General features: G+C 42.8%; 1 protein-coding gene, 2 non-coding genes and 1 pseudogene across 4 annotated transcripts; all 4 read left to right on the forward strand.

Annotated features, from left to right (window-relative positions):
- Positions 1-14407: 14407 nt before the first annotated feature.
- LOC114510015 lies at positions 14408-15115 on the forward strand (annotated as a pseudogene).
- A 9103-nt stretch (positions 15116-24218) lies between these two features.
- CANX (calnexin) lies at positions 24219-59098 on the forward strand. 2 transcript variants are annotated; one of them, XM_028527184.2, is made up of 15 exons: positions 24219-24420; positions 38854-39030; positions 39319-39392; positions 39834-39892; positions 40352-40493; positions 41497-41578; positions 42667-42859; positions 44763-44952; positions 47709-47822; positions 48120-48276; positions 52122-52337; positions 52995-53114; positions 53976-54102; positions 54279-54358; positions 56793-59098. In XM_028527184.2, the coding sequence occupies exons 2-15, from the start codon at positions 38857-38859 to the stop codon at positions 56844-56846; spliced, it is 1782 nt and encodes a 593-aa protein (XP_028382985.1). In that variant the 5' UTR covers positions 24219-24420; positions 38854-38856; the 3' UTR covers positions 56847-59098. The 2 variants fall into 2 exon arrangements, with proteins under 2 accessions (XP_028382985.1, XP_028382984.1); XM_028527183.2 differs by having other exon boundaries at positions 24219-24366.
- Positions 27364-27469, forward strand: LOC114510532. Its single transcript, XR_003685692.1, has one exon. It is a non-coding gene; the product is annotated as a U6 spliceosomal RNA (small nuclear RNA).
- On the forward strand, positions 46370-46483 carry LOC114510489. The gene has a single exon (XR_003685667.1). It is a non-coding gene; the product is annotated as a small nucleolar RNA SNORA17 (small nucleolar RNA).
- Positions 59099-71421: the final 12323 nt, after the last annotated feature.

Here is a 71421-nt window from a genome sequence, read left to right on the forward strand (position 1 = left end):
CACCCCTAGACCCCGAGCTGATTCCTGGGCCCCTTTTGTCCTGAAGCAGTCTCCTTACCATCAGGTTTTCCAGTGAGTGCAATAATTTTTGATGTCCTGCTTTCAAAAGTGATTCAGTAACCTAGTCCACTTGCTCTGTTTCTCCACCAATCTTCAAGTTTCCCCCCTCTTCACAGAAGCCGAGAAAAATGCTGCCTAGAGTAAAGCTTCCATCTTCTGTCCCCCTGCACTAGCTTCTTACAGCATAATTATTTTGATATCCATTCATTTTGTATTTATCAACAATTCGATCCTCTTACTGATGAATAGCAGTCTGTTGTATGCAAATACCACAATTTGTTTTTCCATCCAGTGTTGATGGGGAATTTAGGTTGTTTCCGGTTTGGAAGCTTTTACAAGCACAGCTACTGTGAACACCTGTGTGCGAGTGTTTGGGTGTCCGTGTGCTCTCATTTCTCTTGAAGGAGTGAGTACTCAGGAGTAGAATGCCCAGGTCAAATGGTAGGCATATACGTACCTCTTTGTGAAGTTACCACTTTTTCCAGAATGGTTGTACCATATCCTCACGACCACTGAGTTTCTGTTCTTCCACGTACTTGACATTTGTATGGTAAATCTTTTTAATTTTAGTCATTCTAGTGTGTCTAAACTGTGATTTTTAATTTCATTTCTCAGAGCTAAGAATGTTGGACACCTTTTTGTAAGAGGGTGCAGCCATGGGCCCCCCCAAAGAAGGATTTGTAATGGGGTCCAGAACTCAGGGTATCCAGGAAATACTAAAAAAAAACATGGGATGTCCTCACCCCCGCAGGTCCGAACTGGGAGAAGGGACACTTGGAGTAGGGCCATTGAGAGCTGTTTTGCATAGCAACAGTTTTGCAGATAACCTCAGGCATCGACACTTAACATGTCTATAAGTTTTAACTGGTTTCATAGATATGTTAAATAGCTGTGGCCACGCTCTGAGCGAGGGGGATGGGAGTGACTGACCCAGGATGTAACTGAGAGGCAATTCCCTCTGGTTACAGCGCCTGCGTTAGAGCTTGGAGATGATTGGCTCCACACCATGGTGCTGCACCTGCCCAGACTTACTATGGCAGCCAAGAAAAGGCTGGAAAAATACAAGAATGCTGGCAGGTGTAGCCTGTTGTGGGAGGAGTCAGAAATGGGGCTGCAGAGGAAGATTGGCACTGGGATTTAAACCCAAGTGTGCCAGCCATGCTGGATGGTTGGGACCACATGGCTTTGGGGTGCTCTCTTTTGCTAAGTGGCTTAGGAAGCGGGAGAGACCTTGCTGGGAAGGAAAGGAGTGAAAGGACTATTGTTGGTGGGCCATGAGAAGGTGCTACGTGGTTTTGGATTAACTGGAGATCGTGGGGTGACACAACTGATGGTGCCAGGAACCAAGGGGCTGCCTGAGCCACAGATTTCTACTTCTTTTCCTGAGATACGGTACCCTGGGCTGGGCAGAGGGGGGAAAAAGGACTGTGTACATTTGTGGGTATTCTAAAGGACTTTAGTATTTTAATGAAGACATTAAGCCATTATTCTAAGTGTGTATTACTTTTTAAATAAATAGTTCTTTTTCACCAATCTCTGGCATTGAGAGATGTCCTTCCCTGGTGGCGGGCAAGGTGAACCTAGTATGGTGGGGGAACCCCTGGAGCACAAGAGGGGGTTCCATTCAGTAATAGTGTTTGTTCACGCCCTGGGTCTGTTCTGTAACATTTTCATGTGCTATTTGTCACCTCCCTGGTGATATTGTTCAAGTTTTGCCAATTTTATTTTCCTGGATTGTTTGTCTTGTTGAGTATAAGGAGTTCTTTAATGCTATGTATTTGTCAGCCATGTTTTGCAAATATTTTCTCCCAGTCTGTGGCTTGCCTTCCTCTTTTTCTTTCCCCCTTTCTTCTTTCCTTTCCTTTTTTCCATTCTTTTTGTTTGTTTGTTTTGAATTTTTTATGAGCATTTATTTGAGCCAAACTTATGACATATGCCAAGGAGCAGGATCTCAGATGCTGCAGAGAATGACAGCTTTTCAGCTTTTTGTACATTTGAAATTAAGGAGGGAAAGTAAGGAAGATTATATAGATGCGGGAGGGAGGAAGGTGATGATTGTATTACAGGGCAGTTAACAAGATTATGTGCTCTCCTGAGGGTGGTCACCTGTAGAAGGAAGGGTCTGAAAAGACCCATTTCCAAAGTTGTGTTAACCTATCCCTGGCTGGTGTGGCTCAGTGGATTGAGTGCCATCCTGCAAACCAAAAGGCTTTTGGTTTGATTCCCAGTCAAGGCACATGCCTGGGTTGTGGGCCAGGTCTCCAGTTCGGAGTATGTGAGAAGCAACTGATCAATGTATCTCATACACTGACTGATGTTTCTCTCCCTCTCTTTCTCCTTCCCCTTTCTCTAAAAATAAATAAATAAAACATTTTTAAAAAAGTGTGTTAACCTAGATGTACATAAACAATGAATAGGGCTGGCTTAAAGCAAAAAGCAAAGATGGGCCTTTTACTAAAAAGTTACATCCCTGGGGCATGACTACCCATCAAGACCCACCCAGTTATGAATTTATGATCAGATCACCCTATAAGGTTACTTTTTATAGAACCCCCCTTTTTCATCCACAGTTCCTCCTCTTAGTCGTAAGTCAGTCTGAAGGATTTAGTAATGACTAACCTTTTGGTGGGATAGTGTGGTGTCACAGCACTAGGAAGGCTTGCTCCTGGAAGTCTCAGAATCCACATCATCTTCTTGGCCATTCGGGATGTGGCAACGCTGCTATCATGCGATCTATGTTAAGGTCAAATTTTTTCCAAAGAATTTGCATTGGAAATACATATTATTATTTGTATTGGAAGTATAAATTCTTATGTTCAGTAGTCATAATAATTGGATTATATAGAAAAAACACAGAGAACAAGTATATTATTATGACTAATATCATTAACAGACAGGTAGAGACAAACAAAATGGATTCTGAGTTCCTTATCAAGCAGTGGGTATACAGGCCTTGTTGATGTCTTGGGAGGGCTGTCCACCTCTGATGTCAGTGGCTTCTCAGCCTTGAGGAGTCTCTGATGACCACAGACAGGAGTAGATCTCCCTTCGTGGTTAGTTGCCTGATAAGGTCCCTTCCAGTAAGGTTGGAGAGTGTCTTTTATTGGATGTCCTTTCCAATAAACAAAGGTGGCAGTCAATAACCTTTAAAGTCTTTATTTCCTGGGAGCTCTCTGTGAAAGGAAGTGGTTACCAAGTTGGCATTTTTTCAAAGTGACTCTATCAAACCCTGGCAGTAGTGTATGGTGTCACCTTTCAATAAGGTTCCCTCATAAATTCCTTCATCAAAGTCTAGATTAAATTCACTGTGGTTTGTGAAGGAATGTAAAAACCAAAAAGTGGGGAGCTGGGGAGTAGGAAGGAACCCAAAGGCCATCTTGGGTTTCCCACAGCCCCATTGTTAGTTTCTTTTTTAAAAGATTATGTTGTATTGATTATGCTGTTATCGTTGTCCTGACATTTACACTTTGCCACGTCTCCACTCAGCACCACCCCCCTACCTCAGGCAATCTACCCACCATTGTTCATGTCCATGGGTCATGCATGTAAGTTCTTGAGCTACTCCATTTCCTATGTTGTACTTTACGTCCCCATAGCTATTCTGTAACTACCTGTTTTTTGCCATTTTATTGTTCCTAGTTTTGATCTTTTTCTTAAATAAATCTCTTTAATATTTCCTATAATGATGGTTTGGTGATGATGAACTCCTTACTTTTTTTTCTTGTCTCAGAAACTCTTTACTCTTCAATTTTAAATGATAGCTTTGCTGGATAGAGCAATCTTGGCTGTAGGTCCCTGCTTTCCATGACTTTGAATACTCCTTGCCAGTCCCTTCTGGCCTGCAAAGTTTCTTTTGAGAAATCAGCTGTCATCTTATGGGAACTCCCCTGTAGGTAACTATCTGCCTTTCTCTTGCTGCTTTTAAGATTCCCTCTTTATCTTTAACTTTTGTCGTTTTAATTACAATGTGTTTTGGAGTGGGCCTCTTTGCATTCATCTTGTTTGGGACTCTGTGCTTCCTGGACTTGCATGTTTATTTCCTTTGCCAAATTAGGGAAGTTTTCTTTCATTATTTTTTCAAATAGATTTCCAATTGCTTTTATTTTTTAAATTGTTAAAAAAAGATTTTTTAAATTTATTTTTAGAGAAAAGGGAAGGGAGGGAAAAAGGGAGAGAAATATCAATGTGTGGTTGCCTCTTGTGTGCCGTGTCCCCTACTGGGGACCGAGCCCACAAGCCAGGCATGTTCACTGACTGGGGATTGGACCCAAGGTCCGATGGTTCACAGGCCTGTGCTCAATCCACCAAGTTACGCCAGCTAGGGAAGACGTCCAACTTCTTGCTCTTTCTCTTCTCCTTCTGGCACCCCTGTGATGTGAATGTTGGACCTCTTGAAGTTGTCCCACAGGCTGCTCATACTATCCTCATTTTTTGGATTCTTTTTTCTTGTTCTGATTGGTTGCTTTTGCTTCCTTCTGTTCCAAATCATTGATTTGATTCTTGGCTTCATCCACTCTACTGTTATTTCCTCATAAATTGTTTTTTATTTCAATTAGTACATCGTTCGTTTCTGACTGGATCTTTTTTATGCTGCTGAGGTCCTCACTGAGTTCTTTGAGCATCCTTATAACCAATGTTTTGAACTGTGCATGTGACAGATTGCTTATCTCCATTTTGTTTAGTTCTTTTTCTGGAGTTTTGATCTTTCATTTGGTAGTGGTAGTATGGCCTAATGTAGTAGGTGTCCTGTGGGGTCCAGTGGCACAGCCTCCCCTAGCACCCAGGCTGGATACTCAAGGTGCACCCTGTGTGGGGGCTGACTACATTCTCCTCTTGTAGTTGAGACTTGAATGCTGTTGGCAGGCCAGTGGGAGGGGTTTACCCAGGCCAGTCAGCTGCAAGGACTGGCTGTGACCACTGACCATCAACCTCCACTATCCATGGCGGATCAGTTGTGCAGTGGCAGGTGGTGGTGCTCTGACATGGTCTGTAGCTGTCCAGTGGGTGCACTGGCCCTGGGGTTCCCCCTGGTGGTGCAGGCCAAGGTCAGCCCCCACTCGTATTATGCCTGGGGCCACCCTGCCTGAGCTATTAAGCAATCAGATGGCTGCTGCTTGTGTTGGATTTAGAGCTTCCCAGGTGAAACTAGGCTGGCTGCTGGTAGTGCCAGACCTGGGGTTCACAAGGTCAGCTGCTGCTTGTTTGAGAGGATTTAGGAGGTTGTGCAGCCTGAACCAAGACCAGCCATTCATATGGAAAAGCAGCCTGGGTGAACCGGTAAAGTGGGTGGGGCAGAGTCTCCGGGGCTCTCCAAGGCGGGTCAAACAGTGTTAGGTAGATTGATAGAGTCTCACTACGGCACCAACTTGCCAGCTCCATGTGTGGAGGGTTTAAAAAAGGGACAATGGCCTCTACTCACCTTGATGCCAGACACTTCAGTTTCTCCCTGTATACCAATGGAGCCTTTCAAGCTGCTACCCCGGAGCCAGAGCTCAGAGGGAGTGAGTCAGAATAAGTGAGTCCATGTGTGGGTTCTTTAGGAGGAACTGCTTGGGGCTCCAGAAGTTTCTTCCACTGTCTCCATCCCTGCCAGTTGTTGCAGCCAGAAGTTGGGGAGACTTATCTTCCTGGCACTGGAACCCTGGGCTGGGGGTCCTGATGTGGGACTGGGACTCCTTGCTCCTGAGATACCCTTCTCGAATTTTTATCCACCACATGTGGGTGAGTGACAAGCCCATTCTGCGTCTGCTCCCCTCCTACCAGTTGGGATGGATGTGGTTTCTTTGATTCTGTAGTTGTCAGACCTCTCCATTCGAATTCAATTTCTGATGGTTCTGAGTGATGGTTGTTCAATACTTTAGTTGTAATTTTGATATGGCTGTGCGAAGAGGCAAGCCATGTCTGCCTACGCTGCCATCTCGACTGGACGTCCCCCACTGTTAGTTTCATTTACAACCATTGTTTACCCACATAATGTATTCTAGACACTTCCTTACATATATTGAGTCTTAACCCTTAAAATTTCAGTGTCTAGTGAAAACTAAGAAATCATCAGTTAGCATTGTTTAGCTTGAACATCTTATAAGCTCTAGAAACATTTTTCACAAACTTAAAAGTCAATTATTAATATTGACTTATTTTTGTAAACCCAGGTAAAATAAAGACATGTCTGTTTTACTTAAACCAACAAACTTAAGTTAGCTTTTTTTCCTTTTATTTAGCTTTTATTTACTATGGATTAATCTCAGATCACTTGAACTTGGAAAGTATTTGAGTTAGTTTCTATATTTCTAAGAATTTTATTTTTTTAAAGATTTCATTTACTTTTAGAGAAAGGGGAAGGGAGGGAGAGAGAGAGAGAGAGAGAGCGAGAGCAAGAGAGGAAGAGAAACATCAGTGTGTGGTTGCCTTCTGTGTGCCCTATTACCGGGGGACCTGGCCTGCAACCCAAACATGTGCCCCGACTGGGAATCGAACCAGCAACCGCATGGTTCATAGACCTGTGCTCAATCCACTGAGCTATACCAGCTGGGCTAAGAATTTTACTTTTATTTATTTTTTATTACCATGTAGTTTCCTTTTTAAAATTTTTATTTATTGATTTTAGGGACAGAGGGAGGGAGAAAGAGACAAAAATCAATTTGTTGTTCCACTTATGCACTCATTAGTTAATTCTTTTTTTTAAAAGATTTTATTTCTTTCTTTTTTTTTTTTTTTTTAGAGAGAGGGAAGGGAAGGAGATAGAGAGAGAGAGAAACATCAATGTGTGGTTGCTGGGGGTTAAGGTCTGCAACCCAGGCATGTACCCTGGCTGGGAATCAAACCTGCACAGCCCGCATTCAATCCACTGAGCTATGCCAGCCAGGGCTATTAGTTAATTGTTATATGTGCCCTGACTGAGGTTCGAACTTGCAGCCTTGGCATATTGGGACAATGTTCTCATCAGCTGAGCTACCTGGCCAGAGCCTGAGAATTTTAGAATCCCCTATTTTTACAAGCTTTTGCCTTTTTAAAAAATATATTTTATTGACTGTGCTATTACAGTTGTCCCATTTCCCCCTTCATTCCCCTCTACCCTGTACACCCTCTCCCACCCATATCCCCCCCTTTAGTCATGTCCATATGTCATACTTATAAGTTCTTTAGCTTCTACATTTCTCATACTATTCTTACCCTCCCCCGTGTATTTTCAACCTACAATCTATGCTACTTTTTCTCTGTACCTTTTCCCCTTCTCTCCTCCTCCCACTCCCCTGTTGCTAACCCTCCATGTGATCTCCATTTCTGTGGTTCTGTTCCTGTTCTAGTTGTTTGCTTAGTTTCTTTTGGTTTTGCTTTAGGTGTGGTTGTTAGTAATTGTGAGTTTGCTGTCCTTTTACTATACATGTTTTTTCTTTATCTTCTTTTCTTAGATAAGTTCCTTTAACATTTCATAAAATAAGGGCTTGGTGATGATGAATTCCTTTAACTTGACCTTATCTGAGAAGCACTTTATCTGCCCTTCCATTCTAAATGAAAGCTTTGCTGGATAGAGTAATCTGGGGTGTAGGACCTTGTCTTTCATGACTTGGAATACTTCTTTCCAGCCCCTTCTTGCCTGTAAGATCTCTTTTGAGCAATCAACTGACAGTCTGATGGGAACTCCTTTGTAGGTGACTATCTCCTTATCTCTTGCTGCTTCTAGGATTCTCTCCTTCATTTTGACCTTGGCTAATGTAATTATGATGTGCCTTGGTGTGTTTCTTCTTGGGTCCAACTTCTTTGGGACTCTCTGAGATTCCTGGAAGTCTATTTCCTTTGCCAGATTGGGGAAGTTCTCCTTTATTATTTGTCCAAATAAGTTTTCCACTTGTTGCTCTTTCTCTTCCCCTTTTGGTACCCCTATAATTCGGATGTTGGAAAGTTTAAAGATGTCCTGGAGGTTCCTAAGCCCCTACTTATTTTATTGAGTTCTTATTTCTTCATTCTTTTCTGATTTTTTGGGTTTTTTTTCTTCCTTCTGGTTCACTCCATTGATTTCAGTCCCAGTTTCCTTTCCATCCCTATTGGTTCCCTGTGCATTTTTCTTCATTTCACTTACTATAGCCTTCATTTTTTCATCTAATTTTCAACTAAAGTCAACCAATTCTGTGAGCATCCTGATCACCAATGTTTTGAACTGTGCATCTGATAGGTTGGCTATCTCTTGGTCATTTAAAAGTATTGGTTCTGGGGTTTTCATTTGTTCTTCTGTTTGAGCCATCTTTTTTTATTTTTTTTATTTTTTGGTCTGGTTGCACCTGTTACATATGAGGGGTGGAACCTTAGGTGTTCACCAAGGCTGGCCAGCCCAGTCACTAGGTTGTGACACTGTATGTGGGGACAGGGTCCTAGAGGGAACAATGGCGCTTGCTCCTCTCTTCATCGGATTTCAGTCCCTTCCACCATTTCCCCCAAGGTAACTGGGCCTTTCTGGTGCTGATTCCTGTGTGGGTGGGCTTGTGCACCCCGTGGGTCTTTCCAACAACCTCTCGTGAGTCTTGGAGTCTCTCCCTGTGCCTCAACCCCCACAGGTGTTTTCAGTCAGTGCCCCAAGGCTCTGTTTCCTGGCACTGGGATCCTGGGTTGTGCAAAGTGCCTTGCTTCACATTTGCCACCTCACTGGGTCTGCCAGTTGCCACCCTTTGGCCAGGGTCTGCCAGCTGCCGCTTTCACACCCAGGGTCCACCCACTGCGGTCTTGCACACCCGGGATGCCTTACGGCGTCTGGTCCTAATGCTCTTTGTGCTGTGACCCCTCTCTGCCCAGCTGCCCGACTCCGCCCCTCCTACCAGTCTGGATGAACGTGTCTGTTTTAACTCCTTGGTTGTCTGACTTCCATACAGTTCAATTTTCTGTCAGTTCTGGTTGTTATTGTGTTTCTAAATTGTTGTTGTCCCTATCTTGGTTGTGCTAGGAGGCACAGTGCCTCCATCTTGGCTGGAAGTCCAAGCTTTTGCCTTTAACTTGATTTCAATAATACTATCCAGAGGTAGAAAGTTATTTCACATTCACAACATATGTGTATGGACTCACACAGACAGACGCAGAATAATTGTATCCAAATTTTGTTCTGGAGGACTATTACAGTTTTTTTTTTTTTTACCCTTGACAAGTCAGTTCCCAGGTGACCTTTGCCCTCTGAAACGAAGACAGCTGTTTCCAGTGCCCCTGAGAAATGGGTTGACCCTGAAACGGCTTCATCGGCTGATCCATTTATCTGAATGTTGTTATGTAATTTCATATTAGTTTAGGAGAGAAGGCCTTTGTAAGTTCTGAGACAGTGTCTAATAATTTTTTCCCATGCATTTTCCCTAATTTTATACCAGATTTTTCTAACTGTGTGTTGAGAAACTAATTTTGAAGGCTCACAGGACCCTAATCTTAGCCATCCAAATACCAGCGGGAGGCAGACCATCATGGCCTCCCTGGCCTGGGAGGCACAATTTCCCAAGTTCACTTTGAGGTCTGTAGCATCTCAGCAAACTTCTGGGGAAAGCCAGCCTGTGCGCACACATCTGCAGACAGGCCAGTGTGGTGCGTTTCCTGGTGGTACCACTTCTGGCCCTTGCAGAAACTCTTCCTCAGGCAAACCCACCAAGATTCTCGGTCACCTAAGAATACCCGTGCAAGGGCCAGCAACAGCACCAGATGCCCCCAGAATCCAAGGCACAGGCCTCTCTGTGGGCCCCTCTTTCAGGGCCTCCTGGCCCCCCTCCCCTGGAGCCCCACCAGCCTCTCTGGGATCAGCTGCATTACTGCCCTGGATGACTGCTGGCTTCCATCCCCGCCACTCCAGATTTGGAGATCTGAACAACAATCCGTCACGCCACTGGCCATTCAGGTTGGGGAAGCAAGTGTCCTTTCTCTGTTGCATCTAAAGAGAGTTCAGTCTGTCATTTGCCCAACAGAGATTTCGTCAGACTCTCGGTAAGCAACCCGATTAAAAGACTGAAACTAAAGCAGCCATCCTTTTTTTCCCTTTCCCTGGGTTATCCCAACTGCATCCATCTTGAGGATTTTCTAAGAACAGCTCAAATAAAGTCATGACCTGCTACTTAAAGCAAAGAGGCTGGGAATTTCTAGAGAAAACTCATCCACTTTCACCGATGCAAAGCAGGAGGGAGGAGGGCACAGGGGGCCCTGCCAGTGCCCAGCAGCAGCAGCCGGGTGCACAGGGTGGTCCTAGGTGGGCTTCTTTGGAATCCTGCCACGCTATGCCAAGTAATTTTTGACACAAGAAACTTCCAAACCTGTAGAGAATTTTTGTGAATTTGTTTGAGCCAAACTGACAACATAGCCGGGGAGTGAGATCTCAAATGCTCCCTATGGCTTGCCTTTTACTAAAAATTTTTAATTTTGATAATCTTGTAGTTTATGCTTTTTGGGTCCTATTTAAGAACTCACTGCCAGACCTAGAATAACTAACGTTTTCTCCTCTGTTTTCTTCTGGAAGTTCTATGGCTTTTTACTTTATGTTACATTTAGGTCTCTGTTCCATTTTGAGTTAATTATTGTTTATAGTATGAGGTAAGAGTCCTTTTTTTTCCCATACAGTTACTGAGTTAACCCAGTGCCATTTATAGACAAGAGCGGCCTTCACCCCTAGTGAATATCATGTCTGTCCTTCTTCATGTGACCATGACTCTTCCTGGGTTCCCCATTTTCTTCCATCAGTCTGTTCTTGCACCAATACCATTGTTTTTCTTTTTTAAAACAAGCTTTAGCCCCAGCTGGTATGGCTCAGTGGATTGAGTGCTGGCCTGCAAATTCCTAGTCAAGGCCCATGCTGGATTGCTGGCCAGGCCCCCAGTACGGAAGCATGAGAGAGACAACCACACATTGATGTTTCTCTTCCTTTCTTTCTCCTTCCCTTTCCCTCTATCTGAAAAGAAATAAGAAAAATTTTTAAATTAAAAAAAATTTTTTTTTTAATTAAAAAAAAAATTTTATTTATTGATTTTACAGACAGAGAGGAAGGGAGAAGGAGACATCGATTTGTTGTTCCACCCACTTGTGCCCTCATTGGTTGATTCTTGTATGTGTCCTGATGAGGGATCGAACCTGCAACCTTGGCATATTGGGACAATGCTGTAACAAAGTGAGCTACCTGGCCAGGGCTGCTTCTTGTTTCCTTGCTACCCATTGTGCCTTAAAGTTAGTTCCCTGCAGTTCTTTGGAATCTGCAATAATCTAAAAAATATATTTAAACATTCTGTTTTAAGAAAAAAGTCTGAAAAATATTAATCTGCTCTAGATAACCACCTTCAGGAAGCACCACAGAGCCTGAGAATCTGCCCCTGGGTTTGAGCAGCAGAGGCTAAGGAGAGAGCAACGGGCAGGTGGGGTGGTAGGGTGGTGGTGCTGAGCTCCTCTCCAAATGGAAGATTTCACAGTCATCTGAAGAGTGGCTAGGGGCCCCAGCTGGTGTGGCTCAGTGGATTGAGTGCTGGCCTGTGAACCAAGTGGTCACTGGTTCAATTCCCAGTCATAGGGCACGTGCCTGGGTTGCAGGCCAGGTCTCCAGTAGGGGCGTGGGAGAGGCAACCATACATTGATGTTTCTCTTCCTCTCTTTCTCCCTCCCTTTACCCTCTCTAATAAGTAAAAATCCTTACACACACACACACACACACACACACACACAAAGAGGGGATAGAAAATGTGTGTCCAGTTCCTGCCCAGCAGTAGTGGTGTCAGATGAACTTTGAAACATCAGCCTTGGGGCATGGGGACCAGCACACAGGTTAAAGACCATTTATTTTCAACAGAAAAACTTTGTGTTGCCCTATTTAAATGTTAATTTGAATATTTCTGTTTTATGGTAATTTATAAGTTTATTATGATTTTATATTTGTATGAGAGCTGTAAATAAATTAATGTATAGTGGATTTTTGTTACAGGCATTTAAACAAGTGTATGTGGTGGGTTAATGCTGCGATTAACTCATGGTGTAGTTTATCCCAAATAATTCTTTTTCACACAGGTGCCTGTTAAAGTCTCAGGCTTTCTGCAGAAATCAAAATCATTTTCTGGCGTTTTAACTTCCAAAGTAAGCTCTAAAGTGAGTCCAGAGGTGTCCAGCCCACAGCCCAGGGGCCACACGCAGCCAAGGATGGCTATGAAAGCGGCCCAACACAAAATCATAAATTTACTTAAAACCCTTTTTTTTCCGCTCATCAGTTTTTGTTAGTGTTTGTGTATTTAGTGTATGGCCCAAGACATCCCCTCTTCTTCCTGTGTGGCCAAAAGGTGGGACACCCATGCTGGGCAGTTGTCTTTTCAATGAGTTCTCATCATTGACCTAAACAAACACTTGTCTGAAATTGGGAGAGGCTGTCTTGTTTTTTGAATTGTAAACTTGAAGTTGTACAGGGAATTCGTGCACACCTTTCATCCAGATCCCCTGCAGGTGGCACTGTGTGTGGCCCATTCCCTCGGTCATTTCTGAACCATTCACAAACATCTCAGCCCTTAACCCCTGAACACCTCAGCATACACCCTCTCCTTTAAACACAGTAGTTATTGACCTTACACATTTATACTGGTACAAAACTTAAAGTGACCATCCACACTTCAGTTTAATTAGTTAGCTGACGACATTCTTCACAACGTCTTTGTCCTTCCAGTACAGGATCCCGTCTTGGGACAGGCACTGCATTTGCACACTGCAGAGGAGCCTTCGCTCTCTGCTGCAGGCAGACACAGTAAGGCCACGTCAGCGTCCTGGTGCACGTCAGGCGCCCTGTGATTTGGCCTCCGTTGGTGCCCCCTGTCTGTCCCATCGCCACCATTGTAGCTGACAACTGGCTCTCCCGTCGTACTCAGCAACTGGCCCTCTGCACTCTGCTACAAGTGAGAGGCCTTCCTCCTCCTCTGTGGGTACTGTGACATAGCACACAGCATGCAGATCGGTCTCTGCCCTGGGTTCCTGGCACAGAGGCCCTGAAACCGTTGAAATTTCCTAAATGATCAGAGCACTAGCAGTATCTTTTGTTCTAATATTTTGTCTTCGACCCCTGTTGCCAGCCAAAATCGCTGAATTCCTTAGAATTCCCTGGGTTATGGAAATACTTTTGTTCTAATGAGGTGACTCTAGGTTGGCTCCTGAATGGGGCTGGTCACCAGAAAGACCAAGCTGTGATTAGAAGCTTGGAGCATCCAGTCCCGCCCGCCCGGCTTTCTCTGGAGAAGGGAGAGGGGCCAAAAACGGAGTTGAGGATTGATGGAGCCTCCATAAAACCCTCACAGCAGAGGGAGCCCCAGGCTTCCTCAGGTTGGCTGTGTTGGTGAATTGAGCAGCTTGGCAGATTGAGTGCAGGCTACACACCAAAGGGTCGCCGGTGGGATTCCCAGTCCCGCATGTGCCTGGGTTGTGGGCCAGGTCGTTGGCTGAGGGTGCCAAGAGGCAACCACGCATGGACATTTCTCTCCCTCTGTTACTCCCTGTCTAAAAATAAATACATATAACCTTTAAAAAAAGAAAAGCACTTATCCAAGAAACACTGCTGAACTCTGGGTAAGAGCAGCGAGGGTTTGGCGCTTTTCCCCCGGGGCAGGTGTCGCCGCCAGAGGGAACTCACAGGTTTGGGACAGACCATGGTGGCATCAGAGCTGCCCCTGCACACCTGTAAGAATGGCTCCGATCAGAAAGGCAGACAAGAGCGAGTGTCAGTGATGCTGGCAATAAACGACACCCTTCACTCCGTTCTGGGAATGCAAGGTAGAGCTGCCACTTCGGGAAATAATTTGGCATTTTCCTTAAGAGTCAGCGTAAACTTACCATACAAGTCAGCAATTCCACTTCTTTGTGTTGCCCAAAAGAAATGGAAACATGTCCATATAAAGACCTGTGTACAAATGTTCACCGAGTCTGACCTATTACAGCAGAAAGCTGGATGCCTTCTAAATGTCCCCTCCCACTGTCCAGTGGGCAAACAGAGTGTGGTCTGTCCATGCAATGGAGTATTAGCCAGCAATAAAAAGGAATGAGTTCCTGGCTGGTGCTACAGCGTGGATGAACCCCAAAAACATACTGAGTGAGACAAATGAAATACATAGACCACATGATGTGATTCCATTTGAATGGAACACCTAGAAAAGGGAGGTCAGTAGAGGGAGAAAGCAGCACAGTGGCTGCCTGGGGTGACTGAGAGCTGACTGCAGGTGGACCACGGGGACTTTCTGGTGGCGGGGATATTCTAAAATTGGGTTGCTGTAATGGCTGCACAATTCCATAAATGTGATAAAAATCATTGAATCTTTTACTTACAGCGGCCAAACTTTATTGTATGTAAATCATATTTCAATAATGTTTAAGAGCTCTCTCTTCCTCGGCGCTGCCTATGGAGGTGGCAGCCATCTCTTACTTGGCACCATGGCAGCCCTCAGACCCCTCGCGAAACCCAAGACTGTCAAAAAGAGGACCAAGAAGTTCATTTGGCACCAGTCAGACCGTTATGCCAAAATTAAGCAGAACTGCCAGAAACCCAAGGCATTGACAATAGGGCGTGAAGAAGATTCAAGGGCCCAATACTGATGCCCAACATTGGTTATGGGAGCAACAAGAAAACAAAGCACATGTTGCCCAGTGGTTTTCGAAAGTTCCTGGTCCATAACATCAAGGAGCTTGAAGTGCTGCTGATGTGCAACAAATCTTACTGTGCTGAGATTGCTCACAACGTCTCCTCAAAGAACTGCAAAGCCATTATGGAAAGAGCAGCCCAGCTGGCCATCAGAGTCACCAATCCCAATGCCAGGCTGTGCAGTAAAGAAAATGAATAGACAGACTGTGTGCACATTGTATTTGTGTTAATAAAACCTTAAAATTCTGCCAAAAAAATAATAATGTTTAAGAAAAACTGAGGTGTTAAACAGAAGCTTTCATGGCTGAAAGCTTTTCTGAAAGAAAGGTTTTATTGAGCCAAAATGCTAGCCAGGAAAGGAGCAGGTCCTGGGACATGTATGAACCACCAGCAGCAGGGCTGGATGGAGAAGCAAGGTGCCTGCCCTGACCGGTGGGGCTCAGTTCCTGTGAACTGAAAGGTCACTGGTTCGATTCCTGATCAGGGCACTGCCTGGGTACAGACAGCTTGCACAGAGATGTTTATCTCCCTCCCTTACCCTCTCCCTAAAAATAAATAAAAGCCATTGTCTTTTTGCATCTAAGATAACACACCTTAGAAACAGTAGAGTAATCTCCTTTCCAGCCCTCAGGGCAAAACCTCCCACCAGCACCAGAGTCCACCGGGCTCTTCACTGTTGGTTGTCCCTGCCCTCCCCCCTCCCCCCACCCCCCACCCCCCACCCCCGTGCTGTAAGTGTTAACTGTCGCTGGATAGTGAATGTTAACTGTGCACCCACCTGTGTAAAAGAACTGTGTGCCCTGGCCAGGTAGCTCCGATAGCTTGGTTAGTCAGAGTATGACCTGGTACCCCAAGGTTTTGTGGGTTTGATTCTGGTCAACGCACATAACAAGAATCAACCAAAGAATACATGTAATACTTCTTTCTCTCCCTTCCTCTTTCTCTAAAACCAATAAATAAAAATTAAAAAAAGTATGTGTCTCTTCTTTTTATCCAATCCCATAGATTCCCCCTACTTTGCTCCCCCCGCTTAATTTACCACCTGTGGATTTCGTGTAACTCCTTACACCTCCTCTTTGATTCTAATGTATAAAATAAACTGCAAAACTGCCATTCTACAGAACACCACATCTAACAACTAGCAGGGCATTTCAGGGAGTGGTACTAAATGGAAGGATTTTATAGGAAGGAGGGTGGGGTGAGGGAGTTATTAAAATAAAAAAAAAATGAAAGGATTATTTTGGGGCCAAGACACCTTTTCTTTGGGGGAAGAGGAGGGAAGGGTTTTTATTATGCAGAGTGCCTCTTATTTTCATAGGGATGGTAGTGGATGTCTGTGTGACAGATTACTCGACTGGTTCTTGACCAGACAATTCCATACTGGTGACTAAAATTATGTTTCTGTGAGAGGTGGAAACTGCAATTAGAACAGGTATTAAGTCTAAGTTTGGTATCATGGGCTTTTAGCATGAGTGATGCCATTTTGAGCCTGTGGTTTTATTTTCTCTTTAACCATACTATATGATTCCATTTATATGAAGCTCTAGAAAAAGATCAATCTTTTCTACAGTAACAGAAAGCAGATCCCTTTTTGCCTGTGGCTGGTGGTGGGAATGGACTAGGGTCTTTGTCCTCGGTTCCTGGCACAGAACAAAACCTTGGAATTTCCTGAGTGAAAGGGGTGTCTTTTATTAGCGATAATGAACCACTAATAATCACACCTGTGTTTATGCAAACATGAGCTGATTATCGATGGATCCCTAAATGCTATCATGTGGGTAGCCCAGGCACCCCATTTGCAGCTAGCATCTGTAGTGGGGGCAGTCTTAAAGGGCTGAGTCCTTAAACCTCTGGAATCTGACACTCACTCTGGGCAGTCAGTGTGAAAAGGACATGTGGGGCCATATTGGAGTGGAGCTGGAACCACCCTTCCAGTGGAAATGCCTTGCACAGCTGGCTCCTCGAAACTTTGGGCTTATTGGACTGGGCCAAACCAACGTCTTACAAATGCTTATGTATAAAACAAGCAGACATCCTGAGCACAAGGACTGATGTTTAGGGACCCTCTTTCTGAGGGTAATCCATCAGGTACAGCCAAGAGCTCAGCTTGTCAGCACCTATAGGAATTCTTTCTTCTTTTCATGTAATCATTCCTCTTTTCAGAAAATCCCCTTGCCTTCACCCTGTAATCAGCATACTATTTTACTATTTGGGTTTCTGCCTGAATCTGTGCTTTCTGAATTACAATTCTTTTATCCCAAATAAATGCTTGTTGCCACTCATTTTGGCTTCTTAATTTTAGGTTAACATTTAGTGTCCAGATTTAATTGACTTGATAGAAGTGGTGTCAGAAGACAACATATTTGGTGTCAGAGGGAAAGAAAGAACTTCAGAGGAAACTTCTGGGGTAATGAAAATGTTCCATATCTCCCTTATGTAGTAATTACATGGTTATGTAGTATGCATTACCAAAATCATGGAACTGTTCAAGAGAGTTGAATTTCTAATCTGTGGGGTGGAGGATATAGGACATCTATATCCAGGATGAGCGCAGGGAGGTCCTGTGACGGCTGAGGAGCAGTCCAGGAGAGCAGACTAGAGCCAGAGGATGGGGCGCTGTTGGGGACCTCAACCAGAAGACACAGCAGATAGACTGCCAACTGCCTTCCAGAAGTTGGGAGGAGGTTCCCCAGCCCAAGGGGTTTGGGGACACACTAGTCCTGTGCACTGTGTGGAGGTCACCAATCAAGCATGGTGCTGGCAGGCATGCTCCACCTTATCAAAGGGCAGTGAGTGGAGGTGCCTGATGAGAGAGGGAGGAGGATGGAGCCCATGCACGAGGCCAGGTGGCTCTGAAAGCCAGGAAAAGGCAACTCCATGCCAGTTCCCACCCCCAGACAGCACAAAGCCAGGCAGTGTTCCTTTTCCTCTCCCCAGGTTTTTTGGTAGCCCTTTGTGCTTTCTGTGAGTTTGTTTCCATGTGTTTCTGTTCCTTATAACTAAAAATGGCCCCAGATGAAAAGTTCTTAGACTGGGGAGGAAAAATTACCATAGATAATCCTCATGCATACAATTTTCTTACTGTGAACATGAATAAGACAAAACCTATAATACAAAAATAGACAAATGACATGAATAGTCCACAAAGGAAGAAATATATATGGTTTACCAATGTCAAAAATAACAAGCCCTGGCTGGTGTGGCTCAGTGGATCGAGTGCTGACCCATGAACTGAAAGGTCACCTGTTCAATTCCTGGTCAGGCACATGCTTGGGTTACAGGCCAAGTCCCCAGTTGGGGGTGTGCAAGAGGCAGCCGACTGATGTATCTCTTGCACATAGATGCTTCTCTCCCTTTCTTTTCCCCTTCCTTCCCTTCTCTCTTAAAATAAATTTTAAAAATTTAAAAAAATTGTAATAAAAGAAATATAATGACATACTCTTTTTCCCTTTTGACTATCACTTTGATTTGGCAAGGCCAGATTAGTGTGGGTACAGAAAAACGGCCATTACTGACCCAGCCAATAAGAAAGGACTGGTTGGGAATATAGGGTGTTCCCTCTGCTATGTGCACACTATCTTCCTTCTAGCAAAGGAGGGTGGGGATGAGCAAGGATCAGGACAGCTTTGTGGGTGGGATGGAGGCGAGTTAACTTTTAAGAAGCAACTGGAGACTGCATACCCAGGTGGTTAGAGCATCATCCAAAGATGCCACAGTTGAGACATATGGAAATCAACCAGTGAATGCATAACTAAATGGAACAACAAATCACTGTTTCTCTCTCTCCCTTCCTCTCTCTATAAAATCAATAAATTTAAAAAAATTAAAAAAAGAATCAGCTACATAGGAAGGACAAATTGGTCAATAATTTTGTTTACAATGGGTTTTACATATGCTATCTTTTTTGAAAAATAAGCATAAAAGAAGAAACTTAATTGACTTTTTATTGAAAAAAAATACACATGTTAAAAAAAAGCTGCTCCTTTCTATTTCCAAAGTGTCAGCCCCTTCTTCAGCATCAACCACTCTTGGGAATTTCTCATGCATCTTTCCAGGAAACTTGCTTTGTCCAAGTTTCTATTTATGATAATATATCTCCCTTTGCAACATGACAGGAAACATACTTTTTTCACAGAACTCTAAATGTTTTATAACAGCACAAAGAGGTGGTTACCGCATGCTTTGCAATGGGGCAGAACCATTACATGGATGACTCCTATTTTATTTAACCAGTTCTCTCTGATGGTAGTGTAGCCTACCTAGCTGATACAGAAGGGTTAAGAACTAGGAGAAAGCCTTGGCTGGTGTGGCTCAGTGGGTTGAGTGCCGGCCTGTGAACCAAAAGGTAGTGGGCTCGATTCCCAGTCAGGGCACATGCCTGGGTTTTGGGCCAGATCTCCAGTAGGGGGTGTGCAAGAAGGAACCAGACATTGAAGTTTCTCTCCTATTCTCTTTCTTTCCTCCTCTCTCTAAAAATAAGTAAAATCTTAAAAAAAAAGAAAAACGAGGATAAAGCTTTTGCAACTACCTAAACATTTGCTAAGCTTGTTCAGTTTATTGATTACTAACAACTTACTACCTTGCCTTCAGGGCAGGAAGGTAAAGACAAGAAAACTGCTAGAAATCCACCCTAGACCATTTGAAACTGACCAGAGGACATGTTGATGCCTTGGTGTGAACTTTTCTCATTATACCCTCATAATACTAAAATCTCTGCCCAAGGCATGGCTTATCTGCCATTTTCTGTACATGCAATGTATGGAGAGTCATGCCTGCTAACTGCGCATGCTCACCCTGAACATACCTCAACATGCTATGAGGTAAGCAGCTGGCCCTATAATATGCTGTGATCTTTTGTTCTCAGGGAAACACTGCTCAGGGAATAAGCCCCAGTACACTCCTTGCTTGCCAGCATGCAGTGCAGTTCCCAGTTACAAAATCAACCTGGTGTGTTGTTTTGATTGACACCTGCCAAGTGGTCAGATCCTGTTTGGGGTGACAGTAGGTTAGGTTGTTTCTAAGATTTGGGTACTACAAACAGTGTTGCAATACACATCATTATGTATATTTTTAAACAAAAGTACAGTATGTAGAGGTATTCCACCTATCTATATACCTACTTGGAAAAAGATACAGATATATTCTCAAGGTGGAATTGCTGGGCCAAAGAATTTGTACATTTTTTAAATTGATAAAAATAGTTTATTTTGAAAACCATTTTGTAGATTATAAGGTCCAAATACATTCCACAAAATCTCCCACATCTCCTACATCTAAGACCTATGAAATGATTAGTATCTTTTTTATTTTAAAAGGTTTTATTTTATTTATTTTCAGAGTGAGGGGAAAGGAGGAAGGGAGACATGGATGTGAGGGAGAACCATCCATCATTCACCTCTTGTGCACCCCAACTGGGGACCTGGCCCACAACCCAGGCATGCGCCCTGACAGGTGACCTTTCACTTTTCAGGATGATACCCAACCCACTGAGTCATGCTAGTTAGGGCATCTTTTTTTAAGTACATGCATCTGCAAGTTTTTTTTTATAGTTCTATTTTTTTTTTAATTTTATTTATTTTTAGAGAGGGAAGGGAGGGAGAAGAGAGAGAGAGAAACATCAATGTGCAGTTGCTGGGGGCTGTGGCCTGCAACCCAGGCATGTGCCCTGACTGGGAATCAAAGCTGCAATGCTTTGGTTTGCAGCCCACACTCAATCCACTGAGCTACGCCAGCCAGGGCTTAGTTAGGGCATTTAAAAAAAAAGATTTTATTTACTAGCCCTAGCTGGTGTGGCTCAGTGGATTGAACCAAGGGGTCACTGGTTCAATTCCTAGTCAGGGCACATGCCTGGATTGTGGCCTAGATCCCCAGTAAGGGGCGCGTGAAATGCAATCACACATTGATGTTTCTCTCCCTCTCTTCCTCCCTTCCTCTCTGTCTAAAAATAAAAAAATAATAAAAGATTTTATTTACTTACTTTCAGAGAGGGGAAGGGAGGGAGAAAGAGAGGGAGAGACAGACACATCAATGTGCAAGAGATATATCAGCCAGTTGCCTCTTGCATGTGCCTCAACTGAAGACCTGGCTTGAGACCCAGGCATGTGCCCTGATGGGGAATTGAACCGGTGACTTTTAGGTTTACAGGTCGACACAGCCAGCACTGATTAGTACTTTTAGTGAAATACTCTAATAACTCATAGTACCTTTTGTATTAACAAGAACGATCTCATGCCTTTTTCAAGCTGGAACGATGATAAGTGTAGAACACAAAAGCAAACCCTTAAGAAAAAGGGGAGGAATCTCACAGAGCTGAAGATCAAGTACCTGAGATTGAGGTTTGCCCCAAAGATTCTTTAAGAGGCAAGGAGGAAGCTTGTCTATAAAAAGCTAAGCACTGTCATAGGAATATAGGCAGATGGACAGAACTCAGATTCGGATGGCGAGGACAGCCAGAAATGTGGGCATCTTCCATGCAGGACCCTAGAGGGCATTCCTCATCAGGTTCACAGGTATGAACAGTGTGAGCCCAGGTCTGAAAGATGTTGCAGCTTCTGTGCCTTCGCTCGCTCTTCAACATTGTAAGCTCAACAAAGCTTCAGTTAACATGCTGAGGATTGTGGAACCATATACTGCAGGGGTACCCCAACCCCAAGTGAGAAATGAATGGATCTACAAGGGTGGTTAAGGCAAAATCAACAAGAAGTGAATTGCCCCGACAGATAGTACTTAGACTCTCCCATCTCATGGTGAATGTGGCATCATCTGCACAGACGGTCTGATTAATGAGATCTGTACTGTTGGAAAACCTTCAGATTTCTATTGCCTGCCAATTCTCTTTTCCAAAAGGGATTGGATCGACAGGCTTATCAGGAGGATGAACTGAGGTGTCTACCATGATTATTTTCGTAATTCGGTCACTTAATAACCAGGCACTGCTTTCAAATTGTAAAGAAAAAGGAAAAAAAAAGGAAATTTTATTCTTGTCCTTGGGTTTGTCTTGGCTTCCTCCTTTGAAGGACATTATGTTTTAGCTGGAAAATCCCTAGCAGGATCTTTAGCAGTTTCTCCAGCCCTGCTCTGTCTTGAGCCCAGACCCAGGATTCCCAGGATCAGCCTAACTGGAATTCCCTAGGTTGGGGTGCTCTACAATTCACCCCTAGTCACCCAGGCTCACACGCTCAGTGTTGGCTTTGGTTCCTGTTTCCTTAGCCTGAGTCCAAGTGACCATTTTTCAGCATTGACATTGAATACTTTTGTTTCCATATGTCTGGCATTCCTAATCTTGCTGTTTAATGAACTGCAAGAAGTGGCTTCCGAACAGGCCTTATAACTGTTATTTTGTCTTTCAGATCCTCTGGAATAATCCTAAAATAATGTTTCATAAACTTCTAAATCATGACCCAAATCTAAAATCTAAACTATCACCCTATAAGCTCCTTGGCTAGGTCTTCAAGGCTTGCCCCTAACCCAACTCTGGAGCTGACCTGCCATCACTTTCATGAACACTCTTCTTCAGCCCAAACACCCCCCAAAACCCCCATCTGTAAATGGTGTGTCCCCAAACACACACATACTCGTTTTCCTGCCTTTGCATATGCTGCTCCCTCATCTAAAGAAGCCTCCATCCAACTCTCCATCTGCAGAAATCCTGCATATCCTGTCTAACTCAAGTTTTACCTCTTTCCCTGTCCATTTTAGATGAAATCAGTTCCTCTCAATTCAAAACTCCATTAAATTCAGTCAAGTACTACTCCATATTATAGTGTATACCTTTTTGCTGGAATAGCTTTTTTGCTCACATGCAGTTCCTGTAACTACATTTTTAAAAAGATTTTATTTTATTTTTAGAGATAGGGGAAGGGAGGGAGAAAGAGAGGGAGAGAAACATCTATGTGCCAGAAATACATCAATAGGTTGCCTCTTGCCTGCCCCCAACTGGGGACCTGACCAGAACCCAGGCATGTGTCCCAACTAGGATTTTGGTTGACAGGCTGGCACTCATTCCACCAAGCCACACCAACCAGGGGTTTTTATTAAAAAGATTTTTTATTTACTTTTAGAGAGAGGGGGAGGGAAGGAGAAAGAGAGGGAAAGAAACATCAAAGTGTGTTTGCCTCTCACATGGTCCCTACTGGGGACCTGGTTCACAACCCAGGCATGTGCCCTGACTGGGAATTGAGCTGGAGACCCTTTGGTTCTTAGGCTGGTACTCAATCCACTGAGCTACATCAGCCAGGGCCTGTAACTACATTTTTTAAAAAGGTTTTATTTATTTACTTTTAGAGAGGGGGCGGGGAGAGAGGGAGAGAAACACTGATGTGCAGGACCCTGCCTGCAATCCAGATGTGCTGCTACAGCGAACCAAACCGGTGACCCCTCTGCTTGGGGGATGATGCCCAACCCACAGAGCCCCGCCAACAGGGCTGTTACTACATTTTAAGCACATTGTTTGGAACAGATGCCATCCAGAATATTACTGTACGTTAAATAATCCACTTCCTCAGGTAAACAGAAAAGCAAAATTCCCTTATACAAATCGTGGGGCTGAGAGTTGGAGAATACTGAACTCATGCAAACACCAAACTCTGACTCCTTTTTTCCCCCTTCCAGGTGGAAGAGGGGAATAAAGCTGATCCTCGGTTAGGCGATCCATCTACTGATTCTAGTTTTTCCAACCCAAGAGTCAGCCTTTGGGTACACAAACAAATGCAAGACAGACCAGGACCCATAAAGGTCTAAGAAAACCTTAGCTACTTTCCATTTTCTGAGGTTTTCAGCACATTGAAAACTGAAGATGTGCTAAAAGTAGGTTTAAAGTAGTGGTATGTTTGCAATCTTTTTCCAAGGCACCATCCTTTCAATCTTGTCGTGTGTCTCTGTGACCTTTACTTTAGGATACATTACAAATTGAAAGTTGAAAAAACCTCGAATTACAGTATTTTAGACCCTAGTTTATGTTGGGTAAAGTCACAGAGGCAGGCTCCTAGGTCCAGAGCGGCGACTCTGCAGGAACGGTGACGGGTGGTTACACAAGGCTGCGCCGGCGACTCCGGGCTCGGTGGAGACAGCCCGTACCGGTTCCGTCAGTGCCCCGTCGGGAACTCGCACTTGGCAGCCAGAGGAACTGGCCCTACCCGATGGCACGCCAGACCTCCCACCCTTTCTACCGCTAGCCATTAGCCGTCTCAAAGAAGGGAACAGGACGCAGGTCCTGGGGCTAGGGTTCAAAATCCAAGAGCCGGACACGACCGGGGCAGGGACGAAATGCACGGCAGCTCGCCCATTAAGGTACCAGGTCAACAGGGCGCGGAAACCTCTGCCGGGCCGGCCCCGCCCCAAGGCGCGCGCCTGCGGTTCCCTATCCGCTGTGGCCCGCCCCCGCTCCTCCTGCCCAACCAACAGGTACTTCCTGCCTCACTCCCAGCCAATCCCCACACTCCACGAAGAATAGCCCTAGGGGGCGTATGGGAAGGTGATTAGAGCGATGACCACGTTGGCCAATCGCATTTCGGGGCTGCCACGGGAGGCGGGATTTTGCGCTGGCCGGAGCTACTCAGGAGCAGGGGGCGGAGGCAGAGCCGGACTGCGTGCGGCGGCGCTCGATCGCTCGCGCGCGGCAGCGGCGGTCGCCTAGGCCTCTTCGTTCTGTAGCACGTGACGGTGGGGCCTCTTGTGCCGCTGTCTCCCCTGCAGCGCGGCGCCAGGTGTGCGGTCGGGGGGAGGCGCGGGCGTCGCCGGTGGCCCCCGGGAGGTTCGAGGTGAGACGGGGGAGGCCTGCGTTTCTCTTCGGGCCTGTGAGGACCCCAAGGGCCTGGGTGCATGGCGCCCCAGTCGAGGAGTCGGACGGTCCGGGGGCCAAGGGGTAGGGCTGGGTTTCGAGGGCTCAGGCTCTGGCCCACGCGCGGGTCGTGAGGGGCTAGGCCCGAGCCAGGACTGCCTCTGTTGGTGATCCAAGCCCAGGCCTCGCCGCCGGGGTCGGGAGGCGTGGCAGGTGCCCTGGAGCCTCGCTCCCGTGATTTCAGGGAAAACCAGTTTCTGCGTGTGGCTTTCCTTCTCGAGGTTTCTTAGGCCTTTTGCTGGCTGCTTGGGCAGCCGAGAGGTGGACTGGAGTAAACCGGGTAAAGGTCTGGGGTGGAATCAGCCTAGTCAATAACCGTAGTAGTGGGAAAAGGGGATATAGGATCGAGAGAATATTTATGATTAATATTACGGGTTCGGTACTTGAAAATAGAGCCGCAGAGCGAGGACTGACGGAAACCTAGCACCTCGAAGAGTATGTAGAATGTACTAGAATACGCGGTGATTGAAAAACTTAAATCTTAACACTTTCACCTGTTCTGAGGTGGGGAGTAATCCAGTCGGAAATTCACCCGGACACGAAAAGCAGGAAAGCACTCGAGCTTACCGTGGGCGGGTCGTTCCACAGTGAGGAACTGACCCAGAGCTGGGAGGCGGCTGGCCCAAGGTCACGCGATAGGTTTTATGATCAGGATGGGACTGGAGTTGAGGGCTAGGCACTTTGGGAGTTAAGGTTAAGTGTGGTTAAGATTGAGGCCGTGGTTCAGGTCGTTCATTCTCCATTTGTTGCTGTGTGAACTGTGAACTTGGGCAATTTGCTTACCTTTTTACCGCGGTGCTCCCCAAGTAATGGGTATAATACCTGGTAGAGTTACTACAATTAGATGGAGGTGTGTATAAAATAGGACGGTGAAGCCTGATGCATATTAACTGCATGACAGGAAATGATTGCAGTAAATTGCAGCCTGAGTGCCGGTGGTGCACCGCACGGACTGGCACCCGAGCGCGCTCGGGGTTTGTAGGGTCCTGTTTCCGGGGAGTGGGGGTGACGCGGCACAGGACACAAGTGGACGCTGGTTGAGGGAATTTCAACTGAGCTGAAGGGCGGGGAGGACAGGAGTGAGCCACAGTTCAGTCACTTTACATCGGCATGAGGAGTGGAACGTTGGCTTGATTTTTTAATGAGGTGTTTGTTTTTTAATTTGAAAGGAGAGTTGTATTGATCTTTAAAGTCGCTCTGTACTAGTCTTTTTTTTTTTTTTTCCCCAGCAGTGTGCGAGGACCCTGAGCAGCATCCCTGCCTTGTTTGTCCATTTGCTGTCCTGACATTAGAGCAGAGGTGGAGAGCTCTGGGGAGCTCTCCCGGCTCCAGCCAGTGTGCAGCGGCTCCGGCCGGGCGCGGGATCAGTGCAAGTCCAGGGCGAACCGCAGAAGGCAGTGTACGTGCCCTACCACAGGCAGATGTTCTGACATATCTGAAAATGGGTGTCGGTGTCCCTTCACACCATGCTATCTCAACTTAGCAGTTTCGACTCACATTATCTTGCAAGGACCACAACCGGTGAACGTTTTGACAGAAGTTGTTGCTGCAGTTTTGGCAATCAGGCTATTGCGTCCTTTTAGTTAGAGTTCGCTTTGTCCTATAGATAGTTTAAGGGGCTGAAGGGACGTTTGGTAAGCACCAGTGCAGGCCCGGCCCCGGGCAACAAGCTTTCTAACCGCTTTGCTTTCCACATCTTTAAAATGGAAATGAGAAGTCTTCTGTATACCTTACCTAGGGGGGGGCTGTTGAAAGGGACAAATAGGGTGGCAAATTACTTTTATAGTCCAATGAACTGGGCAAATAAAATCGACAGCTCAGAACAACAACTGGGAAATAATGAAACTGTGAACATAGTTGTGACCTGTGGAGTGAAGTGCCTTTTAACAGCACCACATGTACTTATAAATTAAGCTTAACTGTGAGCTGTGAAAATTACTTGGATATTATTTATTTGTTTTTAAAATTTTATTTACTTTTAGAGGGGAAGGGAGGGAGGGAGAGAGAGGGAGAGAGGGAGAGAGGGAGAGAAACATCAGTGTGTGAGAGATACACGCAGGGATCTGTTGCCTTTCGCTGGCCCCCAACTGGGGACCTAGCCTGCAATCCAGGCACATGCCCCAGTTGGGTATGGAACCAGAGACCTCTCTTGGTTCACAGGCCAGTGCTCAGCGACCTGAGTAATTTACCCAATATGCCAAGTTATTAAATAGTTGAAGAGAGATTATGACTTCTGAGTTCCTGCTCATAAACACTACTGTATATGTCTGTGACCTTGGACAGTTTGTGTAACTTCTCTTAGTCTTAAATTCCTAAATGAAAGATTGCCTCAGCTGTTATTACACACTGCCTTTTTAAAAATCACCTTTTTTAAGCCCTGACTGGTGTGGCTCAGTTGGTTGGCCATTGTCCCACAAAGCAAAAGGTAGCTGGTTCAATTTGCAGTCAGGGCACGTGCCTGGGTTGTGGGTTTGGTCCCCTGTCCAGGCACGTGCATGTTCAAGAGGCAACAGAGCGATGTTTTTCTTTCTTCTTCCTTCCACTCGCTATAAATTTAAAAAAAAATCACTTTTTTTTTAAAACAACCAATAACATTAGCAAGGTAATTTCTTCTGTTCCTTTTTCTGATTTCTTATAGACTAAAGAAATTAGAGTTGGACTTTACTAATTGCTTTTAAGAGACTTAAGTCCCCTAAACAAAGACCTAGAACCAAATGGCTTCACTGGTGAATTCTACAAAATACTTCATGGGAGAATTAACATCAGTTCTTCACAAACTCTTTCAAACAAATGGAAGAGGAGGGAACACTTGTCAGTCCATTCTGTGGAATCCTGATACCAAAACCATGCAAACAGTATATGAATGCTCGCTTCAGCAGCACATGCACTAAAACTGGAACGATACAGAGAGGATTAGCAGGTCCCCGTGCAAGGATGATACACAAATATGTGAAGTGTTCCATATTTTTTGAAGTAAAAAAGTATGCAAGAAATGGAAACGTCAGAACGATATCTCTTATGAAAACATGCAAACAAACCCAGTGCTAGCAGACAGAATCCAGCAACATATAAATAGGATTTACTCACCAGGATGAACTGGGATTTTTCCCGTGAATGTAAAGTTGGTTCAACGTAAAATAATAAATGTCGTATACCACATTGATAAAGGACAAAAACCACATGAGCATCTCGACAGACAGAATTTAACAAAATGCAGTGCCCTTTCAAAAAAAAAAAATGCAGTACCCTTTCATGGTAGAAACACTCAACAAACCAGGAATAGAAAGGAACTTCCTCAGTCTGATTAAGGGACAAAGAAATTGCTTACCTGGGATTTGTGATCCTCTTTTTAATTTCTTGTGGATTAAAGGAATTAGAGTTGGAATTCCCTAATTTATTTTGAGAACCAAATGGCTTCACTGGTAATTCTGCCAAATAGGGGAGAAAACACCAATTTTTCACACATGCTTTCCAAAATAGAAGAGGGGAGAACACTTCCCAAGTCATTCTGTGAGGCCAACATTACTCTGATAGCCAAGCCAGGCAAAAACTTCACAAGAAAACTACAGACCAATATCTATTAGGAAAATAGTTACAAAAGTAGACTTGATTTGAAAAGATAAAATGTAAAAACTAAAATTTAATAAACTCCAGTAATTTGAGTCTCCATTTGTTTTTAAGATTTTTCTTTTTAAAAGTTTTTTAAAAAATTGTATTGTTTATTTTTAGAGAGAGAGAGAAACAATGTGAGCCAGAAATATTGGTTGGTTGGCTTTTGTATGACTTGGCCCACAACTCAGGCTGGTGGGGAATCAACCAGCGACCTCTTGGTTCACAGGTGAGCTCTTGGTTCACAGGTCACTGCTCGGTTCACTAAGCTGCACCAGCCAGGGCAAAAGATCTTTCTTTAATAGAATTCTTGTTTTTCTTTAATAGGTTCCTTCAATAAGAAACCCTTATGGAGGATAAAGTTTCTGCCTTTGAAAGGTGGCAAATTTAATATTTCTTTAGTGTTTACCCAGTCCTAAAGTTGATCTAAATAGTTTTCTGAATTTGCTAAAATTTGATGCAGAATGTGTTTGTTTCTGTTAACTAGAATATTTTGTGTTCAAAGTCTCATGCAGTAATTAAATGTGTGTAGTAAAATAATACGGACTTTTTAAAGACTGTATGCTGAGAATACAATTATCATTAATGAAAAATATAATTTGGAGAATTCATAAAGAAGAATAATTAGTGATAGCTGGGAAAGAAATTGTAGATAAATGTAGACTTTTGCATATTTAAATGTTAACATTGTATATATGCAGCATTGCAAGGAAGTGTTAAGGAAGAAATCATATAAATAAAATGGGAGGAAAGCAAGTTTTTCTCATTATGTCCCATCATTCAGCTTTGTTGAAGCATGTTGGAGGGATAGGCAGGCATATTAGACCTTTTGGTCCAGTATGAAAATTGAAAATGTATTAACTGTGGTTGTACTTGGTGTATCAAAGAACAAACCTTTTGAGTACACCTATAAAGTACTGGACACTGGTAGACTTTGTATTATCTTTTTATATTTTCACAGCAAGCCTTTGAGTTAGTAGTACTATTACCCACATCTGTAACGCAGAAATAGAAGATTCCCTAGGAGTTCAGTAAGCTGAGCAAGGCCAGAGAAGAGCAGGAGAGTCTGGAACCCAGCTTCTCTGATGGGACAGGTTATATACCACCACATACACTGCACTGCATGTGTATGAGGGATTAACTTTGTGAACTTCAGTTTTAAAATAGGAAAGTTCCATCTCTAGAATTCAAGATAAATTCACTCTAAGAGTTAAGGGTGGATTGAAATATTAACAGTGAGTATATTAGAAGCTCTTGAAGAATCCTCCTAACCCTAGATTCTGAGAGCTGGGCTTTTGCTCTGTCCTTGGGAAATTGGGAAGCAAGCCAGAAAGCATTTATATTATAAATGGGTGCGTATTTGGTTCCTGTTTCTTGGTTTTGTGTACATTTTCCACGTGATCCCAGAGGGTAGAGATTCTCTGACTTGGATATAGGTAGATAATTATATTTGATTACTAAAAACACCCTAATTAACTGAAAGGAAAGGAGAAAGACTTTGCCTGAAGTTCAGATTTCTAATCCAGTTCACCTTTTTGAGTCTTTTGTAGTGTTGTGCTTTTTAGAAGACCAGGTCAATTTAAAGCTAGTTTTTAGATGACTTTAAGTTTAAAGAACCACCTTCAAGGATACAATTGTGTGTGTGTGTATACGCACATATATATTTAAAAAGCTGTTGATTTGGAAATAATTACAAACCCACAAGAAGTTGCAAAAAGAGTCCGGAGAGGTCTCTGTGACCGTCAGTCACCCAGCTTCCCCCAAAGGTGGCACCTTATGTAACTATGGTACAATAGCAAAAGCAGGAAGCCAACACTGGTACAGTCTATAGACCTTACTCAGATTTTAGCAGGTATCACATGCCATCGTTTGTACATAGTTCTGTGCGGTTTTATCTATGCCAGTAATTCATTTTTTTGATTTTTAGTTTTTTGGCTTTTTTAATAGAAGGAAAATACTAGCAGGAGTTTAAATAGTGCTACCTAACTTATGTGTATTTTCTTGTAAGTTAGAACGCTAAAAAGTAGGTTATAATGAGTTTACTTGGATACTAACCATAATCCCCCCCAAAAAGAAACCTTGACTTATAAACTGATAATACAGTATATGCATAAAGTTTGAAAACATGGGCAAATAAATACAGTCATCAAGGTCACCTTTAATCTATAAAAAATTTTCCCTCAGACTTTATGTATACCTTATATAGGAATGTTAGAGACCCATTTTTAGGAAAATGATTGATTTCTAGTTGGTGCTCATGACATTGAATTGAACTGTCAGCTAATGCTATGGGGCATCAGATGGATTTTCTCCTTTTACTCCAGAAAACAGTCTTGAACTCTGCCACCCAGGTTTTATCAAAAGCCCAGTTGTAAGACTTATGGATGAGTATTTGAAGGACATTCAGACTGTTCATTTTTCTGAAACCTAGATATTGTAAGTTTTATCGTTAGGTCAAGCTCTAGATTGGTGGCAGTTGGAACTTGAGCCATATAGCGTTGGCCCCCTTAGTGTTGGCTTTATTGACTTGGTCTTTGCTTACAGAAGGGACATAAGACAAGGTCAAACAAGACTCATATTTGCATGTGACTTGAGGGCATTTTTGAGAATGGTTGTCCTCAGTAGACTCATAGATGTTGAAAGATTTCAACGATTACAAAGATTCATGCTTGTAGTTTTTTTATACATTAAAAAGCTTTTTTATTTTAGAAGAGTTCTAATTTATAGAAAAATTACAAAGATGGTATGCAGAATTCCCATATACTGCCGTAACATTGTTTCCTCTGTATTAAGGTCTCATATTATGATCCATTTCCTACAATTAATGAACCAGTATTGAAACATTATTAACTAATGTCCGTATTTTATTCAAATATAATTAGTTTTTTAAAGTTATACTTATTTGGGTAACACTGGTTAATAACATTACATAATTTTCAGATACACAAGATTATAATTCGACATCTGTGTAACTGTATTATATGCTTAGTTTTGACTGTCAGTTGTTGGCTCTCCTGGAGGTCCATGCCTATAGTACAGCAATTTGAGATTTGGCAGAGACAACAATGAAATGGACCCATCATGTAGCACTGAGTCTCCTGGTTATGAGTTTCATAGCCACCCAGCCTTTGCCTCCTAGTTCAAAGGGGCTCTGCTATAGAGTTTCAGGTAGTAACCTTGCAATCTTAAAAATTAGGAGAGAAAGAGAGAAAATCGCTCCTAAAAGAAAGCCAGAAAATGATGTGCCTCATTTTCTGCTTTCAAACAGAAAATCAAGTCTGAGGGAAAGTGCTATAGCATTCAGGAATGCAAGAAACTTTGCCTGTAGAGAAGCTAATTTATTTTAGTGAACATGGGCTGTGGAGTGGAAGAGATGGGAAATGTGGCAAACGGAGAGTGCTGTTTAGTCTAAAGGTCTTTTTTTGTTGTTTTGTTTTTAAGGTTTTATTTATTTTTAGAGAGAGGGGAGGGAGGGAGAAAGGGAGAGAGGTATCTACCGGTTGCCTCTTGCACACACCCCCAAAGGGGGACTGGCCGCAACCCAGGCTTGTGCTCAGACCTGGAATTGAACCAGCGACCTCTCAGTTCATAGGCCAATCCACTGAGCCACACAAGCCAAGGCTAAAGGTCATCTCTTCACTCACTTTTATTCCTCACCATTCCTAATCTAGAGACCACCTGCTCTGTGGTTTGGGGGAAGTTGGGAGGGAAGTATGCTGTTTGTTTTTTAAAGGCATGATTGCCATATTCTTGAGCTACTTGATGCATATTTCTTATTGATAATTTTAGAAGCAGTGTGACAACAGATAAGTATGTTCTCTGCTTATGATTCTGTAAATGTAAAGACAAATGAAAACTTAAAAAGGGACAGACTTATGCAATCCTCCTAAACATTAAAATATGTGGAAAATCATTTTGTGTCTTTAAGACAAAAGCAGTATAGAATTACCAAGTAGGGTGTTTTGTGGTGGGAAATAGGAACCTTGACTTCTGATCCTAGTTTGGCCAATAACTAGTTTTCTTCAGGTCAGTTCCTGGACCTCAGTTTCTTTTCAAAAAGGAAAGTTAAGGCTGGCTTTCAATATTTCAGCTCCAGGATTTTTTTTTAATTAAACTAATTTTTAGAACAGTTTTAAATATACAGAAAAATTAGATAGTACAGAGGATTCCCATATAATCCATTCCCAGTTCCCCTATTAATAACTTAGTATAGTACATTTATTACAGTTAATTAACCAACATTGGTAAGTAATTACTAACTAAGGTCCATATTTAATTCAGATTCCCTTTGCTTTTGCCCACGTTCCTTTTCCAAGACCCACATGGCCTTCAGTCATCATGTCTCCTCAGTCTCCTCTTGGCCACAACATGTTTTTAGGCTTTCTTTATTTTTGATGACCTTGACATTTTTGAGGGCTGTTGGTCAGGTTATTTTGTAGAATGTCCCTCTGTTGGGACTTGCCTGATGTTTTTCTCATGATTAGACCGGGGATACGGATTTTTGGGGAGGAAGACCACAGAGGTTGAAGTGCTGTTTTCACATACCGTGTCGAGGGCACCTAACCACCACCATGACGTAGCGCTGTTCCTGCTGACCCTGATCACCTGGATGAGGTGCATTTGCCAGGTTTCTCCAGTGTAAAGTTAGCCCCTTCCCTGTCCCATATGTCTGGCCTCTTTGGAAGGAAGCCACTATGTGCAGCCTGCACTTAGGGAGAGGGGAGTTATGCTCCACCATCTTGAGGATGACATTACCCGCACAAATTACTTGGGGTATTTCTGTATGGGAAGTTTGTCTCTCCTGTTCCATTTATTTATTTACCATCTGTTTTTTATCAGTATAGATTCATGGGCATTTACTGTGTGCTTTGGGCAAAATTTCACAGCACTTACTCTGCTGCTCCTGCGCACCTTTGGCTCTGGGAGCCCTTTGTCGTCCCCCTTTCAGACATCCCCAGCCCCGTTGGCAGTTTGTTTTTGTTTTGTTTTTGAATACTTCTTTCCCTTCTGGCACTACAGAATGGTCCCTGCTCCTCTAGTATGTATTCTGCTCAAACACCAGAACCAGTCATTGCTTCACAGAGCTGTTTCCTCTTCTTGGAGATGACAGTAGAAACCATGATTAGTATTAGGTGTATTTGTTGTTACTGGGGTGTGGTTTCGTTAGGCCCTCTCAGCTGACAGAACCAGGGAATATATATGCATCAAGTAAGTGGTGCATTTACACATAACTATAAGTATTTCTGTATGTAACCTCTGTCTGTTAAGCTAAACGAGATCATACTGGTGCTTCCAACTCCTGCTGGTTACCATGTGGATTATTCTGGCCTCTTTCCTTTGCTTATCTGCAAATTCCCACGCCCAGCATGACAGTGGCTCCCACCATCCGCCACGCAATACCCCTTTACTTTGCTGTGCAGTTCCAGTGTACAGATACAGGGGCCGCAGGATTGTTTGTCTGCATGTTTGCATACCCGTGAGAAACATCTTACCAACCAAGAGCAGTGCTGCCTTAAGGTCTAGTTTCACAGACTGCAGTCACTTCCAGAGTGACTTTGCGCAGCATCTTTCCCTCCACCCTCTGGAATGAAGTCATGTTATATGTCTGTAATGCATCAGATTGTTTCATTACATCCTGCATGCTATCCTTGGATCACTCAACCTTCTAGATGATTTCTTACATGTTTCATGCATTGGTGACTTTTTGTATTGTGAAGTTTTATGGGTTTTGACAAATGCATAGTGTCATGTATCTATATATGGCATACAGTATAGTTTCGCTGTGCTTACCTAGTCAGTTTACCCCTTCCCCACAAACCTCTGGCAGCCACCAATCTTTTTACTGTATGTAAAACTCGCCTTTTTCAGAATGTCATGTAATTGGAATTATACAGCATGTTGCCTTATCAGATTTGCTTCTTCCACTTAGCAATATGCAGTTAAAGTTTATGCAAGTCTTTTTGTCTCTCTCTTTTTTTGAAGATTTTATTTATTTAATTTTAGAGAGCGAAGGGAGGGAGATAGAGAGAGAGAGAGAGAGAGAGAGAGAGAGAGAGAGAGAAACATCAATGTGTGGTTGCTGGGGGTTATGGCTTGCAACCCAGGCATGTACCCTGGCTGGGAATCGTCTGTTTGTCTCTTGATAGCACATTTCTTTTCATTGCTGAACAATATTCCACTGTGTGGGTGTTCTAGTTTGTTTATTCATTGACCTACTGAAAAATGTTTGGGTTTATTCTTCAAGTTTTGAGTGATTATAGGTAAAGCTGCTGTAAACATTTGCACACAAGTTTTTGTGCATTTGTAAGCTTTCAGATCAGTTAGGTAAATACGTAAGAGCATGATTGCTGAATTGTATGGTAAGACTAGGTTTGGCTTTGTAAGAAAGAAATTGCCAAACTGTCTTCCAAAGTGGCTGTACTATTTTGCATTTTTACCAGCAATGAAATGAGAGTTTCTCTTGCTTTACATCCTTGCCATTTTTAAAAAATTTTAGCTTCTCTAACAGGTATATGGTGGTATCTAGTTTTAATTTGCGGTTATGTAATGGCAAGTTATGTTGAGCATCTTTTCACATGCTTATTTGCCATCCGAATTATCTTCTTTGTTGAGGTCTCTGTTCAGATCCTTTGCCCATTTTTTTAAAGGTTTTATTTATTAACTTTCAGAGAGAGGGGAAGGGAGGGAGAAATAGAGGAAGAGAAATATCAATGTGTGGTTGCTCTTACATGCCCCCTTGGGGGGACCTGGCCCACAACCCAGGCATGTGCCTTGACTGGAAATAGAACCAGTGGCCCTTTGGCTTGCAGGCCAGTGCTCAATCCACTGAGCCACACCAGCCAAGGCTGAAAACAGGTTTCCTTTAAATGAGACCATTCTGGCTCCCTCACATGGATGCCTTCTTTCTCTAAGGTTTCTTGGTCCACAAAGCTGGGCGAGGTGGTGTACAGTTGTACCCTCTCACTAAACCCTGCCTGAACTCCCTATTCCAGATCACTGGTTAGTGCTCTCCCTGTCTTTTGCCTGTGTCACACCTCCTCATTATTAAGCTACCTCCTAGTGACAATCAGTCTAATGTGATAGTAATATAGGATTTGGAATCTTTGATTTCAGTTATTAGTTGTGATAAGGAGTAGGGTATTTTAATTTCACTAATTGTTTTTTAAAGATTTTACTTATTTATTTTTAGAGAGAAAGGAAGGGAGAGAAAGTGGGAGAGAAACGTTAGTGTGTGGTTGCCTCATGTGCCCCCTACTGGGAACCTGGCCTGCAGCCCAGGTATGTGCCCTGACTGGGAATCGAACCGGTGACCCTTTAGCTTGCAGGCCAGCTCTCAGTCCACTGAGCCACACTAGCCAGGGCTTCACTAAGCTCTTAATTATGTAAAATAAAGGCTTACATGAAAAATGTATGTGAAAATGCTTTATAAACTGGAAAACAAAGCACAAAGGGATTATTCATAAATTCTACACACTAGTTCTCAAAGTGTGGTTCCTGAGGCAGCAGCCTAGAACTCCTTATGAAGCTGAAATTTGGGCTTCGGGCCCAGCCCAAGTGCACCTAGGGTGAGGCCCAGCAGACTGGTTCCAGTTTGTGAAGCACTGCACTATTACATTACACTTAAAAACCAAAGGGCAATTGTATTAGTCTACTCGAAACAGAATACGAGATTTAACGATAGGGATTTAAACACTAGAGATTTATTTTCTCAGTTCTGGAGGCTGGAAGTCCAAGGTGAAGGCATCTGCAGGGTTGTTTTCTGTTGAGGACTTTCTCCTTGACCAGCAGAGAGTGGCCATGTCTCTGTGTCCTCATGTGGACTGGCTTCTGTGGGGGCACGTCTCGTAGGCGGGCACTAATCCTCCCAGAGCAGCACCCCACCTTTGTGACCTCTCTTAACCTTCGTTATTTCCTTGAAGGTCCTGCCTCCAGATGGAGTCACATCGGGAGTTAGGGCTCCAATATATGAATTTTAGGGAAACATGATTAAAAATAATTAAAAATTGTTGAAAAACATCAGTCCTACCTTTATTAAGTAGTTAGCCTACTAGATCATTTCCCTGGCTGGATTTTCTTTGAGCAACAGCCTTGCAGCTTCAATACTTAGTCCTAATTAATCCATTCGTTTTGTGGTTTATTCGGTTACTACTGGTTTTACCACCTTTTGTTTTACTTTTAAAAAGTTGATACATTGTTTAAACTGTGTTTTGGATTAATTGAGTTTTGTGGCTCATCCTTGGGAATCCCACCACCATTATAGCCTTGTTTCTATGCGAGACAGCCTGGGGGTTGCATAGAGTTGGTTTAGATCAGTGTTGAATCAGTCTGTGTAGTTCTAGAGAACCTCTTGTACTTGTAAATAGAAAAGCCGTATTGCTATGCCATGCATATTATTTTGACAGCAGAGATTAGAGGCCTTTCTAGTGAATTACAGATTACTAGTGCTTTTTAAGTATATAAGAAACTATAGCAGAATGTTGACATTGAAAGTTTGGCTGGGTGTAGTTCTGCAAAGTGAAAGATCACTGGTTCAATTCCTAGTCAGGGCACATGGCAGAGGCAGCTGATTGACGTTTCTCCCTCATCGATATTTCTGTCTCTTTCTTTCTCCCTCCCTTCCCTTCTCTAAAAAGAAATAAAATTTAAAGAATCTTAAAAGCTAATACCTATCCTAGGAAAGGTTGTAGGCAACTTCATTCACACATTTGTTTTCTGTGCTAAGTGTTCAGTATTTAGGCATCCAGTGGACTCCAGTCTTTTTTCTTTTTTTTAAAGATCTTGTTTATTTTAAAGAAGACAGGGAGAGAAACATCCATGTGCATTAGATACATTGATAGGTTGCATCTCTCTCACCCTCAACTGAGGACCTGGCCTGCAACCCAGGCGTTTTCTCTAACTGGGGAATCGAACCTGCAACCTTCTAGCTTGATGGCTGGCGCTCAAACCACTGAGTCACACCAGCTAGGGGCCTTACCCTTTTTTCATTTTGTGAACCCAGTCCCGAGACATGTTAAATAAAAGAAACACCACCAAATAATACATAAAAGTCTAGTTCTACTTTATTTACTTTAAAGGATTAGAGTTAGTAAGGAATTTGGCATTAAATTCAGCACTAGAATAACTTCATTGACATTTTTTTCTAGACAATTGGTCAGATGCTGCAATGGTTGTGAGTTGGGGCCATTGAAGTTTATGAGGGAGCCCCTTAGTTAAGTTTCTTTCTTTGTTTTTGTTTGTTTTGAGTTTTGCCTGAGGAATAAAGATCTCCATTGTAAACAAAAAAATCGAGCTCACTTTTCTTTTTTATTGTGATGAACACATATAAGCTGTGCAGTCTTAACCGTTATTAGGTGCACAGTTCAGTGGCATTGAGTACGTTCACATTATTGTGCACTCATTACCTCCATCTCTTTCTAGAACTCTTCTTGTCTTGCAGAGTTAAAACTCTACTACATACTACCTGGTCATTTTTTGCATCTATGTGGCTCAGTTTTGTTTCGGTGCTTTTTTTTTAAATCCTCACCTGAGGATATGATTCGAGAGAGGAAGGGAAGGGGAGAGACACATGGATGTGAGAGAGAAACATCCATCGGTTGCATTCCATACCCGCCATGGGGCTCAGTTTCTCCACCTTCAGATCTGTGGTCCTTGGAAGGAGGACCCACTTCCTGTAGTATTTAGGAAATAAAGAGATAAAAGTAACTGGGCCTTGGTTTAATTTTTTTGTTGTTGTTTATTATATTCTTGTTGAGTCTTCAAACACTAAAACTATTTACACTTGATGATATTTAAACGACAGCAGCAGTGTGTGTTAAGTAATTTTTTTTTATCCTCACCTGAGGACATGCTCATTGATCTTTTTTTAGAGAGAGGGGCAGGGAGAGGGAGAAAGAGAAACATCGATGTGTAAGAGAAACATTGATCATTTGCTCCAGTGGTAACCAAACCCAGAACCTAGGTATGTGCCCTGCTGGGAATCTAACCCTTGCCCTTTTGATTCATGGGATGATGCTCCAACCAGTTGAGCCATGCCAGCCAGGGCTATATTAAGTATTTAATGTGAAGCTAGTTTCTGTGTTATCATTTTGTTATTATGTTTTAATTAATACAGGAAAGGTGCTTTTCTCATTTGTCAAGCTTTTTACAAATGCAAGAGGTTAATTTGAAATTGTATTTGAACATTCTAGCTGTGTGTATGTAGCTAATGTGATATTCAACATGATACAAGGACAACTGCTTTTTAAAAAAATTTTATTTTTTTATTTTTTTTAAGGTTTCATTTTATTTATTTTTAGAGAGGGGGAAGGGAGGGAGAAAGAGAGGGAGAGAAACATCAATGTATGGTTGCCTCTCACATAGCCCTCACTAGGGACCTGGCCTGCAACCCAGGCATGTGCCCTGACTGGGAATCGAACCGGCAACTCTTTGGTTCGCAGCCTGTGCTCAATCTATTGAGTGACACCAACCAGGGCAGGACCATTGATTTTTGTTGTTGTTGTTGTTTTAGGACAATTGTTTATAGTTGAGTTTTATTTTGAAATTTTCTTGAAATTGAATCCTCTAAACTGATTTTAGGAAAACCCTTGATTCTCTGGGCTTTCTTTATCTGTAAAATGAAATGCAGTATAGTTCCTTTTAGTTCTGCTTTGAAAGCCATGATTTTAAGTGAGAGGAGTTGGTGGTCTTTATGAACGTTTTTGGAGGAGGTGATACATTTAACCCACCTCACTATTTTTATATGTAGATCATGGAAGAGAAGTGGTTGTTTTGTGTGCTGCTGGTCCTTGGCGCTGCAGTCATTGGAGCTCACGAGGCCCATGACGAGGATGCAGTTGATATTGAGGATGACCTCGATGATGTCATTGAAGAGGTAGAAGACTCAAAATCGAAGCCAGAGACCAGCACGCCTCCATCTCCAAAGGTTTGAAGTGGTCTTTGAATCTTATTTGTTTTATTTCTTGAGGTAATTAAAGGATGAAGGTAAATTTGGATACTTTTCAGAGGGAAAGCCAGTCTGCTGAAATATGTATTGATGTCTGTGGCAGCCTTTTACATCTTGCTAAAGATAAATTACAATATATGAACTGAATTCAAGGGCCAGCAAGGAAAATTTTGTGGTAATTGAAAGCAAATCAAGAGAATATGTCCTACTAAAAAAGGAATGTTGTTGAAAATTTCAGTTCTTAGTTGATTTTTATGTTTGACACAGGTCACCTACAAAGCTCCAGTTCCAACAGGGGAAGTGTATTTTGCTGATTCCTTTGACAGAGGAACTCTGTCAGGGTAAGTACTTCTTAGGAGAAAACTTAGAGGCAAACATGTACAAAGGGGAATAGTGGGTTCCTTTTAGGATACATGTTATATACTGAAATGGTGATGATGATTTTATATCCCCAGTGGTCATGCCCATTTAGGAAAATGGTCTTTTGGAACCTGTGGTCCTCACTTCCATTCGTTCTCTTCTACCCTGTATTTTGTTATTTGAGGAAAAATTTCTTCTCTTGAGTCTTAAAAAAGTGGGATTATTTCATGGGTTTGATACTTTTTCTTACAGGTTTGTGAACCAAATATTGATGTGATCATTACTTATGTGACTTTTAAAAGTAGAGTGGTTGAGTAGACAAGGAGAGCTGGGTAGATCCTGCTTTTGTTAGTATTTACATTGTTTCTTTTTACAGGTCAGCTATCATTTGGACCTTAATTTTGGGTTTGTCTTAATTACAGGTGGATTTTGTCCAAAGCCAAGAAAGATGACACTGATGATGAAATTGCCAAATACGATGGTGAGAGTGTGTTTGATTTCAGTAGAACAGCAGACTGAGGTTTGAAGTGTTGTTTCCATGACATTTCCTAAGACTCATTTAAAGGGAGTATGTATGCATTTTAAGATTGTTTTCCTTAGAAGTTTTGCTGTCTTTGTGTGTTCCGTTAGATTTTATAGGGTTAGACCTGTTTGTTTTACACCATGAAATGGAAAGATAATTTATCACCTGTTGTGTTGTGTGTTGGAAGTGGAAGGTCCTTTGAAAGCTTTGGGAAAGTGAATATGCTACAGGTTTTAAAAAACCGTATCCTGGTATTTGTCAAATACATGTGTGTGTAATATGAATGGGCCAGCTCTGGAGAGTGGAGTAGGTTAAAATATGTCAGCACGGCAGACTTGTACTCCTTGGAGTTGTGTGCACCATGTGAAGGACCCCTGAAGGTATAGTTAAAGGTGTGGGACTTTGTATGTCTTGTAGGAAAATGGGAGGTAGACGAAATGAAGGAAACTAAGCTTCCAGGCGACAAAGGACTTGTACTGATGTCTCGGGCCAAGCATCACGCCATCTCCGCTAAACTGAACAGGCCCTTCCTGTTTGATACCAAGCCTCTCATTGTTCAGTAAGTGAAACATTTCTTTGATAGAAACTTTCTAGGAAGGGTGACATCAGAAGACATTATGAAACTGTGACTCTACATAAAACAATTAGGAGAATTACTGTGTATTATAAGAGGGATTTTCGAGTGTATCTAAGCATCCTGTAATCTAATGTTATTTTCATTCCTAATAAATTATTTTGAAAGAAACTGGCTATTCTTTCTCCTTATAGCAAATAAACTTCTGGATTTTGCAAAAAGTATTAGGTTGCCCAAAACATCTGTATATTTTTTTTTCTGTAAAATAAAAGCTGCATTTTTCATTTTTACCAATAACTTAATTGATTTGGATATTTTGAGTATGTCAGCTATCTCCCACTATTGGCTTCTAGTGGGTAGAGGCCGGGGGGCTGCTGAATATCTTTTAACACATAAGACAGCCCCACGGCAGATATTTGGCCAAAATGTCAGTAGTGCCAAGAAACTTCGCAAACCACTTTTGACACATTCGTTCAGTCAGTCACAGCACCTTCTGCACATACTGCACACATCTTTTTTGTATGTTTCAATTGTTTTCACCTTTCTTGAAATAATAAAGCATAATATACCAAAAATGTTACATATCTTCTTCTATCTTTGATACTAAAATGGCTGTATAAAAATTTACCAATTTTGATAAGGTTTTTTTAATGCACAGATATGACAGCTGTCAATAATCTAACAGAATCTTTTGAATGAAGTTAAAGACAACTAAGCACTACTAGAGCCGTCATATGGAAAAAATTAAGTGAACTTTTTTCAGCCAACCCAATACTTACTGGGAATCTGCATTAAGCTTTGATTTTATTTTACTTATTTGGGGGGATTTGGAAATTATTCAAAAGCAGTTACAAGATGGAATCTCTCCTAAGGATAAGCATACGACCTATGCTAAAATGTGAGAAACCAGAGAAGAAAAGGGGTAATAGATAAGAAATTTGATCTTTTAGAGTGCCATGTGGTTTTCTGCTTCTCTCTCTGAAATTAGGTATGAGGTTAATTTCCAAAACGGAATAGAATGTGGCGGTGCCTACGTGAAACTGCTTTCCAAAACCCCGGAACTCAGCTTGGTAGGTAACTTCCCTTTGACAGTGGGGTTATTTTATGTGGGTACCCATGAAAGAAAATCTTGTAAGAGCCATAAAAATAAAGGCTAGTTCTGCCATTGAATCATTTCAGAGGGCTGGGAATATGGTGACTGTGACATTTCTGTGCTTTCTACTGGAGATGCGAGTTCAAAGCTGCTTGTCCGTTCCTGGTCTCCACTCAGTGGCTTGTTTCTTCGTTTTGTGACAGAAGCAGTAACTGTCTGGATGTGTCTGCATTCCTTTGTTTTTTAGGCATTTTCATAATCTCATGTAAAATTTCCTGATGATTTCTGTTTATTCCTTTTCACTGTTACCTATACGGACCTCAAAAACTAATCAGCTTTGCTCTTTAAAAGATTTCAATTACAGTTGACATTTGGTATTTTACTAGTTTTGGGTGTACAGCACAGTGGTTAGACATTTATGTAGTATATGAAGTGAATCCCCCGATGAGTCTAGTACTGCCCTGACACCAAATATAGCTATTACATTCCCTGTGCCGTACTTTACATCTCTGTGACTGTTCTGCAGCCTGCCGGTTTGTACTTGTTAGTCTCTTCCTCTTTTTCACCCAGTTCCCGGACCCCTCCCATCTGGCAACCCTCAATTTGTTCTCTGTATCCATGAGTCTGTTTCTGTTTAGTTCCTTTTTGTTCTTTAGCGCCCACATGTAAGTAAAATGATACGATACATCTTTGTCTGTCTGACTTAATTTCACTTAGCATGATACCCTGGGTTCATCCATACTTCCACAGGATCAGCCCCCCCCCCCCCCCTTAAACGATTTTATTTATTTATTTATTTTTAGAGAGAGGAAGGGAGAAAGAGAGGGAGAGAAACATCAATTGGTTGCCTCTTGCACACCCTAAACTGGGGACCTGGCCTGCAACCTAGGCATGTGCCGTGACTGGGAATCCAACCGGCGCTCAGTCCATGGAGCCACACCAGCCAGGGTTCAGCTTTCCTTTTAATGTGACAATAGTTTATTTGGGATTTTATGAGAGGAAATATCACACTTTTGAAATGTTGCTTCTTAATTTACTTAATGTAACCCACTTTTATTTCTGAAGGACCAGTTCCATGACAAGACTCCTTACACAATAATGTTTGGTCCAGATAAATGTGGAGAGGACTATAAATTGCACTTCATCTTCCGCCACAAAAACCCCAAAACAGGCGTATACGAGGAAAAGCATGCAAAGAGACCAGACGCAGATCTGAAGACCTATTTTACTGATAAGAAAACACATCTTTATACATTAAGTAAGAAAAACCATTAATTTGGGGGGTTTTATGGCATACAGATTTTATCCTTCATTTATTGTAAAGATTACAACATGTACAGAAGACCTAAGCCTGCAAATCAGGTCTCTGTTAACCTAATATCTTAGTGGTGAAATGAACTTAATGTCTCAGCACAAAAAGAAGCCTCTCTTTCATAGTTTGAATTGGGAATTGGGGTTTGGGCAATTTTGAGAATAAGCTATTGTCCTATAAAGAGCTTCTTGGCTGAGGCCCTCATTTCCACCCTTTGTTTTCTTGTTGAAGAATATTAAGTAATAGAACATATAATAGAAATATATACAGTGTTTTTTAAATTATCTTTTAGTTGAAGTTTGCTTGGATGCTCCAACACCTGGACAATTGAATGTAATCATTGGACATTCAAATGGGATTTTTGTTTTATTAAAGCTTTTCCTGCTGATTTGAGATTACATATACACACTCCCTTTTTTTTTAAATCTTTGCTAGAGGATATGTTTATTGATTTTAGAGAGGAAGGGGGAGAGGGAAAAAGAGAGGAAACATTGATGTGAGAGAGAAACATCAGAAACATCAGTCAGCTGCTGCCTTCCGTATGTGCCCTGACTGAGAATTGAACCTGCAACCTAGGTGTGTGCCCTGACCAGGGATCGAACCTGTAATCTTTTTTCTTGGTGTACAGGACAACACTCTTAACCAAGTGAGCCACCTGGCCAGGGCCACATGCCTCTTTGATTAAAGAATACAGTAATCTACCCAGCTGGCATAGCTCAGTTGATTGAGCTCGGGCTGCGAACCAAAGTGTCACAGGTTCGATTCCCAGCCAGGGTACATGCCTGGGTTGCAGGCCATAACCCCCAGCAACCGCACATTGATGTTTCTCTCTCTATCTCCCTCCCTTCCCTCTCTAAAAATAAATAAATAAAATCTTTTTAAAAAAGGGTAAAAAAAAAAAGAATACAGTAATCTGTGTTCTTTATAGCAAAAGTAACACATATTCAATATAGAAATTCAGAAGATAGAAATAAACATGAAGCCATTCATAATTATCTGAAATAACATTGTGATATGTATTTGATCATCTGTGAATAAACACATATAAAATAAGCACGGATGGATGTAATTTGTTGTTGAAAGTTGAATATCTTGTCGTGCACTTGCTCTTTAACTTCACAAAGTGCAGGGATCTTTCCATGGGTGTACGACGTGTCATTGGCAACACTGTCGATGGAATTGTTTATCATTGAGAACAGTGGCCTGGCACTCCATGGTCTTCCACAGTCTTCTGGATGTGCAGTGCCACAGTCAGCCGCCAGCCAGACATGTAGCCGTGGGACCCAGGCTTTAGCACAGTCACACTTAAGATAGCTTTATGGATTTAAAATTGTGTTTTTTAAGTTCTCCATAGGACTCCAAAAGTACAACCATGAGTACACATGGTTTGATAAATAAAAGGTTGGTGTAGTTTCAGATACTGGTAACATAGATGGTAGTAATACCAACTCAGAAAAATGAGGAAATGGATCCTTACTGGGTGTGATTATAATAAATAAAGCTGATTTGCCTGCACTAGCGCATAATCATTTGTGTCAGACTGATATTACAATAGTTTTACTTTTTAGAAAATTTTAAAAATATTCGTAAATGAAGTCTTTTGTTGTTTTTAAATTTCATCCATCATCTGTTTTAATTCCTAAAATTCTGAGGAACTAGCTTTAGGATTTACAGATAAGGAAACTAAGATTGACTTGCACAGGGCTCCAAGACTGTGTTCTGACTTCGTTGCCTGAGGTCTTTACTTCATGCTTCTGCTGTCTGTTAGAAATAGTCTTTTGTATTGTAAAGACAGCTTGCGAATGAGCAGTTAATTAACTTCTTAAAATTTCCTTTCCTTTTTTTTCAGTCTTGAATCCGGATAACAGTTTCGAAATACTAGTGGACCAGTCCCTTGTGAACAGTGGCAGTCTGCTCAGTGACATGACTCCTCCTGTAAACCCCTCGAGGGAAATCGAGGACCCGGAAGACCGGAAGCCCGAGGACTGGGATGAAAGACCAAAAATACCAGATCCCGATGCTGTCAAACCAGATGACTGGTGAGTCTTTCAGTGCGGTCCAACAAATGAATGTTGGTCTGGATGTGGTAACTTTAATAATTTGTGGTGCAGTGCACATGGGAGGGAAAATGTGGGCACCTGCAGCCAAAAGGGGGCCATGCAGACCATCTGGATGGCCTCCCACCCTCCATAGGCCAGAGTCCACTCGTGTCGGTGAGCTCGTCTGTGCTGACACAGTCGGGTGATGGCAATACCTCAGGCCTCTTTGCCTGGCCTTTCACATGCTTCTGTGAATTCACATTGAAAGCTTGAGTCCTGAGAAATTCTTTTAAAAGATTTTGTTTATTTATTTTTAGAGAGGAAAGGAGAGAGAGGGAGAGAGGGAGAGAGAAACATCAATGTGCAGTTGCTGGGGGTCATGGCCTGCAACCCAGACATGTACCCTGACTGGGAATCGAACCTGTGACGCTTTGGTTCGCAGCCTGCGCTCAATCCACTGAGCTATACCAGCCAGGGCCGAATCCTGAGATTTTAAATTTTAATTTGAAAAATAATCTTTATCCTATTTAAATAAAACTCAAGAGCTCTCTGTTCCATTTCGGGCAGTGGGATACTTAATTATCCACAGGGACATGAGCTGCCCACACAGCTCCAGTTCAGCGGGCAAATGAAGTTGGCATGCATGTGGTGAGTGGCCTAACAGCAGGTGTTACTTGGTGACCAGAGCACCATGTGTGCCTCATCCAGGGGTGGTTTCGTGGAGCCGCATCAGTCTCAGACTTGACAGTGGGGTGGGAGCAAACTGAGCGGTGGCGGCGGGAAGTGGCTGTGCTGGTCAAAGCAGTGCCACGGGCAGAGGCAGAGGAGCAGGAGTGCACGCAGTGCTCAGTGCAGGGAGCCAGTGTGCGGGTGCACACCAGAACGTGATGAAAGAGGAAACTGGCTTTGGGAATAGCAGGACGTAAACAAGGAGAAGTAATAAAACTGATCTTCCATTTGTAAAAGTGTCCCCTTAGGTTTAGCAGTGAAACTAGTTGGTGTTTTTCCTCCCTTAAATTAAGGTGTGGGTTCCTGGACTCGTATGATGTGCCTAGTGTGAATGCCGAGTTTATTTGTGTATTTGGTGAAAATTAGATCTGGACTCAGCCTTGCTTAGTATCAGATTCCCTAACCAGCTATTTCATTTTGTGGATGGCGGGGTGAATGTTCTGTTTGAGAGGGTCAGCTGAGTGTAATGCAAGTTCAGGTTCTCTCACAGTTAATTTGAAATGAGCATAGTTCAAAAATAAGCACCTGTCTGAGGATGTGTGATGTCTTTGCTTACCAACTGAAGTGGCACTTCTTTCAGCTACTGCATGAAACTTGGAAAGGTACTTCTTGACAAACTTTTATTTTCACAGTAACTGTGAGTTATAATGAACATACTAAAATCAGTCCTTTTATATTGTGCCATCGAACAGCCACTAGGGGTGTTGCAGATGTGGCTGCCCTGTCACGTTTGTGTCATGAGGCGGCAAAGAGAGGCTTGTCTGTGCTGAGTGAACATCCAGATGATTGATAGTCTGACACTTGGCCAAAAAAAAAAAGAGAGTACATTTTAGTGGTTTCGTGTACTCTCCAGTGTTGTACAGCCATCACCACTGTCGAACTCCAGAGGATTTTCATCATCCCCCAAAAGCCCTTCGCATTAAGCTGTTCCTCCGTATTTCTACATTCCCGACTTCTTGTTCTTATGGCTTTGCCCATTCTGGACATGGAATGAGTATGTGACCTCTTGTGCCTTGGCTTCTCTCATGAACTATAATGCCATCATGGTTCCTCCAAGTTGATGTCGTGTCGGTGCTTCGTTTCTTTTTATGGCTGAATACTGTTCTATCATGTGGCCAATGCCAGTTGTATGTCTCCATCCCTTAGCTGATTGACATTTAGGTCATTTCCCCTTCTTGGCTGTGATCAGACTGATGCTTCTATGAGTGTTCTGGTATAGGTTTGTGGGTGGATACACATTTTCATTTCTCTTGGATATATACTTAGGAGTGCAATTGCCCGGTCATATGGTAACCCCGTGTTTAACTTTTTGAGGAATTGCCAAACTGTTCTCCAAAGTGTTGCACCATTTTGCTTTCCCACTGGCAGTGTATGAGAGTTTCGTTTTCCCCACATTCTTGCATCAACACTTGTTTTTTGTCATTCTTTTTTTTTTTATTAGCCATCCTAGTGGTTGTGAAGTGGTATCTTATTGCGGTTTTTGCTTGCATTTCCCTGATGGCTAATGATGATGAACATCTTTTCGTATGCTTATTGGCTATTTGCATATCTGTTCAAATTCTTTACTGATTTTTTAATTGGGTTGTCTTTTTATTACTAAATTACAAGAGGTTTTGTCGGGGGGAGGGTGTGTTTAAAGATTTTTATTATCTATTTTTTAGAGAGAGGGAAAGGGAGGGAGAAAGGCTAAGAAACATGGATTGATTGCCTCTCTCGTGCTTCCAGCTGTGGACCCAGCCTATAGCCCAGGCATGTGCCCTGCCCAGGAATCAAACCAGCGAGACCTTTTGGTTCACAGTCTGGAACTCAACCCACTGGGCCGTACCAGTCAGCAACAGTTCTTCTATGTTCTAGATACTAGGCCCTTATCAGATACATGATTTGCAAATAATTTCTAGGAAGGATTTTAAGTGTTGAGATTAAGAACTAAATATATTTAGATTGCCCTGTTTCAGATTCACAGGTGGGTCTACTTTGTGATTCTCTCACCAGTGTTGTCATCACTGCCTTTTTCTTTCGCATTTAAGGGACGAAGATGCCCCTGCTAAGATTGCTGATGAAGAAGCCACAAAGCCTGAGGGCTGGTTGGATGATGAGCCTGAATATGTAGCTGATCCAGATGCAGAAAAGCCAGAGGATTGGTAAGAGCTCTAGTTAACTTGTTAAATTGCTTGCTTTTTTATTGAAGTAAAAGTTTATACTTAAAGACAGCCAGGTCCCCAAACTTAGAGCGTAAGTCTCAACAAAATCAATTATTTTTGTGTGTCCTTCTTTTTAATGTACCTATCGTGAGAAACTGGTTGCTAGAAATGCAGAAACAACACAGTGCTCTGTAGCATGACCCTGTGAAAGCATTACTACAGAATGTCAGGGGAGCCCCAGGATGGCAGTTCCTAGTCCTTTGTCACAGGACCCATTTGTAATTTGTTTTTCCACAGGGATGAAGATATGGATGGAGAATGGGAGGCTCCTCAGATTGCAAACCCTAAATGTGAGTCAGCCCCTGGCTGTGGTGTCTGGCAGCGACCTATGATCGACAATCCTAATTATAAGGGCAAATGGAAGCCGCCCATGATTGACAACCCTAACTACCAGGTATGTGCCTCTTAATGCGCCTCATTGACCTGGTTGTGTTGAGGTAGAGGTGGGATCTGTAGAGAGGCTGCCAGGCTGATCACTGCATTCAGGCTATTGAATTACAGAGTAAATGTCATAAACCAAGAGAGCTTGTGTGTTCAGCGTGGAAAAGAAAAACCTAAAAACTAGAAAGAAGAGTTTTCATAGCTGCTTTGTGACTTTTGTTTAAAAATGAAAGACAAGTGGAAACTTGAGTTTGGGTGTCCTGCTTGCACGTGGCAGGGGTGTTGCAGCCACAGGACACGGGCCTGGCATCTGTAAGGCCAGGTAGAGGCAGGACTGGGGTGGGAGTTGGCTCCCCAACCACAAGTCAGCTCCTTGCTAGATGTCAGTGTCCTCAACTGGGAAAAAACTGTGAGGCTTAGAAGAGATAGTAAGAGTACAGGCAGTGATGTTGTCAAAGCTGCAGGTTTATGATGGACATGTAACCATTCACGTCCTGGTCCTGCTTCTATTTTTATCCTAGTTGCATTATTTGTAATTGTTAATTTTGTTTTGTCACACTTGGAGTCTGTGTCTGTGCATACACTGTGGCTATATGTATACTTTTCTGTTTTTCTTTTTTTAATATATTTAAAAATATATATTTTATTGATTATGCTATTACAGTTGTCCCAGTTCCCCCCCTTCATTCCCCTCCACCCTGCACACCCTTTAGTTCATGTCCATGTGTCATAAGTTCTTTAGCTTCTACATTTCCCATACTATTCTTACCCTCCCTCTGTCTATTTTCTACCTAACATCTATGCTACTTATCCTCTGTACCTTTTCCCCCTCTCTCCTCCTCCCACTCCCCTGTTGCTAACCCTCCATGTGATCTCCATTTCTGTGGTTCTGTTCCTGTTCTGGTTGTTTGCTTAGTTTCTTTTTGTTTTTGTTTTTGTTTTAGGTGTGGTTGTTCATAATTGTGAGTTTGCTGTCATTTTACTATACATGTTTTTTATCCTCTTTTTCTTAGAAAAGTCCCTTTAACATTTCATAAAATAGGGCCTTGGTAATGATGAACTCCTTTAACTTGGCCTTATCTGAGAAGCACTTTATCTGCCCTTCCATGCTAAATGAAAGCTTTGCTGGATAGAGCAATCTTGGATGTAGGTCCTTGCCTTTCATGACTTGGAATACTTCTTTCCAGCCCCTTCTTGCCTGCAAGGTCTCTTTTGAGAAATCATCTGACATTCTGATGGGAACTCCTTTGTAGGTGACTATCTCCTTATCTTTTGCTGCTTCTAGGATTCTTCTTCATTTTGACCTTGGCTAATGTAATTATGATGTGCCTTGGTGTGTTCCTCCTTGGGTCCAACTTCTTTGGGACTCTCTGAGCTTCCTGGACTTCCTGGAAGTCTGTTTCCTTTGCCAGATTGGGGAAGTTCTCCTTTATTTGTTCAAATAATTTTCCACTTGTTGCTCTTCCTCTTCTCCTTCTGGTACCCCTATAATTTGGATGTTGGAATATTTAAAGATGTCCTGGAGGTTCCTAAGCTTCTCATTTTTTTTGAGTTCTTATTTCTCGATTCTTTTTTGTTTGGTTGTTTCTTTCTTCCTTCTGGTCCACTCTATTCATTTGAGTCCCAGTTTCCTTTCCATCACTATTGGTTCCCTGTGCATTTTCCTTCATTTTTTCATCTAATTTGTGACCAAATTCAACTAATTCTGTGAGCATCCTGATCACCAGTGCTTTGAACTGTGCATCTGATAGGTTGGCTATCTCTTGGTTGCTTAAAAGTATTGGCTTTGGGGCTTTGATTTGTACTTCTGTTTGAGCCCTTTCTTTTCTTTTTTTCTTTCTTTTTGATCTGGTTGGGCCTGTTATGTATGAGGGGCGGAGTGTGCCCCATCACTGGGTTATGACACGCTGGGTTATGATGCTGTATGTGGGTGCGGGGTCCGAGAGGGAACGATGTCGCTTGCTCCTCTCTCTGTTGGATTTCAGTCCCTTTCCCTGCTTTCCCCAAGCAAACTGGGCCTTTCTGGTGCTAATTCCCGTGTGGGTGAGCTTGTGTACATTCTAGGACCCCGTGGGTCTCTCCAGCGCACTCTCCTGTGAGGCTGAGAGTCTCTCCCTGTGCCTCAACCCCCACACATGTTTTTAGTCAGTATCCTGAGGTTCTATTTCCCAGCGCTGAGACCCTGGGTTGCGTGGTCTGTCTCACTGCCCAATTTTGCCTGGTTTATCTGCGCACAAATGTTGCCTGGACAGCCTTTTGCGCAGTGCCTCGCTTCACAGTCGCCGCCTCATTGGGTCTGCCAGCTCCCTGTGCTCTTGTGCCTGGGATGCCTTTCGCACCCGGGATGTGTTAAGCTTTCGGTGCCACCACTTTTTATGCCTTGACCCCTCTTTGCCCAACTGCCCAACTCCGCCCCTCCTACTGGTCTGGGTGAATGTGTATATTTTAACTCCTTGGTTGTCCGACTTCCATACAGTTCGATTTTCTGTCAGATCTGGTTGTTATCTTGTTTCTAAATTGTTGTTGACCTTATTTTGGTTGTGGGAGGAGGCACAGTGTGTCTACCTATGCCTGCATCTTGGCCGGAAGTCTTTTTTTAATATTTTATTTATGGATTTTGAGATAGGAGAAGGGAGGGAGAAAGAGGGTTGCCTCTCAAGTGCCCCCTTCTGGGGACCTTTCCTGCAACCCAGGCATGTGCCCTGGCTGGTAATGAACCAGCTGCTTTTTGGTTAGCAGGCCAGCACTCAATCTGCTGAACCACACACCAGCCAGGGCTACTTTTCTGTTTTTAAATGTATTTTTGATTGTGCAAACAATAAGATCAATTAAAAATTATCCTTGAAAAAACTGTAGTTTAGCTGTTGGGTTGATGGCCTTTTAGGTGAATTGCCACTTTTTTTTGTTTTTGTTTTTGTTTTTGTTTTTTTTGAATCCTTGATGTAGTAATCATTCTTGTGCATGTCTGAGTGTACGTAGTACCTGTTTCTGTAGACAGTTACTTAGAAGTGAAATTGCTGGTTGGGGATCATTTACACTTTATTTTTCTTTTCTTTTCTTAAGGTTTTATTTATTTATTTTTAGAAAGTGGGGGAGAGAGGGAGAGAAACATCATCTCTTTCAGTGTGTGAAAGATGTTGCCTGTTGCACACCTCCATCTGGGGACCTGGTCCCAATGCCAGGTATGTGACCTGACCAAGACTCAAACCAGTAACCTTTCAGTTAACAGGCCAGCACTCAGTCCACTGAGCCACACTAGCCAGGGCAAAAATCACTTACATTTTAAATCACCGTTAAAGAGCCCTGTCTGGTGTGGCTCAGTGTATTGAGTGCTAGCCTGCAAACCAAAGGGTTACAGGTTTGATTCCCAGTCAGCGCATATGCCTGGGTTGTGGGCCAGGTACCCCCCTGAGGGGGGCGTGTGAGAGGCAACCACACATTGATGTTTCTCTTCTTCTCTTTCTCCCTCCTTCCCCCTCTCTCTGAAAATAAATAAAACCTTTAAAAAAAAGTAAGTCACCACTAAAGAAGTTGGTACCATATAGGCTCCCACTCCTGCTGACAAACTAGTTGGTGAGAGTGGAGGCCTTTAGAATATAACAGGCAGAGCGATATGTTGGTTTGAATCAAGATCATGGATATTAGAAATCGAAAGTAGTTGGAGGTCAGACATCTTCGAGGTAGTGTGTGAAACATCAATAGCATTTATTGTTTGCTTCCTGTTATTCAGTTAAGTTTCACAAAGTCAGCACTTAAATTCATCTATCATGCAGAATTCATTTTAATTCATAGTTAGGTTCAGCATAAATTTATGTTGATCTTTATCTGAAATGACTTTTTAAAAATATTTTTCTCTAGGGAATCTGGAAACCCCAGAAAATACCAAATCCAGACTTTTTTGAAGATTTGGAACCTTTCAAAATGACTCCTTTTAGTGCTATTGGTCTGGAACTGTGGTCCATGACTTCGGACATTTTTTTCGACAACTTCATCATTTGCAGCGATCGAAGAGTAGTCGACGACTGGGCCAACGATGGATGGGGCCTGAAGAAAGCAGCTGACGGGGCGGCTGAGGTTTGTGCTGGCTTGTTTTGTATGCACTTGTCCTTGCAATGACAGGTCACCGATCCCTGCTTTTGCAAAAACCTGTTTGTGGATTGCCTTTTCCCTTATCTGGGAATATTTGCATAAAAAGTGGTTCTATTTAAGCCTGCGAAAGACAATACCGGAGTTTGGACTTGATTGCATTAGTTGAATGCAGTGGCTTTAGAATCTGTTATGTGTAGGGTTTTTAAAAATTGTTATTGTGTTGAAAATATTTAACAAAATTTGCCATTTGGGGTGTATTTTAATGCACCCTTAAGTGTTGAATCTTGGTTTACCCAGTATGCACAGTTTTCAAACAGTTGGCCGTGTGGCCGAGCTGTGAACTGCTGAAGAGCCAGAGACAGTAAGAGCAAGACATTTTTCATTCACTGGTCCCTGAAATTAAGTCTTTTGCTGGTAATTAATAAGCCAGCTTTCACACCTGTGAAAGGGGAATCACCTTGTTGATATGGAGAATAGGAAAATTGGAGATTTTCTTCTATTTCTTCTCTGTGTGAACATTTGGCTTGAACCCTTTGGAAAAGGTAGATCCTGAGTAGCACTATACGGTAATTGAGTAGTGGGACAGTGCTGTATTTGTTGTCAAACACCAGAACGTGAAATCAGTCATGTCTTGTTTTGCAGCCTGGCGTAGTGGGGCAGATGCTGGAGGCAGCTGAGGAGCGTCCGTGGCTCTGGGTGGTCTACATTTTGACTGTGGCGCTGCCTGTGTTTCTTGTTATCCTCTTCTGCTGTTCTGGAAAGGTATGAGGATTGGTTTGTTATTTTGAGTTACTTGTAGAACTCTAATGATGTTAAAAAATAATATCTATTACCTGAGGTTTTCTTTGTAGCAGCTCAGTAGTGACTGGGCCACACTTGGTATTGGCCTCTGAACCCTCACTTGCTCCTCTCAGTTGCTGTGTATTTGGTCCACACGGAAGTAGCGTTTGTAGTCCCTTTGTTTCTGGTAGCATATAAGCCATTCTCCTTAATGTTTGGAGGCAGCTTTCTGGGGCAGTGAGGGAAAGAACAACAGAGAACAGATATAAATCTGGCCATCTGTGCCTAAACCAGCTTTTCCTCTTGGCACACATGTTTTCACATGTTTTTGTGCTTACACTTTATAATTCAATTTTTGATTTCTCGTTACCATTCCTCCCCAGTATCCCTACCCTGCCCCACCGCTAATGCATGTGGGGCAGTGCAACCTTATGTTAGTTTTTCTTGTTCAGCCTTCATTACATGCAATCACAAAGAGAAGAAAATTCTGTTCAGGCTGTCTGCTCACACTAAGTAAGGATTATGCCTCAGCTTGCAGTCTCGATGTTCTGTGACATGACCCCTAGAGCGCCCTTCCAGGCTCTCCCTTGCCTCCCCCCTCACTGTCTGCCGGCGTGCCCAGGTGCTGTGACACGGTTGTGCCTGATGCCTCTGTCTGTGCTCTCCTTCTGTCTCGAACTCCGCACTCTCACCCCCAAGGCAGGAGCATGTCTCGCTCACATCCAAGTATCTGCCCCAATGTGGAACCTGGCACAGAACTTTGCCCATGGGCATTCAGTAAGTGTCGGTGGCGCACTGTGTGACATGGGGACAAAAGGTTGCACTGTGGGGGGAATATTTCAGAAGCAGTCCGGTCCTGTGGAGTACAAGAAGACTGATGCTCCTCAGCCAGATGTGAAGGAGGAAGAAGAGGAGAAGGAAGAAGAGAGGGACAAGGGAGATGAGGAGGAGGAGAGTGAAGAGAAACTTGGTAAGAAGTAGATTTCAAAATGTCTGCTTTCAGCCAAGACCGTAAGATGTTCAAACCCTTATAAGCAAGTTACTATAAAGATTGTTTTAGACTCTCGAGGTGTATCCTAACGCTAATTATCTAATACCCAATACAAGTGCAAGGTTCGCTGAGTTTTCATTTGACTTCTGTCTCAGAAGAGAAGCAGAAGAGCGACGCTGAAGACGACGGCGACGCTGTCAGTCAAGAGGACGGGGAGCGGAGGCCCAAGGCAGAGGTAACAGAATGGGGATGTGCTTTGTGTTCAAAGCACATACGTTGAAAAGTACATTTAAGCAGAGGGAGTATTTTCATAGGGTAATTTTCAGTGGCTGTAGCTATAAAAATTCTGTTGAAGTCAATTTTATAAAAGTGAAATTTCTGGAAATACAGGTCAGCATGTTAAAACTTCAAATTATACCAGTATCTCAGAAGTATTTTTCTGTGATGAACTTGGTTTTGGGAATAAGCAGAAGGTTATAGGGGAAGACAAATTGAACGAAATGCTTTCTAAGATGGCAACTTCATGTTACTGTTTTATAATTCTCTCTTAATCCACCTCTTTTCACTGTGCCCTTAAAAAGTATTTCTTACACAAATCACTGTGTTATAAAATTTTGTCCCTGTTGCTCATGGATTCATTTATTTTTATTTATTTATTTATTTATTTATTTTTTAAAGATTTGGATTCATTTATTTATTCAGTAAACTTTTGTTGGGTGCCCATTAGATGCCAGGTATTGTGAGTGAGTAGGACAAAGATGTAACCTGCCTTCTGGAGCCTAATTTCTAGTGGGAAGAAACAGACAATAAGCAGTAGACATTATAAGGAAGTAAATGGATGGATGTTAGAAAGCAATAGGCCATGAAAAAGAAAAGTAGGATAGGGAAGGGTATCAGAAGTGCTGGGGGCGGGGTGGGTTGCAGTGTTAAAGAAGGTAGGTCGCATTGGAGAAGTGACATTGGAGCTAAGCCTTGAAAGAGATAATGTACTTTTCCATGGAGACATCCATGGGGAAGATCATTCTGCCTGAGAACAGCCGGTTCAGGGGCCTAAAGTGGTGGTCTGAAAGGCCCATAGAGCAAAACAGATGGAGAAAAGGAGGGTAGGGGAAGGCTCCAGATGAGGTGGGGTTGCCTAGGCTGTTGTATGGGCGTGGCTTTTTCTCCTAGTGACATGGTCAGCTATTGCAGGCTTTGGGGCAAAGTAGTGCCCTGTTCTGATTACTTCAGCTGCTGCGTTCTGTACAGACCAGGGAGAATCCAGGAGACTGGTTAGGAGGCTGCTGTGATGACCCAGGCGAGCTAAGGTGGTCCTGAGGAGAGTGACAGGAAGGAAGGATGTGAGCTTCTACCCTGGGTTTGCTAGTGGATTGGACTTGAGGGATGGGGGAAAGAGAATAGCTCACCCTTTCCTACCAAGGGCCCCTTTCCAAGCTCTTATCTATTTTACTATTTCTTTTTATAACACTCTACCTAGTGTCCATTTCCAGCTCCCACTGCTTTGCCCACCTATTGATAAAGGCCAGTGCTGCTGATATTTTTAATGGATATATTCTTTCTCAACTAAAATGTAGAGTTCTTTCAGGTAGGGACCGGTCTCACAAACTTTTTGTATTCCCCAGGCTTCCTCACATAGTTAGAAGTCCCCGAGTAGAATAGGAAGAGAACCAGGCTTGTCATCCTGAGTGTCATATTGGGACTGGGGTTGGACAGTCTTTGGTCCCCATGAAACGCAGCTCTCCCAGCCTTGAAGTGAGACTAACATCCATGAGCCAGTAGATTATTTAGGATTGAGCAAGGCGACATGTGAAAGTATGGTGTATGGTCCTTTTAAAAGAAATTGTTTATGGGTTAGATTGAGAGAAGTGCATTTTACAGAAAGAAAACAAACAAAAACTACTGTATTTTGCCATGTATAATGTGTACTTTTTGGCCCAAATTTTTGAGGGAAAAAGAAGGATGTGTGTTAAACATGAGTAGTACTAATTCCGTATCTATAAATATTTTAATTCTTTTATTTATGCTTATGTGTTAAAAGTGTAATTCTAGAAAGCAGTAATGAGATCCGTATGCAAAATAATACCCTGGAATATGATAATTGGTTTTATATATAAATAAAAATTGAATTAAAAAATAAAAATAAAAGTTTTTTTTTTTTCCCTGCAAGTTTGGGCCAAAAACGTGGGTGCACATTATACCCACAGTGTGCGTGGTAAAATGTGGTATATTAAAACACATAATCCGCCCTGGCTGGCGTAGCTCAGTGGATTGAGCGCGGGCTGGGAACTAAAGTGTCCCAGGTTTGATTCCCAGCCAGGGTACATTCCTGGGTTGCAGGCCATAACTCCCAGCAACCGCACATTGATGTTTCTCTCTCTCTGTCTCTCTCTCTGTCTCTCTCTCTCTCTGTCTCTCTCTCTCTGTCTCTCTCTCTCTCCCTCTCCCCCCCCCCCCCTAAAAATTGATGAATAAAATCTTTAAAAAAAACAACAAAAAAAAAACACATAATCCCACTGCCTCCAGTGGGACATTTTTTGGCACATTTTCTTCTCGTCATTTTTCATCTCTTGTTTTCCCCTCAGCCTGGTAGACCTTGAAAACTTGGTGAACTTTTACTTTTCTTAATATGCTAATTATAATGAATTTCTTTTTTTTTTTTCAACCAATAGGAAGATGAAATTTTGAACAGATCACCAAGAAACAGAAAGCCGCGATTAGAGTGAAATTATCTTAAGAACTTGATCTGTGATTTCCTCTCCCTCCTCTTCTCCTGCAAGTGGGGTCCTAGGAGAGGACCTGGCACACCTTCCGTGGAAACTCAGAAACCCTCCAGATGTCACCTTCCACAGTTTCTGTCGAACACTAGCCCATGTCACGTCAAACACCCAGCAGTAAATAATTGCAGTTGTGACAGAAAGGTCCCCGTTTATGTAGAAAGAAAGCATTTAACATAATGGTCGTGAAATGTAACATGAAGCAACTAACTTGTATTTTTTTGTTGTTAAACATCTTTTTTTTAAAAAATAGAGTGATAGAACTTTGCCAGTCTTTAAAATCTTGGCTTAATTTAATATATTAATGTGACCGTGCAGAAATAACACCAACTTTTAGAAATGCTAGAGGGATGAACTGCAGTTTGTACAACCAGTTTTGCTTTAAGTTGGTATTACAAAACATTCAAGTGTCTCTGTCCCTTGAAAGTGATGATCATGTTTAATGTACAGTTGTTTGTGGTTATAATAGCCTTGTGTTACTTGTTTCCATTGCTCAATTCCTAAGGAAATTGAGGAGAGGGACTGATGGAAGCCCAAATTTATATAAAGGTTCTGTTTAAATTGTATTAAAAATGCACATGTAAAAAGAAAAAAACTTCTCACTTGATGTTGGTTGACCATAAAGAATATGTGTTCTTACGCCCTTGGAACAGCTCAGTTCCCAGACAGCTTTGCAGTCAGTGGAGGAGGTGGCATAAGGTGGCATCCCGGCCTTGGTGCCCACACACCAGTAGTGTTTGGGCTGCAGCCCTCTCGAGCAGGTGACTGTAAGGACTGCTACTAGAGGACATGTGAGCTTGAAGGTAGAGGCAGGTGTTTTCATCCCAGTTCCCACTGTGTTGACACTGTTTTCCCCAGGTCCCTAGCATTTTCCTCTGCTCTGCATTTTTTTCACAGCGCAGCTTGCTGCTCATTGCTGGAAATGATGATAAGCTCTGCATAATGCTAAGCTTTATTGTGATTATGTGTGTTTCTTTTTTAAGCAGACCCACAGCTTTCCAGGGTCAAAGTACAGGATAGAATACTATCTTTTTTTTTTTATCTATTTCTTTTACTTTGTGTAAAGACTAGAAGTCTAATCCAGAGGTGAGCCAATTCAGAATTGACTGTAATTGAACACAGGCTAAAAGTATTGATGGGAGGAGTGGCATAGAGCATGAGTTACCTGATTTTTGTAGCTGCTAACCCTTTTTTATGTTTTCATTTGAAGTTTGTGTAACAGTTGAGTCTTTAATTACATGATAAAGCAGCCCTGTTAAAAATGAATTTTTTTAGTATGTGGCTTGTAGAATTTTTTAAAAAGTGATAGCAGGTTTGTCTTTTCAGACAGAATGCAGATGGGTGCTACCAGAGCCTCTCCCCCAGCACAGTGGAGTGATCTCACTATTACACCACACTGAAGTGTATTCAGAATTAGATATTCTTTCAGCTTCATGCTTTCTTCAGAGATATTTCAAATGTACCGATGATACTGTTCCTTGCACTGAATATATAAACACTCCAGAGTGTTTATATTGGGTAGGTATTGGGGAGGAAGTATATTTGTAAAAGATGAAGGCTGTATCTGTTTATTTTATCTTCATTTTTTTGCTGGTTCACTTAAATTCTTATGAGGGTGGGATGCATTTTTCTTGCTGTTCAATGCTTTATTCTTTTCATCTGTTGTTCTGTGGTCACAGTGACCTTAGCTATGTAGCAGACTTTCCCAAATGTATTGAGTGCGAATAAACAGTTACTTAGCAAGACTTGAAAATATGTCTGCAGGTTTCTCCTTGAAGCAAATATGTGGGATCATTGCATTGCCAGAGAAATCTGGCCTTTTTCACTCTCCATTGCTTGTCATACCTCACAGTTTCTTCCTGCTGAGCTGTGGAATGACAAGTGTAAATCAGTAGAGTGTCCATTTGCCTTTCCAGGGTTATTTAGCAAAGTTTGTCCAAAACAAAACAAGCCTTTTTTGGTTCTATTTTTTACTTTTTGTTCAAGTTGCAACCTTTTGATTAAATGTCTGATACATGAGTGCAGTTCTCAGCTCTTTTAAAAGGCACTTGCATGGATTTTACATGCTGGTTGTCTGCTGTTGTAAAATGCCCACTCCATCAGATGTGTTCCTTGATTTCTCTTGTCCACAAAATACTTTCCACTTTTCTCAAATTGTCACGTTACTAAATGGTATTACATTAAGCCCTGTGTTAAGCATCTGCTTTTTGGACTGAACTTCTTCATAGTAACCTTTAATTTGTGTGTTTTACAGTTTCACAGTGGGTTAATCTTCCTTTAATTGGCCACTGCATGAGAGTTTGCTAATATGCAGAAACTACTATGAATGGTGGAATAATTATAGTCATCCTTGAAATCCATAGGAATTACTGGTTCAGGACCCCCAAAGATCCCAAAATCTGATAATGTTCAGATCCCTCGTAGAAAATACTGCATAGTATTAGCATATAACCTACACACATTCTCTCATATACTTTTATCTCTAGATTACTTCACCTAATATAATGTAAATGCTATTTAAATAGTTGTTAAACTGTACTGTTTTGGGAAATAATGACAACCAAAAAGTTTGTACATGTCAGTAAGATGCAACCAGACCATCATGGGCCTTACCTCAAGAGATGTTCAGCATTTTTTCATCTCGTGGCACACATAAACTAACTTACTAAATTTCTGCAGCACACCAAAACTATATGTATGCCAATATGACAAAAAAAACTTGGTATAATTTTGATACATTCACATCTGACGACTATTATTGTGCCGGCTGTTGCCTTTTTTTGTGTGTGTGTTGTGTGTGTGACAGTCTAAATGAAAAGAGGCCAGTGCCCCCGACCAGTCCAATATTGTATGTTTTAAGAATTCTTGCAGCACCGGTTTGAAAACCGCTGGCCTATCTACATAGCACATGTCAGCAACAGGGAACTTTTTTCGAAATATTTCCATCCTTGGTGATTCGCTGAATTTGACCAATAGGGGCCCCTCTGATATTGAAGGTGGGCTGTACTTTCTTTCGCCATGTGGATTTGGTCCAGTCCTGCTGGATTTGGATTTGTTGTGGTTCAGTACTTTTTGTTGTATTGGAGGGATAACAGTTCAGAAGGGTGGGGTAATTGTAGATAAGTTTATTTAAGATTTATGGGAATCAATGAACTTTTAAATTTTTATTAGAAAACAAATTTTTCAGAATCAGACTGCATGTTTATGTGTTCATATTTAGGGAGGTTTTTGAAATTTAAGCCAAAACTTTAAAAAAATATGCTGTTTAAGACTTTTGGTCTGCTTCCTGAAGAGAAATAGACAAAATGTAGTGTTTTCTATTACTATTCTTTTTCCTATCAGAGGAGTTAAAATTCTGGTGTAAAATTTATATGTTGAAAGACTCATAAAAAGCAGGACCATATACGGCATTTGGTGAGCTTCCAAGCACTTTGGCCTTGGAAGGCCACTTGTAATTTTTTACTGCATTTGTATAAAACAAATAGTATTTAAATAAGGCCTCTTTTGAATTTAAAATGAAACATTGTGGGTCCTAGTAAAAAGTTACTGGAACATCTATTTGAGTTGCATTGATGTTGCCTAGCAACGTGCAACCTCCTGGCACCTCGTAATTACTTTTTAGCAATGAAGGTAGACCTGGCCCAGGACAGATGAACTACTTTCACGGTTAACCCATCGCTCCTGTATTTGACTGCTAGTTAGAGCACTACAGCGTAATTGCCTTCGGTTGGGTTGAGTGGCTCGGTTTTGCCTAAGAAGACCCCCTTTTAAATGTGAGACTTGCAGGTCAAGCTCCCCAGTTTTGACCAAAGCGTCATCCTTTGCCGTTCCCGTCCCCACTAACAGCTAGACTCTTCCCCAGATCCTCCGCGTTACCTGTGCGGGGTTTTTTGTTTGTTTTTTGTAAGTAGTAACTGAACTTCTGAAACTTGTTCAAATTTTGATATAAAAGTAGAAGTTGACAGCCCCAATAATTTCAGAATGGCGCGGGAAGGAATCTTTCCAGTTCACTCGTGAACTTCTGACCAATGGAGAGGCTGAATGTACAGAAAGAGGCGAAGAAAAACAGCTGACTGAAAGAGCGTGGCGACTTCTGAGTTTATCTGAGCCAACTTCAGAAATGCCGCCGAAGAGGAAAATGGTGAGGCGCAGGGGCAGGGGAACGACGGGTCCGGCCGGTCGACCGCGCCCACTGCCAGCGTTAAACCTCGGACCCGGAAAGGCCTGCCGCCGGGGGGGCCGGTGATCGGGGCGGGACCAGTGCGTCACAATTGGCGGCGTGCCCAACCTAGAGGCCCGCCTCTCACTTCAGAGTTCCTTTTAAACTCCGCACTCGAGCCCCGCTGCACCTCCCGCGCACTGGCCCCGCCCCTCGGGCGGCCCTCGGTGTCTACTCTGATTGGTCGCAGTCGCTGCTCGTCAGCCGTGACGCCACGGTCGCCTGCCGGGGTCCCGCCCTCTTCCGTGAGCCCTGAAACAATTTTAAGATGGCGGCGACGGCGGCGCGGAAAACAATGGGCCCGGGGCGGCGGGGCCTGGCCGAGGTCTGAGGTGGGCAGCGAGTGCCGCCCGGGGTCGGGCCGAGCGGGGCGCGCAGGAAGGCCCGCCGCTGCGCGCAAGCCCGCCCGCATCTCGCGGGGCCATGGCGCGGCCGTGAGGCGGCCGGCCCCCGTCGGGGAGCGGAGCCCGCAGTTCCAGCCAGCCCGAGAGGCTCGCTCCGGGCCCGGCCCGTGCCGCTCGCGGCCCATGGTGCTGCCCACCTGCCCCATGGCGGAGTTCGCGCTGCCCGCGGCACAGTGCGGTCATGGAGCGCCTCCGTCGGCGCATCGAGCTGTGCCGGCGCCCCACAGTACCTGCGAGGCCCGCTACGAGGCTGTGTCGCCCGAGCGCCTGGAGCTCGAGCGCCAGCACACTTCGCCCTGCACCAGCGCTGTATCCAGGCCAAGGCCAAGCGCGCCGGCAAGCACCGGCAGCCACCCGCCCCGGCCTCCGCCCCGCCCCCCCCGGCCCCACGCCTCGACTCCGCCGATGGCTCAGAAGCACGGCCGTCTCCCGTCGCTGTGAGTATGTCCTGTTGCTCTGAGTACTCTTCCCCTGCCTGCCTGCTCTCTCCTCTCCTTCTCCTGTTTCCTTCCGCTTCTCTCTTTCCTTTCTCCTGCCTTCCTCTAATTTCCCAAGCTTTTTTCACCTGTGGCAAATGGCACAGTGGCATTAGTTTAGGAAAACATGACTGTGAAGACCTTACGTTACGGCTCCGGTTGGGAAGGCTAGTGAACAGCAGCTGAAAGGTTTTTCTCCCAGACTTCATTCCGAAATTTTGAGAACTTTCCTTAAACACACTGGCCTTAGAAAGCCCGTGACGTTCCCCCTTTACTCTGCAGATGTTTATTGGGTGCTCGCTGTTTGCTGGTTCATGACTCGCGTATGGAAGTCGGTCAGCCTTCATTGGGTGAAATCAAACTTCTGAATGGAGATATCCAAAGTCTTCGGAAATCTTTGAATTGCATAGGCAACCCTGAAATTTGTGAATTTGCGATTGCAGCAATATTGTAGACAATTCCAGCCTTCATTTACGAGTCTTTTTTAAATTTCTGATGATGATACAGAGTTTGTTGGTAAATTATTATGCCCTTTGGGTTCTCAGTAGCTGTTTGGGGGGTTTGCGGTTAGAGGCTTTCTTTCCTGAAACTGATTTATAAAAAGGAGAGAACCAAGGGTTTGCTGTTGGTGGTGGTGGTGATTTAAAGTTTAAAACAACCGTTACTAATCTGATTTGTTCCGTGCATTTTTCAGTTCCTGTCTTCACCTGGGCTGTGGCAGTGCCCGTTCCTAACTGGCCTGTAGGCATTTGGTCCCTAATTCCGTCTCCAAATGCTGTGTCCCCCACAGGTTCTGTAATCTGATTGAATTATTTTCCATATTCTCTCCCACATCAGTCTGGGCTGCTGGACATTTCATTGATTATTACTCACCAGCTAGTCAGGTCTTCTTGTCCTTACTTTTCTCATCTTGAAACCGCAGATATGCTTAGCTTCTTGTCCTCTTGGATTCTTACAAGATTCAAAAGAAATGATTGTGGAAGTGAAAATATTTTCTCGAGAGGAAAGGACCCTCCTCCAACCTCGGAGTACCCTGCCATCCTTCAGATCTAACTCATCTTCTTCTCCTTGAATTGAGTTTCTAACTACACTGGCCCACAGCAGTCAGAACCCACTTTGTCAGAACATTTAGGAAACTCATCTGTGCTGTTTATTTTTAGCACATGGTCGAATACTGCTTTGGCCATGTTTCTCCAACTGGACTGGAAATCCTGGGAAGCAGGTCAGGGTTGGACTCGATGTTCCTTACAAAACTTAGGTTCCAGCACAGGTTTGTTGAGTGTTGGATCTTAAACTTGTTAATATTTAGTAATTATCTTCCTCTGTGCTAACCTCTAAAGCAAAATGGCTTTAATTTTATGATGCCTTTACTCACAACTCTTGTTTTAAGCAAAGACTTGAAGGGGAGTGGGGCTCATTCCAATTTAAGTAATTAATGAAAGCTCCTAAAAACCTTAGTTTACATGCAGATAGTTGCCTTAAACACCCTCTAGAAAGTATATTAGTGATGATTCAGTTTGCTTAAAGAGAGTGAGAGTTTAGACGCTACATGATATTTTAGTACTGGGTTACTGGATTGGAGAGAAATTTGGCATATTGTTTGAAGATAAATTGATTCTCAGTCTGTTAGAACTTGAATCTAGTTTGTCAGCTATTTCTTTGGGTGTCAGAGCCTGATCAGATGTGCCGTGCTAGATTGGTTGTCTTATCATGTTCAACCTTGAGCCTTGGATTTCATGAGATTAAACTTCAAAGTGGAAGGGTCCTTCTCTCCCTACCAGAAAGAGGGCCCCTTTCATGTCAGTGTGAAGTGGGTCTGGCCGAGCTCTAGGTCTTGGAAGGGGGTGGGCAGGATGACAGTGATGGGAGAATCAGTGTCCCTGAGACAGTGGCAGTGGTTTCTATTTTAGTGGCTCCTTCCAGGGTGAAGTCCTGACCCAGGTAGGATTTGGGCTTGGAGAGAGGAGAAGGTGCCTGTTATGGTTATTTTGATAGTTGAAAAATGTATTTAATCTAATTAATATTCCTTACATAAGGAATGTTACTTCTTACTTCTTTTCCAGTTATACTGAAGCATTTGTAGGCATCTGTTTCATAGCTCCAGTTACCATACACAGACAGTTTGTACAGCTGCAAAGGAATTAGATTTACCAACAGAGTTTACCTCTAGGTATTTTCTTCTCGTCGGCTGTCCCCCCACGGCAAGGCCTTTCCCACACCATCTGCTGACTCTGTTAAAGATGGGTCTGAAGTGGGAGCTTTCCCATCCCCTCATTAGGTGTTCATTCTGCTGCGTGTGCACTCTCACACAGCGTGGCAGCAAGGGGGCTTTTTGTTAGGAATGCTAGATTATAGAGGTACCTACCCACTTGATAGGAATATTCATTTTGTAGTGAAAATAGTCTTTTACAACAGCTTGACCATTTCCATTTAGTAAAACACTTGAAGGGTTTATGCCTTGTCCATTCATCCACCATTGTTATTCTTTTGCTGCCTACTCCTTCAGTACTTGAGATAGTCTATGTAGAAATTTGACAGTTGCATGCCACATTTTCGGTTTCCTGGAAGCTGCCTTCCCTTCTTAACTTAGGTGTGCAGAATTTTTATTTGTGCATAATTTAAAACAGCAAACCTTCACAAATATTACAAAGAACATCTACATATCCTTCGCTTGCATTCTACCCACTGTCACCAGTGTGCCCCATTTGCTTTCCATTTGCTTGTGTACTAGCCTTCTCTCTTCTCTGTACTACTCACCCTTTTCCTCCTTCTCCCCCATCTCCCCCCACCTTTGTTCTCCCTCACTCCCTCTCTTTCCCCCCTCCCTTCCCCTCTAACTTCCTCTCCTCCCCCTTCTCTGCCCCCAGCCCTTTCTCCTTTTCCCCTTCCCTCCCCCCTTTTCTTCTTCTCCCCTTCCCCCTCTCCCATCTCTCCCCTCCCCCCTCTTCTTCCCCTCCCCCTCTCTCCCCTTCTCTAAAACTTTTGTTCTCTGAACTACCTTAGAGGATGCTGCACACCTCATGGCTCTCTACCCACAAACACTCCACACTCCAATGGGTACCTGTACCTTCTAAGAGTTAGGAAAGGTGTGCAGATTTTTAATAATGATTTTATAGACTAAAATTATGTGAGAATTATGCAAATAACAAGTGATTTCCAGGGAGTAGATATTCCTGAACATAAAACAGACATGGCACTGCAGTCACGTGGGACAGCTCCAGAGAAAAGATGACTGATGTGGCTTTGGGAACACACCTCTTCCTGTAACATCTGGGGCCTCGTCCTCACGCCCTCTTTCCTTCTCCATCTGCAGTGTCCCCCTTTCCACTACATCCTTCGCTTCAGCTCAAAAGCACAAGCAACTATTCTTTCTTTTGTCTTTCTCATCCTCAGAATAGTGTTCCATCTTCTTCCTTCCCTTTGCCCTTTCCATTGAACTTCCCATTTACTCATGAGCCCATTGTGATTTGCCTTCTACCTCTTCTACTTTTCTGAAGTCGCCTCTTTAAAGGACACCAAAGATGGAGTTGCCAAATTTAGTGGCTTCTTAGTCATCATTCTTCTTGACTTCCTCCTTCTTAAGACTCTTCTCTTAGCTTCCACCCTCTTCTGATTTTCCTTCCAGCTTTCTGTTTTTTTCTTAGTCTCCTTCCTGCTTTCCGTTATAAATCATGCAACAAATATTTAAGTGCCTACTGTGGGCCAGAGCATATTTTAGGCACTAGAAATACAGCAGTGAACAGGATAAATTAAAACTGTTCACATAGGGAAGGAAGTCAGTAATTTTAAAACTTAATTTTTTATTGTAATAAATGCTAGGAAAAATGAAAAGAGTAGTGTGGTACTGAGTAATTTACAGTAGCAGCTTTAGATAAGACATTTTGTCTTAATTTGGGCCTGAATAACAGGAGGCTATCAGTCAGCAGAAAGCCTGAGAACATTCCATGTGGACCCACCAGCACAGTCTCTGAGACATGAAGAACCGAAAGGTCAGTGTGGCCAGTAGGCAGCCCGTGTGAGAGGTGGGGACTGGAGGATCACGTCAAGTGCAGTGGGAGCAAAACAGCAGGAACGTGACATGATACGATTTAATTTTGAAAGGTGGTTCTGGTGCTTGATGGGGCTGGAGGTAGACGGGCTCTGGACAACTCCTGAGAGCAGAGGCGCCTCACTTGTCAGGACTAGCCGTATTGGAGAGGAAAGAGAGGGCCAGAGCTGAGGAGAATTCCCAATTACTGTTCCCCAGCGAATACACACTCCTTCATACACACTTACTTTTTTCACTCAGGCTTCTTTTCCTGGGTAATGTCATTGACTCCCTGCATGGCCTCAGCTGTCGTCTGTAGTAAGAAGATTCTCCAGAGCTATCTTCCAGGGTTCAGGTCAGCACTTCCAGCTCTCTCCTGGACATTCCCACTTTGATTTCCCACATGTCCAAAATAGACTCTCCCTTTTTCCTGCCAATCTTACCTTCCTTTGGAGTGTTTTCCCTAACCCAAGGTAGAGACCTGGGAATTGGCCTAGTCCAGGGGTATCAAACTCATTTTCACCAGGGGTCACATTAGCCTCTCCGTTGCCTTCAAAGGGCCGAAATAATTTTAGGACTGTATAAATGTAACTACTCCTTAACAGTTAAGGAGTTGAAATTACATTCAGCCCTTTGAAAGCAACTGTGAGGCTGATGTAGCCCCTGGTGAAAATGAGTTTGACACCCTTGACTTAGTCCTTCCCTGAACTTCCAGCTTTTAGTTGGTCACACGTTCAATCACCCTGGATCTCCTGCTGGGAGGGGGGTTGGGATCCAGGAGTTGGGGTGGTACAGGAACTGTGTCATCAGCCTAATGGGAAGTAGGTAGAAACTGGGCCATTGCAGAGCCACATTGAGGGCTTCAAAGCCTGTGGGAATATTGGGTGGGGGATGCCTCTTTGAGTGAAGTTTGGCTTTTAGCCCTGGCCTTCGAACCGAAAGGTCACTGGTTGATTCCCAGTCAGGGCACATCCCTGGGTTGTGGGCCAGGTCCGCAGTGGGGAGTGCTGGAGAGGCAACCACACATTGATGTTTCTCTCCCTTTCTCCTTCCCTTCCTCTCTCTAAAAATAAATAAATAATATCTTTAAAAAAAGATTTGGCTTTTAAAATGGGTCTTAATATTTTGCCAGATGCTTTTCCCAAAGGGTGTCCCAGGGAACTCTAATTTTAGGAACTATATTAAGAGTCCTAGAGTTGAACAAATTTAGGAGGCACTGGAATAAACAAACTTAAACAGTTTCCTTTATTTAGGACATTTCCAAGCCTTTAATATGCTACTATGCATGGAGACCTAAGCTCTTAACAAGGGCATATAATAGGACTCTGATCCCTTGGGGAAAAAAACAAAAGCACAAAATTGTGACAATGAGTAGTTCTTTGAATTTGGGGCTTCAAGTGCCAGAGGCTAGATGATAAGGCTGGAAAGGTGGGAGTCCAATCATGAAAACCTATATTTGACTTTGGGTGTTTGGACTAAATTTTGAAGCATTGCAAACCCCCTCACACATTTTTATGTTGGCATCCAAAGCTTATCATCCTAAGTTTTTAAGCTTATTAAAAGTTATAGTGTATTTATTGTGTTAATTATATACTAAGCCACCATAACTGAATTTATTAAATGAAATATATGAAATAAGAAATTTATGTAACACAAAGCCTTATAAAATGCTAAATATATTTAATTTAATATGAATCAACTATTTTAAAAAGAGAAAATAAAACGAGGAAAGTGCTGTTTATAGTTACAAGGGATGTAACTTTCAAAGATTATAAATATTAACATTTAAAAATAAAAGTTACATCACTTTTTAAAATTTAGCCAGTGAAATCTGAATACCATAACGATATGCTTTCATCAATCATCTAAAGACTGCTTTTCTTTAACAGAACTTTAAAATCATTCCTTTTTCTCCTGGAAGTTGCATTTCGTTTACACATGCCCCACATAGTTTTATTCTAACATACTGAATTCTAGCGTATTTTTTCCCAAACAAAAAAGGTATAAAAAGTGAAATTAAAAACTTCAAATTACTTTGACCATAAAGCTCTATGCAAACTTCAAAGAAAATTTTTTTAGAGAGAAAAACATCTGTGTGAGAGGGAAACATCAATCAGTTGCCTTTCACAAGCATTTATAAGATTTTGTGTGTTTCGAATGTTCCTTATTTCCATAAGTTGAGTTATAGTAGTACACAACAAAACAAATGCATTATAAATTCTTATAAGTAATTATTAAGCAGCTCTGGCTGGTGTAGCTCAGTGGATTGAGTGCAGGCCTGTGAATCAAAGAGTTGCTGGTTTGATTCCTGGTCAGGGCACATGCCTGGGTTGCAGGCTAGGTCCCCAGTAAGGGGGTGCATGAGAGGTGACCACACATTGATGTTTCACTCCCCCTCTTTCTCCCTCTCTTCCCCTCTCTAAAAATAAAGAAAAAATCTTTAAAAAATAATTATTAAGTAAAAAAATGAAAGTTAATTAGAAGTGCCTTCTGCCCTAGCTGGTGTGGCTCAGTTGGTTGGAGCATGGTCCTATAAACCAAAAGGTCACAAGCTGGATTCCGGTCAGGGCACATGCCTAGGTTGTGAGTTGTTCCCGGCATACCGAGAGGCAGCTGATCGAGGCAGCTGATCAGTGTTTCTCTCTCACATTGATATTTCACTCCTTCTGTCTTTCCCTCCCTTCCCTCACTTTAAAATCAGTGAGCATGTCTTCAAATGAAGATAAAAAACCAAAACAAAGAAACAACTTCCTTCCTTAATGAGAGGAATGAAGCTTCCCCTCATTTTGTTCACCTAAGCATGGATGTTACTTCTTGATGAAATAGTTCTCAATTCTATTTCTGGCTTTTTGTTTTTTATAAATTTAAGCCCCATAAGTCATTGTTTACATAAATAAATATAAAGGAAAGGAAGGAATTTATAGCAATGTTATTTAATTTTTTTGAAATTTGAGTTGTATTCCAAAAATTACATAGTGTCATATCATAAAAAAAATTAGTTTACTAATTAGCTGACAACTTGGTTAGGTGTACTTTTAGTTTTATTGAAAGCAAAGAATTAGAAACCATGTGACTTACAGAAAGATTAAACTAGTCATTAGCCATTCACTTTTCTTAATTATTAAGAAATATAGTACAAAGTGTTTATCAAATCTTTTTTTTATTAAGAATGTTTCTTTTTTTTTAAAAGATTTTATTTATTTCTTTTTAGAGAGGGAAGGGAGGGAGATAGAGAGAGAGAGAGAGACAGACAGACAGACATCAATGTGCAGTTGCTGGGGGTTATGGCCTGCAACCCAGGCATGTACCCTGGCTGGGAATCGAACCTGGGACACTTTGGTTCCCAGCCCGCGCTCAATCCACTGAGCTACGCCAGCCAGGGTGTCAAATCTTATGATTGATCTTTTTTAATTTAAATTTTTTAATTAATTGATTATACCTATTCTTTCACACAGTGGTACTTTGTTTAACCTAATATACCCAAAATTGGTTGGGAAAATCAAAATACTGTTTATTTCCATACATATTTGCCAATATAATTGTTTTTGATGAAATACTTCTGTCTGTTTTCATCAAAACCTTGGAGCTGATACTGTAGCACGTTGTGTGTAGAAAATGTCTAGTATACAACCTAGCAGGCAAACCCAGTCTTGTCTTCATCATCAAATTAATCAGCTGAGTCAGACTCAGCTTTCTGTCAGAAAAAGGTTGAACTTCATTTTTTAACTATGCGTGTTAACATACACCCCTGTGACAACCACTGCACTTCTGAGTTCTGAGGGAAGGTGTTCACGAGGATGGAGCTTGTCCTGGGTGTCAGTGCCTGGAAGGCACGGCACATCACCTTCCTGCTCCTTTCTCATGTCCTCTCAGCTCTGTTGTGGAGTGGTCTTTGGAGAGCTATACCTTATTTCATTAGTGGAGGGTGGAGGAGAGGTTTGTGTGTATGTATGTATGTATGTATTATTTTTTAAAGATTTAATTATTTCTTTTTAGAGAGAGGGAGAGAAGTATTATGTGAGAGGGAACCATCAATTGGTTGCCTCTCGCACGTCCCCCATGGGGACTGATCCCACAACCCAAGCATGTGCCCTGACCGGGAATGGAACTGGTGACCTTTCACTTTGTGGCACAAGACCCAACTAACTGAGTCACAGTGGTCAGGGCAAGAAGAGAGATGTTTTTAATTGAAAAATACCATAACTCTTGCTGCCCACTCTGGTATATCTGGATTCAAAGCATTGTAACTCACAGGCCAAGCTTAGGCAACCTGAGTGCTCAAGGCCTCTAAAGGCAGTAGTAGGGAACTCTTCTGTCTAACAGAGCAGCAGGAGAGGCTCCTCCAGGGTAAGCATTTGGAGGAGCTTGTCACCGGTGGCACATGGCATGTGAGTGATACCCATGTGCAATAGGTCCCCAAAGCAGTTTGCGTGTGGGTCTTTGAAAATAGCCTGATTTCTCTTAGTGTCTTCACATGTATGCCCTTCCCCAGCCTTGTAATGTCTGACACCTCCTCCCATTCAGAGCTCAGCTCATGTGGCATCATCTCCCCCAGGACCCCTTTTCTGTGCCCAACCTCATGCTGGGCTTGGCGCTTAAACTCTGTCAGAACAACCACACTGAGCTTTCATGAGCTTGTTTGCCTGCTTTCCATTAGCCTGTGCACAACCTGAGAGCAAGACCGAAAGTCTAGCACCTTAGTATGTTTTTTTGTATGTTTGGCAGTCAGCGAGCGTATGTTGAGTGAATGTTAGTGATATTGTGGAAGGAGCTCTGAATTGGGAATCCATAGCTGTCTGCTTTTAGGCTAGGATCATTTCAAAAATGGTTTTAGTAGAGGTAAGACAGTAGGCCCAGAGTTGTACCCCTCTGTTCATTGCAGCCTTGTTCACATCACCGAGAGGTGGTGGACACAGTCCTGAGTTTCCATAGACAGATGAATGAATGGATAAAGAAAATGTGTATACACACAGTGGGGTATTATTCACCCTTAAAAAGAAAGGTATCATGTTACATGCTAAAGCATGGAGAAAACCTTGAGAACAACAACATGCAGAGTAAAACAAGCCAGTTGCACAAAGATAAGTACTGAATGGTTCCACTTACAGGAGATATCTAAAACAGTTGAACTCTTAAAACCAAGAGGAATGCTAGTTGTCAGGACTGGAGGGCAGGGGAAAGGGGAAATTGTTTAATGGGTGTAGAGCTTCAGTTTTTTGTTTGTTTGTTTTTAAGATTTTACTTTTTAGAGGGAAGGGAAGGGAGGGAAAAAGAGGGGGAGAAACATTGACCAGTTGCCTCTTTGCGAGTCCCCCACTGGGCATCTGGCCCGTAACCCAGGTATGTGCCCAACTGGGAATTGAATCAACGTTGCTTTGGCCCACAGGCTGGCACTCAA

The sequence above is a fragment of the Phyllostomus discolor genome, chromosome 13 (assembly GCF_004126475.2).
Source record: "Phyllostomus discolor isolate MPI-MPIP mPhyDis1 chromosome 13, mPhyDis1.pri.v3, whole genome shotgun sequence".
In the NCBI taxonomy this organism is placed as follows: Eukaryota; Metazoa; Chordata; class Mammalia; order Chiroptera; family Phyllostomidae; genus Phyllostomus; species Phyllostomus discolor.

Excerpts from the sequence above, each read along its gene's own strand:
- CANX (XM_028527184.2), top strand. The coding sequence starts at position 38,857 with ATGGAAGAGAAGTGGTTGTTTTGTGTGCTGCTGGTCCTTGGCGCTGCA. Across the intron at positions 40,494-41,496 it reads ACCAAGCCTCTCATTGTTCA|GTATGAGGTTAATTTCCAAA; the intron begins GTAAGTGAAACA and ends CTCTGAAATTAG. Across the intron at positions 54,103-54,278 it reads GGAGAGTGAAGAGAAACTTG|AAGAGAAGCAGAAGAGCGAC; the intron begins GTAAGAAGTAGA and ends CTTCTGTCTCAG.